The following is a 72,089-nucleotide window of genomic DNA, read 5'->3' as shown; positions in this document are numbered from 1 at the left end:
GGGGGAGGACAGTAGGTCCCCCCCCCCCTCTTATTACCATTATGGTCCCCACCCGCCGGCCAGGGGTGGGGGCCGGGGGGGGAGGACAGTAGGTCCCCCCCCCCCCTCTTATTACCAATATGGCCCCACCCGCCGCCCAGGGGTGGGGGCCGGGGGGGGAGGACAGTAGGTCCCCCCCCCTCCCTACTACTATTATGGCCGCCGCCCAGGGGTGGGGGCCGGGGGGGAGGACAGTAGGTCCCCCCCCCTTTATTACCATTATGGCCCCCACCCGCCGCCCAGGGGTGGGGGCCGGGGGGAGGACAGTAGGCCACAGGCTGCTCACTGCTTACTAGACATGCCCCTACTCGCGGTATAGTGAGTAGGGGCATATTATTTACTAATACCAAGTCATTTTTACTTAGTGTTAGTAAATTTGGCTGAAAGACCAATTTAGGTCTTTCAGCCTTTTAGTAGATAGCTCCCTGATACCGTGGGAATTAGGGAGTTATCTACTAAGCGGCTGCAAGATGCAGCCACAGCAATGAATAGGATCGGAGTTTCATTCATTAGAATGAAATTCCGATCCGAACAAAGTACCGAATTGCATCCTAACACCAATGGAGAAACAGTGCTCATTCTGTTAGGATGCAATTCGGCAGTTTTGCCGGCGTTCTGTCTAAGTGACAGGACGTTCGGTAATACTGACAGGAAGCATTGTGGGAACTGGGAGGAAAGCTAGGGATCATGGGAAAATTGGTCTGACCAGCGGAAATGAAGCACACTTTGCTCCTCCGCTGGTCAGAGCTGGTCAAGCGGAGGAATCCTCCATAAGACAGAGTCCCTACTTTGTCTTATGATTTTAAAGAAAACTAAAGAAGACAGGAAGAAAAGAATAACAGATCCCGAGAGAGGGGGAGAAGAGGAAGAGATTGAGGAAAGGTAAGTTCGGCATGACAGTGCCGCTTTAAGCTTACAAAAATGCAGAGAACAGACGCGTTTCGACTTAGTCGTCTTTATCAATGTCTCTTTATGGATCCTGTATGCTGCTGTTTAAGTATCGCCTGAAATTGCAGCGATCATCTTCATCTGTGCGGTCCGGTGTGGCGGGTGATGTCACTTCCGGTGCGCAATACCTAATATCCGGTCCACCGAAGATGACGTAATTTCCTCTAATCTTCAGTATCTATAGTTCATAGGAATCGGTTGCCATCAGAAAAGTATTCTCTGATACGATTCCTATGATATGAATAAATATAGCAGAAGATCTGTATCTGAAAATACTCCACTTGAATTCAAATCTTCATACCCAAAACAAAATAAAAGAGGTCTTAAAACCACACTCACATAGTGACATACCACCTCATCCAAATAGATTCAGAATTCTGTCAGACAATTCGGCAGGAGACAGATTGACTAAAACATCTAATATTAAACAAAATTCTAATAGGAAAAATGAAAACTAAAATAAGATTATGTCACCTCATTTTTTAGAACGGGAAGTTCCTCTTCGATCCCAAGGACCCCGAAAACGGCACTGGGACCGGGACAAAGAGGAAATAGAGCAGGGAGACCCCTGGACAAAACAACAAAAAAGAGGAAAACTGAACCCATAGGTATCTTCAACCTTTCAGACAAAATTCTTACTCCGAAGGAAATTGAAATCTTGAATCAGGGTTTAAAACCTACCCCGGCTAGCCACAAAGGTCCATTTAATACTTATATAGACAGAAAGGAGTTGTCTTTAGAAAACTTGGTTTAAATTTTTTTTTTTTTTTTTTTTTTAAGAAATCAGTTTGCCATAAAGGTATAAATGACCAAGGAGAAAACACTCTAGACGATATTGTCCATACCAACTTTAAAGAAAAATTGCATTTTTTTTCCACTCCACTATATAAGTCTTCAAATCACTAGTAACTAAATATATTTAAAAAATGACCAAGAACTAGGAGATCCAATATTAATTTTCTACAAAATAAAGCCTTACGTGATTTACAAAATGACAATAACATTGTCATTAAACCGACAGACAAAGGTGGAGGTGTCGTTATCCTTAACACTGCTGATTATGTTCAAGAAGTGTATAGGCAACTTAACGACACCTCCACCTACTGTAAATTAAATAGTGATCCTACACCAAGTATTAAGAATGACACTTCTAGATCATGGCAAACCCACTGGCATTCTTAATCAGCAGGAATACAACTATTTGAATGTACAAACATACCGTATCCCAGTGCTGTATATTCTGCCAAAAGTCCATAAGGACCCAAAAACAAAACCCGGGCAGACCTACAGTCTCAGAGGTAGGATCTCTTTTAAGCATACTTTCAGAATACATCGATAAACAACTTCAACCTCTCGTCATCATACAGCCAACATACCTTAGAGACTCCATTCAACTGCTTAACGTTTTAAACACTATAAAATGGCATGTTAACTATTATTTAGTAACATGCGACGTCTCTAGTTTGTACACCATAATAGCCCACGACTTGGGATGTCAGGCGGTTAAACATTTCTTGATAAAGAGTGCTAAATATTGTGATGAACAAATTAATTTTAGTTTGGATGGCATTCGACTTATATTGAGCAATAACTTTTTTTGGTTTGATGGGTCCTTTTTTTTTACAGTTAGTCGATAATGTGATGGGGAACAAGTTCGCACCCAGTTATGCCAACCTTTTCATGTCCTATTGGGAGGAATCTTTCCTCTCTGACATGGATGACTGGTGTGCGAACTTGGTCCTCTATCGCAGATACATCGATGATATTTTTTTTATTTGGAAGGGCGATCTGGATTCTCTTAATTCCTTTTTGGAATTTTTAAATACTAACCCTAGACGTATTGTTTTAACCAGTCAAATTAGTCAAAATAATTTACAGTTCCTGGACCTTGACATATATGTAGAAAAAGACACACTACAAACCCAAACCCATTTCAAGCCAGTGGATGTCAGTTATATTAACATCACTAGCTGTCACTATGTCCCCTGGCTTCGAAATGTGCCTAAGGGACAATTTCTTAGAGTCCTAAGAAACTGTAGTGATCCAGAACAATTTAGTGTCCAAGCAGAAAAATGTAAATCATTTTTCATTGAGAAAAATTATAGCTCTTCATTCTTGGATCAGCAAATCCAAGAAATTAAACAGGTCCCTAGAAACACAGTTCTGGAATATAAAACAAAAAAAAAAACCACAGAAAGCAATGGAGAAGAGGAACCTCTCCTTATCTTGAATTATAGCAGCGAAGCAAATAAAATTAAAACCATCATTAATAAATATTGGCACATACTGTCGACCGATAAAGATATTCTCAAAACCAAACCTAAAATTATTCATAGTGGTACTAGGCATTTACGGAGCCTCTTGGTTAGAAATCACATCAATTCCTCATCCATTACTAATCACTTCTACCAACAACCAGGTTTTTACCCCTATAAGATGTGTATGGCGTGTAATAAAACAACATTTCCTAAGAGAAAAGTATAATTTTTCACATCTAATTCCACCAATAAACAATATAAGATCAAGTCAGTTTTAACATGCCATTCCTCTAATGTGGTGTATCTCCTCTGGTGCCCGTGTGGTCTACAATATGTGGGTATGACCACTAGACCCTTCAAAACCCGCATAAGGGAACACATGGGTAACATCCAGAGGAGATACACCAATCATAGTTTTTCTGAACATCATGATGGGAACCCAGCGTTACTCAGTTATATGGTTATATACCACAGGAAGAGGAATTGGAGAGGAGAAAACAACTTTAAAGAACTAAGTAAGGTGGAGGGAAGATGGATTTTGGATTTACAAACTTTAGCACCTTCAGGTTTGAACTTAGATTTTGAACTTATTCATTATTTATAATTTTTATGTATTTTTATTTTATTTTTATACCAACATGTATTTTATTTTTGGATGCATTCTTATTGTGTTTTATCTCTTACAGAAATATGGGGTTATACCTTCGTTTGTTTTCTTTTTCTAAATTCTTTTATGTATAATTTTATGGTTAAACGATAAACATATGTGCATAGGGGCATGTTGCTCTCACCTAAGATGGCTACCGATTCCTATGAACTATGGATACCCAAGATTAGAGGAAATGACGTCATCTTCGGCGGACCTGATATGACGCATGGACTTTGTGCACCGGAGGTGACATCACCCGCCACACCGGACCGCACAGATGAAGATAATTGCGGCAATTTCAGATGATATTTAAACAGCAGCATACAGGATCCATATAGAGACATTGATAAAGACAACTAAGTCGAAACGCGTCAGTTCTCTGCATTTTTGTAAGCTTATTTTATACTTTGTTTTTATTGAATAAATTTACTATTTGATCCACTCATTTGCTGCTGTGGCTTCTCCTACCTCCGTAATCCATCTGATTCCAGTGGTCCATGGTCATTAGTTTTTAGCCTTTTTAGGCACCCTTGGGCTTTCTATACAGAGCCTGGCACGGCTCTGGAATCTGTGAGTTGAACCAATTATTCATCTATACTCACTTGTACTTTGGCAGTATACACTATGTTTTGTGTTATTGTTTTTTAGGTATTGTTTATGACCATCCTGCCATTCATGTATATGAATAAGTATTTATTTATTTTATATTTATATCTTGCTTGAAGGTTTTTTTTACACTTTGTTGTTGGTGTTATTTCTCTATTTGTATTAAGGTGTGGGGGCAACACCTTTTTTCACCCTTCTTCGCATAGATTTATTATTGATTAAGTATTGAAGCGCCCGACTTGTATTTGTTCACAGGCAATACCCGATTCCACCACAGGCAGTTTTTCCCCTCTCGCAGAGCTATCCGAGGACGTGGATCTGCTTCCCTCCGCGCAGGGGCGTACCTAGAGCATTTGGCACCCGGGGCGGACCCTGAGTGTGGCACCCCCCCCCCCCCATAATAAAAATGTAAGAAAACACCCACAATTTTTTGCTTTCCTATTGACTGTTTGAATGTGCGCGCACCTCTTGCCGCGCATGTGCATTCGGCTCCACTCGGGAGCTGACATCGGCGGGGGAGAAGAGGTCACCCCTTAAAACCCATTCAGCCACTTACCTTTCTCCAACGTCGGGCTCCCTCCCTCCCCCTGCCGACGTTAGATCCGAATGCGCATGCGCGGCAAGTGCATTCAAACTGCCCATAGGAAAGCATTACTCAATGCTTTCCTATGGACGTCCAGCGTCTTCTCACGGTAAGTTTTACAGTGAGAATTGCGGAAGCGCCTCTAGCGGCTGTCAGTGAGACAGCCACTAGAGGCTGGATTAACCCTCAGTGAAACATATGTTTTCAGCTGCAGGGTTAAAACTAGAGGGACCTGGCACCCATACCACTTTATTGAGCGGATCCTTAGAAATAGCATAGGAAAGGGATTTGAGTTCAAAAGATGTAGCGGCTAGGGCAGAGGTTTTGTAGAAGGGGGCCAGGGCAGAGGTTTTGTAGAAGGGGGCCAGGGCAGGGGTTTTGTATAAATGCGATATTTTTGTAGAAGGGGGAAGACAAGTGCTTTTGTAGAAAGGGGCTGGTGAGAAACTTCTAGAAAACTCCTTCCCTGCCCCTTTCTACAAAGCCCCTGGTCTCGCCCCTTCTAGAAAACCCCTGCCCTTCGCCCTTCATATAAAAACCCTGCACACTAATCACATAAATTTCATACACTCCGTACACATAAAAACCCTGCACCCCGATCACATAAATTTCATACACTCCCTACACATAAAAAACCCTGCACATCCCCCTTAATTAAAAAAAAAAGCTGCACACCCCTTTAAAAAAACCAAAAACCTGCACAACCCACCTTAATTAAAAAAATCATGCAAACCCTTAATAAAAACCCTGCACACCCCCTTAATAAAAAACAAAAACTTTCACAACCCCCTAACAAAAAACATGCCCCCCCCTTAATAAAAAACAAAAATCTGCAGTGCACATCCTCCCTTAATAAATAAAATACTGCAACCCCCTTAATAAAAAAAACAACCTGCACCCCCCTTTAATTAAACATACCCCCTCTAAATAAACTTCCCCCGTGCTGCACCCCCTTTAATTAATCCACATCCCCTTTAATTAATACACAACCCCTCTTTAATTAATCCACCCCCTCTAATTAATCCACCCCCTCTAATTAATCCACCCCCTCTAATTAATCCACCCCCTCTAATTAATACACCCCCCTCTAATTAATACACCCCCCTCTAATTAATACACCCCCCTCTAATTAATCCACTCCCCTCTAATTAATCCACCCCCCTCTAATTAATACACTCCCCTCTAATTAATCCACCCCCTCTAATTAATACACCCCCCTCTAATTAATACACCCCCCTTTAATTAATACACCCCCCTTAATTAATCCACCCCCTCTAATTAATCCACCCCCTCTAATTAATCCACCCCCTCTAATTAATACACCCCCTCTAATTAATACACCCCCCTCTAATTAATACACCCCCCTTTAATTAATCCACCCCTTTAATTAATCCACCCCCTCTAATTAATCCACCCCCTCTAATTAATCCACCCCCTCTAATTAATACACCCCCCTTAATTAATCCACCACCCTCTAATTAATCCACCCCCTCTAATTAATACACCCCCTCTAATTAATACACCCCTCTAATTAATACACCCCCTCTAATTAATACACCCCTCTAATTAATACACCCCCTCTAATTAATCCACCCCCTCTAATTAATACACTCCCCTCTAATTAATACACCCCCTCTAATTAATACACCCCCCTCTAATTAATACACTCCCCTCTAATTAATCCACCCCCCTCTAATTAATACACCCCCCTCTAATTAATACACCCCCTCTAATTAATACACCCCCCTTTAATTAATACACCCCCCCTAATTAATCCACCCCCTCTAATTAATACACCCCCCTTTAATTAATCCACCCCCTTTAATTAATCCACCCCCTCTAATTAATCCACCCCCTCTAATTAATCCACCCCCTCTAATTAATACACCCCCCTCTAATTAATACACCCCCCTTAATTAATCCACCACCCTCTAATTAATCCACCCCCTCTAATTAATACACCCCCTCTAATTAATACACCCCCTCTAATTAATCCACCCCCCTTTAATTAATCCACCCCCTTAATTAATACACCCCTCTAATTAATCCACCCCCTCTAATTAATACACCCCTCTAATTAATCCACCCCCTCTAATTAACCACCCCCTCTAATTAATCCACCCCCCTCTAATTAATACACCCCCCTTTAATTAATACACCCCCCTTAATTAATCCACCCCCTCTAATTAATCCACCCCCTCTAATTAATACACCCCCTCTAATTAATACACCCCCTCTAATTAATACACCCCCCTCTAATTAATACACCCCCCTCTAATTAATCCACTCCCCTCTAATTAATCCACCCCCCTCTAATTAATGCACCCCCCTCTAATTAATCCACCACCCTCTAATTAATCCACCCCCTCTAATTAATACACCCCCTCTAATTAATACACCCCTCTAATTAATACACCCCCTCTAATTAATACACCCCTCTAATTAATCCACCCCCTCTAATTAATCCACCCCCCTCTAATTAATACACCCCCCTCTAATTAATACACCCCCCTTTAATTAATACACCCCCCTTAATTAATCCACCCCCTCTAATTAATCCACCCCCTCTAATTAATCCACCCCCTCTAATTAATACACCCCCTCTAATTAATACACCCCCCTCTAATTAATACACCCCCCTCTAATTAATCACTCCCTCTAATTAATCCACCCCCCTCTAATTAATGCACCCCCCTCTAATTAATCCACCACCCTCTAATTAATCCACCCCCTCTAATTAATACACCCCCTCAAATTAATACACCCCTCTAATTAATACACCCCCTCTAATTAATACACCCCTCTAATTAATACACCCCCTCTAATTAATCCACCCCCTCTAATTAATACACTCCCCTCTAATTAATACACCCCCTCTAATTAATACACTCCCCTCTAATTAATACACCCCCTCTAATTAATACACCCCCCTCTAATTAATACACTCCCCTCTAATTAATCCACCCCCCTCTAATTAATACACCCCCTCTAATTAATACACCCCCTCTAATTAATACACCCCCCTTTAATTAATACACCCCCCCTAATTAATCCACCCCCTCTAATTAATACACCCCCCTTTAATTAATCCACCCCCTTTAATTAATCCACCCCCTCTAATTAATCCACCCCCTCTAATTAATCCACCCCCTCTAATTAATCCACCCCCTCTAATTAATCCACCCCCTCTAATTAATACACCCCCCTCTAATTAATCCACCCCCCTTAATTAATCCACCACCCTCTAATTAATCCACCCCCTCTAATTAATACACCCCCTCTAATTAATACACCCCCTCTAATTAATCCACCCCCCTTTAATTAATCCACCCCCTTTAATTAATACACCCCTCTAATTAATCCACCCCCTCTAATTAATACACCCCTCTAATTAATCCACCCCCTCTAATTAATCCACCCCCTCTAATTAATCCACCCCCCTCTAATTAATACACCCCCTCTAATTAATACACCCCCCTCTAATTAATACACCCCCCTTTAATTAATCCACCCCTTTAATTAATCCACCCCCTCTAATTAATCCACCCCCTCTAATTAATCCACCCCCCTCTAATTAATACACCACCCTCTAATTAATCCACCCCCTCTAATTAATACACCCCCTCTAATTAATACACCCCCCTTTAATTAATCCACCCCCCTCTAATTAATACACCCCCCTTTAATTAATACACCCCCCTATAATTAATCCACCCGTTCTAATTAATCCACCCCCTCTAATTAATCCACCCCCTCTAATTAATCCACCCCCTCTAATTAATACACCCCCCTCTAATTAATCCACCCCCCCTTTAATTAATCCACCCCCCTCTAATTAATATACCCCCCCTTTAATGAATCCACCCCCCCCCCCCTAATTAATACACCCCCCCTTTAATGAATCCACCCCCCGTCTAATTAATACACCCCCCCTTTAATTAATTCAGCCCCAGACATAAAATAACTACTTTATACTTACATTTTGATGATGCCTTGCTTGCCCGCCGAATCCGACCACTGGGTGCCTCACCGCCCGGAAATGGATCCTTCTGCTGAAGATCCGTGAAGGCGGACTGACGGCGTTGCGCACGTCGTCATCACGTTGCGCGACGCCGCGGCCCGCAACGCTCCTCCCCCTCCTCCTCATAAAGAAGGAAGTCCCGCCGGTGTTTGGCCGCAAAGGTGCTGCGGCTGTGCGCAGCGTAATGATGGGGGGTGACACATGACACTGGAAGTCATGGCACCCCCCTAGTCAGTGGCACCCGGGGCGGGCCGCCCCCCCCGCCCCCCCCTTAGTACGCCACTGCCTCCGCGGTCGCACTGCTACATGAACCTTACTTATTCTCATATTCCTATTGCAGGCCGGTTAACCCTTTTTTCCACAACAGTGGTCTCAACTCACCCGGGATCCTTGGATCCTTCAGACTGTGTCCGGGTTACACCTGGACTTCTCAGACGAACCGATACAAAATTTTCCTTCTATCCCGATCAAGATGTAATTGTTAGACAAACTATTCACCAACGGTGCGATCGAAAGAGTTGTTGGCCCACAGGTCTTCATAAGCAACATGTTTCTAGTCAAGAAAAAAATCAGGAGACTTACGACCTGTTATCAATCTGAGAGATCTGAACAGGTTCATTACATACCGTCACTTCAAAATGGAGGGAATCCATTTGTTGCGAGACCTACTCTACGGGGGATCTAAAGGATGCATACCTCCCGGTGCCGGTAACACCAGCCCACTGCTGCCTCCTTCAGTTTCGTTGGGAACAGGAACTATGGCAATTCACCTGCCTTTCCTTCGGCCTATCTTCCGCACCCTGGTGCTTTACCAAACGAATGAAACCAGTAATGGCTTTACTGCGTTCCCAAGGAATCCGGTCCATCTGGACGATATCCTCCTCATGGTGCAGGACCAAGAGACCCTTCACCTTCCTACGGCCATAACCTCTGCTTTGTTGCAGAACCTTGGCTTCGTGATCAATCTCCAAAAGTCATCTCACTCCGTCTCAGACGGTACAATTCCTGGGATTCCAGATAGATTCTGTCCAGGCAGTCCTACAACTTCCTGCAACCAAAATCAAAACCATAAAAAAGGACATTCGGAAGCTGCTGGTAACACCATACCTCTGCCTGCGAGATCTAGCCTGCATCATCGACTTGCTCTCCGCTTCAATACAGGCAATATTCCCTGCGTTAAAACAGCAAATATGAAGCCTCCTGTTTTGCCATAAAATTCTGGATTATTCTAACATTTAGTGACCGAATAATCAAAATTTTATTAAAGACAGGAGGCGAATATTTTCCCACCCTGGAATGCCTTTACCCACCCTAATAGGCAAGTATCTCTTAGTGTCTCTATCTCTAACTAGGTGGCTAGCATTCTTTCACTTGTCCTCTTTTCTGGCCTATACTTGTCAGTTAATTATTAAATGTGTAAGCTTGCACTCAAATTGGACGTTAGTTTCATGGCATTTAATTTGGTTTTCTCTTGCTCAAGAGACCATACTTACACAATGTTTCTCTTTCCTTCTAGTGTGAAGATCGCTCGTCATCTCTGTTTCAAGTCTCCCCCACGGGTTGAGCACTGTTTTCCTACTATCTGATCTTACATCGTTACCTACTCATCGTTCTAATGGTTCTACGTTTACATGGTTGACTCTACTGCTGTTCGGCTACATCAAGAAAGAGGAGTTGGGAGGAGCCTGATGGCAGTTTATATTACTGTGATGCATGCTGATTGGTTAAACTTTTTTACACTGATTGTTAACTATTTCTTTGCTGCTGGAAGTTACAGTAAAGAAAGATAAGCAAATATTCGCCTCCTGTCTTTAATAAAATTTTGATTATTCGGTCACTGAATGTTAGAATAATCCCAAATATCCATTTAAGTTTTATCTGTACGTTGTACTAGCAAAAACTTGCAAAATAATATATTATAATTAATGAACTTTAATAACGGTCTGTCCACCGCCTGTCAATAATGCCTTGATATAATCCAGACGAGGGATAGGCAACCTTCGGCACCACAGATGTTGGGGATGTTGTAAATCCCCCCCCCCCCCCTTTCATAATATTGTAAAGAGCTCTGCTGTATAAATACCAATAATAATAATAATAATACCATCAGCAAAAAGGTGAATTAGAAAAACACTCCCATAAGCAGTTCTATTGCACCCTATCACCAAAGTACTCCCCCAACCCCAGAAAAGCACAAAAAGCTTTTCTCATGCTTGTTGTGAGGAAATATGAGAGACACTGACTGAAATCTGACTAATCGGAGTATGGTAAAAGTTGACCTGCTGAAAGAAACCTGGTAAAATCTGACTAAATTGTTAGATTTAAAACATAAACATGCAAAGGTATGGGCTATCATCCCTGGTGGAAAGATCTATTTCTTAGCATTGGCGTGAGGGGTGAGAGTGAATTAATAGGTGGGCATTTTCTTGGTGAGTTTACTAATGGAGTAATAATATTTGTTCTATGTCCACCCATTGTTTTATTTCTGGAGGGCATGTAATTATTATATTTAAGCTAACTTAGTAGCGTGATAATAATGTATAACAGTTGGTAGACCCAACCCCCCCAGTCTCTTTGGAATATATAGAGTGGATTACTTAATAAAAAAAAATTCAGATACCAGATAAATGTATCTATTTTTAGAATGTAATGATTTAAAATCTGAAATGGATAGGGGGATAGGAAGTGTTTGGAAGAGGTAAAGGGATCTAGGGAGTACATTCATTTTAATTGTGGAAATTTTCCCTAGACACAAAATGCTAAGTGTGTGCCAAGATTCCATATTGTGTATAGCGTTGTTGATCAGGGGCTAAAATTAAATTGGAATGTATCTACTAAGTGAGCCGAGATGTTTATACCAAGGTACAAAATATGTGCATACAATTTGAGAGGGCATTCTAAAATTCTCACTTTTTCACTAGAGAGTTTCCCTCCCTACTGGGCTTCCCCAGATTACTTAGAACAGAGAGTTCTGTGCTTGCAGCATAAGACGATACTTCTTCCTATCTGCTGCTAATTTTTCTTGTGACAAGCTGGCACACGATGATTCTGAGTTATCTTGTTCCAATGATCAGCGCTAGACAGAGCCCAGCACCGATCATTCTCTGCAATTAGTGATCGAGCAAAAATGCATTTTATAGCACCAGCAGTGCAGAAACAGTAGCACAAAGGGAGGAGAATACCACACTAAAATAGGAATTTTACCACATGACAGGAGGCTTCATATTTGCATATCTTTCTTTACTGAAATCTCCAGCAGCATAGTAACAGTAACAACCAATGAGAAAAAAGATATGCTGCCCATAAAAGGGTCTGTCTATGACATCATTTCCTCTTTCTTTGCTGCTCCAGCCTACAGGTCAGAGTATTTACCTCTCTGGGTCAACTTACTCTCTTGAATTGTTTTTTCTATATATTTGTACCTATCCAAACAATCCCTTTTCACCTGGCTCTCTACTCCTATTCCCCTACTTCTCCTCTCTGTATTTACACTTTTCTCATATCTGTATTTTTTACTTGCGTTATTGCCGGTTGGTCCGCGGGCGTCACGGCTACCCGTGCCGCGCTTGCCACGCGGACCGATCCGTTTGTTCCATGTGTAGGGACGGGTAGGGGTATCCAGGTACTTATTCTGTTGGGGTTGTTTCGCGCGCCGCGCCTTCTCCCCGCGACCGCGAGCTGGTATCCACGCGGCCGGCGGTACTCGCGGCCGGCGGCCATCTTGGATCTCGCGACCCGCGAGATCCTCGGCGGCCGTCTCTCTCTTCGATTCAGCGGATCGGGAATCACCCGATCTCCGCTCTAGACCCTTAAAGCGATACATATATATATATATATACATTTGGACTCTATGTAATACTGCATATATTGGATGTTTTACTGTATTCACCACATTAAAGTTTTCTATATCTGAGGTATTAAACGGATGTGCAAGAATATTGTCATACCTCACAAGGATTACATACATATATATGTGTATATTGCATGCTACAATCTACAGGAATCCACCAATCACTGTGGTACTGTAAATATTTTTTTTTTTTTTTAAAAGAGGCATATTAATATCATACCCTTTACAGGGTCATATTACACTACTGTACCCTCCAAGGGCATACCACATTACCGCACCCGCCACGGGTCGTATGATATCACTGTACCTGAAAGTACAAATGTATGTGGGTGTCCTCTGGGCTTTTTTCCATGGCACACCACCTGGGGTGACCCCCCAGATATGCATGCAAGGTCACTGACCATTATCTTATGTGGGTGTCCTCTGATTGCCACGGCACGCCACCCGGGGTGAACCCCGAGTATATGCACATGGTATTAACTGCACTGGCATCCAACCCTGATTATTTACTTAACGTGCATACAGCTCTGGTGTACAACTGTGGCGAACCCATCCATACACCACTACTGAGCTCATAACTGAAGGCAGCCTCTATATTAGGCGACAGCCCATACATATACGCCTCTCTAAACAAGTTTCACTAAAAACTGGGCGGCCCCCAGTTGTACCAAGAGTCTGTCACTACAAGTACTGACTCTTCTCCACTACCTCCACTGATTTTTATTATCGCCCAACAGGACGAGAAACACTCTAAACATCATGGAGGACACACAAGCCAGTCAAGATCTTCAGGCCATGATTAATGCTGCAGTAGCGGCATCTGTTGAAAAAGCCCTCTTGAAGGCTAGACCCCTAAGTCAGGGCGACATGAGTCCCCCAGAACGGATGGAAGCGGCTGGCTCGGAGATGCCCAAGATGAAGCGACATCGCAAGACTTCGAGCCCTCCGTCCACTAAGGCCAAGAGCAAAATACCCGTCAAACGGAGCAAGGACACGGGCCGACAACTGCCCGCGCCCCAACCACTCCAATCCTCCGATGAGGAGGAATCATATGTGCCGCGCACCCTAGACGTGATCGATGAGTGGCAAGGGGATGACTCAGTCTCCGAAGAGGAGGAGTGGCAGGACCTACCTCCCACCTCCTCGAGATATGTTAAAGAGACTTTTCTTGACACCACCGACGGAGACAGAGATGTCAGTACCCCCACCGATATGGCCGGGGATGGAGTATTTATGGATGACCAAGGGAATCCACTCTTCGACCCGCGTACCATCCGACACCCGCGGTCTTCCGAGTGGAACCTACCAGAACACCTGACAAGATTCATTCACTTCTGGCTGCGCAAACCGCTGGAACGAGAAGTGCGAGCACGCCTCCGGGCCGAGTGCCCCAGGCCCCTGTTACCCGATAAGGTGGCACTTACGCCTGAGTTCGACAATACAGTGATGGTATTCATGTCCCGCTCGGGCCGTGATCCCCGTAAGGGCATAGAGAAAGGCATGAAGGCGGCACAAGATAAACTGCTGGACTTGCTCGGCCCCATCGCAAAAATACTTTACTTCGCAGACCTAGCCCTCAGCCAGGGCTCCCAACTAGATCCCCATATCATACGGGAATGGGCTCAGAGATCGGTCTGCCTACTGGGCAATGCTAACGCCGCATTGTGCACAGAAAGACGCAAATCGGCTTTAATCCGCATCGATAGCAAGCTCCTGGACCTCGGAGCGAAGGAATTTGGGCCGAAAGCCCAAGGACAACTGTTTGGCGATGCCTTCATCGCAGAATTGAAGAAACATGTAAACCTGTTCACCACGTTGAATAAGGCCCAAACTTCACTCAAACAGGTTTTTCATACACCAGCTGCAAGAGGTGTTTTTGGAAGGGCTGGTCGGCAGCGGAACCGTGCCACCAGCCGATTCTGGTCCTCAGGTTCCAGACCATTTGCACAATCCCAAAGTTTCTTCCCATCCACGACGCAGAGACCCTACGCGTCCCGAGGAACTGGGAGGTCTAGAGGATTTCGAGGCAGAGGACGCGGCCGTTTCTCCAATGGTGAGTTCACATACATCCCAAAATGTTTCGCATTTTATTGCAGGCAGCCTGTCCCTTTTCTTTCAGAGCTGGGAGTTGATTACAAGGGACCCCTGGGTACTACAGACAGTACGAGGCTTCGTCATAGACTTCTTCGAAGACCCCATTCAAATCGGAACCCCTCCTCCGATCCACATGTCAAAGGAACAAGAACACTTGGTAGACTAGGAGATCCACGCACTCTTCAGGAAAGGCGCAGTACAATACGCGCCAGAAGGTGGAGGCTTCATAAGCAACATCTTCCTGGTCAAAAAGAAAACAGGCGACTACAGACCGGTTATCAACCTCCGGCAACTAAACTCATTTGTAGTATACAGGCACTTCAAGATGGAGGGAATCCATCTGCTACAGGACCTCCTCATCAGAGACGACGTCTGGACCTCAAAGACGCGTACCTGTCCGTGCCAGTAGACATACACTACCGACGTTTCCTCCGCTTCCTGTGGAGAGGACGGACGTGCCAGTTCACATGTCTGCCATTCGGTCTCAGCTCGGCTCCGTGGTGCTTCACGAAGCTCCTGAGACCAGTGATGGCTCACATTCGAACCCTAGGCATACGATGTCTCGTATATCTGGACGATTTGCTAATTTTCTGCGAATCGGCCTCCAGACTACGATTGCAGACGAAATTTGTCGTTCACTTACTGGAATCTTTAGGTTTCATAGTGAACAGACAAAAATCGGCGCTCTCTCCTTCCCAGTCAGTTCAATTCCTCGGCTTCGACATAGACTCGAAAGACTGTGTCCTACGCCTCCCCTCAGCAAAGATAGCCTCAATAAGGAAAGAGATCAGACTGGTTCTGAGGATGGACACACTACCACTCAGGATGCTCGCCCGGATTGTGGGACTCCTCTCTTCCTCCATACAGGCGATTTTCCCAGGCCCGCTACACTACAGGGCCATGCAACGACTGAAAGCGACATACCTCCGCACCGGACACTCATACGACCACTGGATCCCGTTGTCGTCAGAAGTAAGAACGGAACTTCGGTGGTGGTTAATGCACATACAAGCCTGGAATGGCAAGGCGATCTTCGGCTCATCCCCGGATTTCATCGTGGAATCGGACGCCAGCTTGTGGGGATGGGGAGCTCACTGCACAGGCGCCTCCACGGGAGGCCCATGGCAAGAGGAGGAGACCAACCTTCATATCAACTGTCTGGAACTGATTGCAGGATCCTTCGCCATCCGCAGCCTGGCCAAGGACAAGTCGAATTGTTGTATCCTGCTCCGCATGGACAACATCTCTGCGGTGCAATATATCAACCACCTGGGAGGAGCGAAGTCTCGAGCATTGACAGAAGCCACGAAGGACATCTACAGCTTCTGCCTGCGGCGGAACATCACACTACAGGCGGAATACCTACCAGGAATCTCCAACCTGACGGCGGATTGGTTCTCACGCCACTGGCGAGACACCAGCGATTGGAAACTCAACAGGGAGATATTCCAAGAATTACGGCGGGGGACATGCCCGCTAACAATAGACTTATTTGCCTCCAGGACCAATCATCAACTACCGAGATACTACAGTTGGCTTCCAGACCCGAAGAGCGAAGCCGCAGACGCATTCTTACAGGACTGGCCCACCCTAGGAGCCTACGCCTTCCCACCATTCTCCATGATACCACGAGTAATACGATACATACGCACTCACAGGATCTCTCTCATTCTGGTAACCCCCCTTTGGCAGAGCCAACCGTGGTTCCCAGATCTCCTGGAGATGTCCCACGGACACCCCCTACTACTCCCTGTCTTCCCTCTACTTCTGACAGGGCCTCGGGGAGAACCACACCCCCTCATCCTGGACGGACAACTAGAACTGGTGGCCTGGACGATTTCAGGGGTTCCTGGGCGCTTCATGGCCTATCACAATCGACTAAAGACCTCCTATGGGACTCATGGGCTCCAGGCACCAGGAGATGCTATATATCCGCTTGGGCAGCCTGGAGTGATTGGTGTATGGAACGGGACTCCGATCCCTTTAATGCCCCTATCACGCTGATCCTTAACTACCTAGCCCATCTATTCACGCTAGGGCGATCCTACCGATCCCTCAACGTGATCAGATCAGCCATATCAGCGGCACACGTCCCAGTACAAGGCAGACCAGTGGGTCAAGATCCACTAATATGCCGATTACTACGGGGCGCTAAACTAACGAGACCACCAGCACCCAAATACTCTAATCTCTGGCAGGTAAACGTGGTGCTGGATTTCCTTAGGGCTTGGCCAGACAACCCTTATCTGTCACTGAAGCAACTTTCAGCCAAGCTGACCCTGTTGCTATGCCTCGTCTCGTTCCGACGGGTGTCAGACGTCAGAGCATTCGACGTGGACGGCTTCTCCCTCACTCCAGAAGGAGTTACCTTCTCCATTACAAGACGGACTAAATCGGACTCCACCTCTGTATCATATCCGTACTTCGGATCAGACCCCAAACTATGCGTCGTTAGGACACTGATGAGATATACGGAAAGCACAGCCCCCCTTCGAAACAATTCGAAGGGCCAACTGTTGATTTCCTACGTAAGACCTCACGGACCGGTGTCTGCGACCACACTGGCTAGATGGGTTCGCTGGCTACTATCGCTGGCAGGAGTTGATGCTCATTTCGGCGCACACTCGGTCAGAGGGGCGGCTGCATCCCAAGCCTTCACGGCGGGCGCCTCCCTAACCGACATCATGCGCTGCGCAGACTGGTCACGAGAAAGTACTTTCAGGACGTTCTATTTCCGTCATACATCTCATGCTTCCTTCACACTAATTAACTCTAAGCTTTAAAAATGCAAATATGAAGCCTCCTGTCATGTGGTAAAATTGAAGATTATGTTAGCTTTAGTGTACTAATAATCTTAATTTTAGTAATGACAGGAGGCGAATATTTCCCACCCTATAGTATCCCACCCAGGTTATTTTCGGATCTGACGGGATCAGGTATTAGTGCTCAGGTAAGCATACTGACGGTTGTCGATATATTTTCTGATCTAGACGCTATTTCTTAACCATGTATGAATTGTATGAATTGTATAACCTATCAGATTTCATCAATTAGATGGCGGGTTTTGTCATATTGTCTCACGTTGTATTACACAGTACTATATCTAACTGTAGACTAGGCAACCTAATAGTCATTAATATTCAGATTAATGTTTTGATATGCGGACATATTACCACGCCAGAAACCTTTCACCTTTTTTCTTTTCCTTTCAGCGTGAAAAACTCTGCTGCGGGACAAAGAATCACCTTAAACACAGCCATACCCGGCAATACCTCACCACGCCGGCCGATCTTGCCTCACAGGCCTCAAACGACTCCGAGGCCGCGGATCCCGCTCCAGCACCCACCTGGGGAGGGGACCCTGCCCCGCACGAGACACCACCGATGCCTCCGGACTGGATGATAATGCTGAGCAACCTCCCGACCAAAGCAGACCTGAGGGAGGCTAACAAGGCCCTGCAGCGCTCCATCACGGAGGAACTACAAGCCATGCGGCAGGACTTGCAAGGCCTCACTCACAGAGTCTCGCAACTGGAGGCAGACTCCGACCACGCACAATCGGTGCAAACGGCGAATTCGGACGCCATACAGACACAAACAACCCAGCTCAAACAGATGGCCCACCATATCGAGGACCTCGATAACAGAGGTAGAAGGCAAAACATTAGAGTCAGGGGGGTCCCCGAAAGCTCGACCGCCCCAGAACCGGTACAGGAGATCTTAACAGGCCTCTTCAACAACATCCTCGAGAGGCCGGAGGCCTCACAAATAGAATTCATAAGAGCCCATAGGGCACTTCGCCCCAAGGGGAACTCAGAAGACCCCCCCAGAGACATTATCTGCTGCCTGGCCAGCTTCCCACTTAAAGAAGAGATCCTCCACAGGGCCAGGGAGATGGACCGTATATCGCTGAATGGAGCCGTGATACAACTCTTCCCAGACCTCTCCCCAGCGACACTGGCCTATCGCAGGGCCATGCGCCCGCTTACGAGGGCCTTGCAAACCAACAAATATCGCTACCGCTGGACATTCCCAACCGGATTACAGATTTTCACGCCCACGGGCCCCATCCTGGTGCGAGAAGCAGAGGACCTACCAGAACTGATCCGGGAACTGCAGCTCCCTCCGATCCAGATGCCATGGCCGGACCCGCTGGCATTCTATCTACCTGCCACATCGGCCCGTTTGCCTCAACAGAGACCTCAGAGACAAAGGCGAGGCCGACAACAGGCGACGCGCCCGTCCGGGGCCACTATATAGAAAGCCCGGTACGATGCCCGGGCCCCGCTGGGGCCCAGGGCCCGCCCACGCCCTGCTCATCAGAGACAAGGTAACCCGTTCCGCAGGCACTTAGCTACCCCGTGCCGGCCTGCCCGGACAACCACCAAGTACCCCAGAGACCGATCGGGAGCAGGGCAGTGGGACAGGATTATCCGACCCACCAACCCTCCAACTGAGACGGACACAGCCGCTACCAGAGACTCTCCATAGCACTTTGGACACTTAAGTGGGCCACCCAGCCGGGAGGCCAGAGAGACCCCACGTTAGCAGCCAAAGAAGCGTATCTATTACATGGACTGGTGAGGGCCGCAAGGCCGCAAGGGGATGGGGGGGTGGGGGAGGGGGGGGGGGGGGGGGTGTCTGTGCCCCCGGTCGTGCCGTGCCGGGGGCCCCCCACTCCGCTGCGTGACGACCCGAGTAGGAGAGCGCGCGGGGGGGGTGCCCCCGGCTGGCCTGGGGGGGGCCCGGGCCCCCGGGAAAAGGTACAATGAGCCACTGCGGCCGACTAACACGAGCTATTAATGCCTAGGTTGTTGTAGCGGACTGGGAAGGGGGAGGGGGTAGGCCCCACGGGGGCGATGGACACACAAGGCTGGGCTGGGACGAGGCCCGAGACAACGCCGGTTACCCTCTCCCCCCACTTATTTTTATATTATATTGTACTGCATACATATGACCTGGTGTTTGACCGAAATGTGTTAGGATACTGAAGGGTTAATGCGGAACCCCCGCCCCCACACACACTATCCCACGAGGGTACTGACAAGCATGAGGGCCACTAGGCCAAAGGACGTCCCCCAAGCAACATGGGCGGGGGCCTGTGCCCAAGCTGGGCTGGGTTGGGGGCCCCCCGCCCCGCTGCGTGACGACCAGTAAATGCGAGCGCGCGGGGGGGACGCCCTCGGCCGGGCCGGGGGGGCCCGGGCCCCCGGGAGGGGGGAGGGGACCTACGGGGCCGACCGGCACCGGCTAACACTGCCGGATAGAGCAGCTAACAGGGACGGGGGGGAGATGGGCCCCACGGAGGCACCGGCTACAGGGCTGAGACGAGGCCCAAGGTTCACTTTTTCTTTAAATTTGTTTATTGATACTAACCAAATGTTTAAAACGTTTACTTTGTTGCAATGTTTGCAGGTTACTTGGTCATCACAGACCTCCCCCACTCACGCTACCTTTAGCCATATGAGAGATCCGACACGGATATAGGCTACATGGCCCTGGGCCACGCATTAGAATGCGAGGTACACACAGACTACCTAGACACACTACGAGCCGTTAGGGGCCGACATGGATAACGATCCCCAAGACTTAGGGGACCGGGACCACGACAACCCACACACCCACGAGTGCTGCCACGACACTCGCGACCTCCCTCGACCCCTCGGAGGAGGGGGTAATAGACCCCGGGGAGGAGGTCACCACACACCCCTGGAGGGAAGGTGACTAACCCGCCCCGGGCACCCCACATCCTAGACAGCGCCTTAACGGACGCTGGTTCATCACAGACCGACTACTCACCGCTGCTTCACCCCCCCCACCCCCCTCTCTTTTTCCCCCCTTCCCCTTCCGCTCCTCTCCCCCCCTTCCTCTTCCCAGACACTCCCCCGCCAACGGACTACCCCCCCAGACCTTCACCCTGAGGTCTCCCGGGTAGCCTACCATGGCGCTACGACAAGCAGACCTCACAATTACCACTATTAATGCTAGAGGGTTGAACAAACCCGAGAAACGCTCAAGCGCACTGAGGGACTTCTATAAATCCGGAATAGACGTGGTCTATATCCAGGAAACACACTTCAAGGAAGGGCTCCGACCCAAACTAACGGACCACAGATACACCAGAGGGTACTATAGCGACTTTAAGAATAGCAAATCAAGAGGGGTCGCCATACTACTCCACAAAAGGGTACCATTCCACGAAACGGGAGCCGAAACGGACCCGGAAGGACGATACCTATTTCTTAAGGGCACCATATCCGACACAACGTATACCTTTGCAAACATCTATGCCCCTAACCAGAGACACTACAGCTTTCTCAAGCGCACCCTGCGCAAACTGCTAACCTTCACAGAGGGCATACTAATTATGGGAGGGGATCTCAACCTGACGCTAGACCCCAAATGGGATTCGTCCTCCGGGTCCTCCAGGGTCCCGACCCAACACCTGACACACATCAGGGCCCTACTTAGACGATCGCAGTTGATAGACTGCTGGAGAGCGCACCACCCAGACGAAAGGGACTATACGTTCCTGTCCCACCCACACAACACATACTCACGACTGGACTACCTTTTCACGACACACCACCACCTAACTCTGGTGAAGACAGCGGAGCTGGGAACAGCAACGTGGTCTGACCACGCACCGGTGACACTCACCATTTCCTCACCTCTATATAGGCCAAGGGCGACCAAATGGAGGCTGAATGATTACCTGTTATCCATGCCTGACGTCCGGACCGAAACAGAAAAGATACTGACGGATTACTTCATATCCAACACACCAGACCAGACCTCACCCACATACATATGGGAGGCACACAAATGCGTGATAAGGGGACACCTTATACAAAAGGGGTCGTGGATAAAACGACAAAGAGAAACCCGAATCACGACACTCATACACGACATACAGACGACAGATGACTCGAACAAAAGTGACAATCTCCCCTCATTACAAGCCAAGCTACTTCAGCTACGGAGGGAGCTATCCACACTATTAAACGCTAGACACCATAGAGAGGCGGCCAGACAAAAGACGTTCTTTGAGACTAACAGCAATAAAAGCGGAACACTACTAGCGAGAATGCTGACCAAACGTAGACAGCTGACGTATATTGACAGAATGAAAGACGGCCAAGGGAGAGTGCTTCGCCTCCCTGCCCAAATTCACAAAATCATACGCTCCTACTACGCAGACCTCTACTCCCTACCGACCCCACAAAACACGCACTCCCGAGCCACCCTTATGACCCGGATAACTGACTTCCTCCAAAGAAACACACACACACACCTGGAACCAGAGGTAGCGGAAGCACTGGAGGAGCCCATCACGGCAGAGGAGATAGCAGGGGCTGTCAAGACATCCAAACTGGGCAAATGCCCGGGGCCGGATGGCCTCCCACTGCGCTACTACAAATGCTTTGCTAAGACCCTATACGCACCGATGCTATCCGCCTTCAACGCGATTAGGGACGGGCACCATCTGCCTCCACAATCCCTCAGGGCACACATCACACTCATCCCAAAGGAAGGGAAAGATGGAGACTGTTGCCACAACTACAGACCCATCTCCCTTATCAATAGCGATACGAAACTCCTAGCAAAAATCCTGGCGACCCGCCTTCAGCCGCACGTCCCTACCCTGGTACACCCGGACCAGGTGGGGTTCGTGAGGGGACGGGAAGCCAGGGACAACACGACCAGAGCCCTATCACTAGCCCACGGGGAGCAGGGAGGTGTCGGGGGCCTTCTCCTGCTGTCCACAGACGCGGAGAAGGCCTTCGACAGGATCGGATGGCCGTTCCTGTTCCAGGCCCTTTCGCACCTGGGCATGGGAACACACATGAGAGGCTGGATAGAGGCGCTCTACAAACAGCCCAAAGCCCAGATACTCGTGAACGGGGCTCTCACAGAGGAGTTTACAATACAGAACGGCACTCGACAGGGATGCCCCCTGTCGCCGATCCTCTTCGTTCTAGCATTAGAACCATTCCTACAGGCAATCCGGACCAACCCGGACATCACAGGGGTAACTAAAAATGAGGCACAACACAAGGTCGCGGCGTACGCCGACGACCTTATCTTCTTCGTTTCTAAACCCGAAATATCACTCCCTAACATTGTAAGAGCCTTTAAGGAGTACGGAGAGATCTCTAACATGAGAATTAACTTCGCCAAATCCTACATTCTCAACATCTCCATACCCAAACAACGGGAAACAACCCTCCGCCAGGCCTTCTCATTCCAATGGGCAGACTCTAAAATCAGGTACCTGGGAATATGGCTCACCCGCAACACCTTGGACCTTTTTAAGGAAAACTTCGCCCAGATGCTGGCCTTATTTAAGAGAGACACAGGGGAATGGTCCTACCCCCACATTTCCTGGTTTGGACGGGTCCAAGTCGTCAAAATGAATTTCCTCCCACGCCTGCTGTACCTGATGCAGACGATACCTATACACATCCCCAAGGCATACTTCACGAATCTAAACAGGACCTTAAGGGAATACGTTTGGAATGGGAAAAAACCCAGGCTAAAATTCGCTCAACTCACTCAGCCAAGGGAGAAAGGGGGTATGGCATTGCCAGACTTCCACCTTTACTACCTGGCGTGTCATCTCCTCAGAATAGTGGAATGGTCCAAAGGCGCCGTCCACAAGCAATGGAAGGAGGTGGAGGAGGCAGACTTGGGGATCCCCATAGAACTGGCCCCCTGGTTACCCAGAAGGGGGAAGATGGAGGCACCCATATATGTGAGACACACCTTACAAGTATGGTACAGCATAGCCGATAGAGCTAGCCTAACCCCGTACCCGTCACCCTTAATGCCCCTGACACACAATAAGGATTTCCCCCCGGGTCTAGACCCGCTAATCTTTAGGAGCATGATACCTACCCAACTACCTAGACTTCTTCACCTAATCACACCAACAGGCCGGAAGACCCTCTCAGACCTCATAGGCAACCGGCCCCCGACCTTCTCACAGACTCTCACACATGCACAAACGACGAGCTATCTCCGGACCCTGCCACAGGGCAGGGCCCTACACCGCACCCAGACAGAGTTCGAGCGATTGTGCCTAGACCCGGAGCCACTCTCACACGGGATATCAAAGCTCTACGGCATGTTACAAACCCAGATCCCCACAGAAGCCCCTAGATTCAAGGGTAAATGGGAAACGGCCCTGAAACTGCAGTTGAGCGAGGGGGAATGGGACAAAATTTGCACATTAACACACCACTGTGCGATCTTCAGCAGACACCAAGAGGCCGCGTACAAACTGCTCACACAATGGTACCGCACACCAGACGTACTACACACCATGCACCCAGACCAGGACGCGAAATGTTGGCGATGCGGGACTGAAATTGGGACACACCTACACATCTGGTGGTCCTGCGAGAGGCTACAGCCTTTCTGGCGAGGAATACACAAACTAATACAGAAATTCTCAGACAGCCCCCCCCCCCTTCGAACCGGCAGCAATGCTCTTACACCACACCAAGGTGCCCGACAACAGATACAAACGCTCACTGACTATACGGATCTTAAACGTTGCTAAACTTCTCATCCCCCTACACTGGAGGGACACAGTGGCCCCTACCCTCAGGGAATGGTTTGCGAAAATGGAGGACCTCAGGGTGATGGAAGACCTACACCTGACGGCGACGGACAGAGCCCAGAGATACCTAGACACATGGACACACTGGATTCTGACAATGACTGGAGACAAACTCCCAGACTTGCTAGGGGAAAATGGTTAGCATTGAGTCCCCAATTACCTACACACAAGAGCGGGCGACCCAAGCGAAGTCCCAGTTAGGGAACACCTTCAACCCAGCGTACCCCGACACCGGGCATACCGAGGAACCGCCACCCCCCCCTCCCCCCCCCCTCCCCCCCTCCCCCCCCCACCTTCCCCACCTAAACGGACAGACACCCGACTGACCGACGGGCGGATGCACGCCCATCCCTCCCCCCCCCACCCCACCCCGCTTACATGACTAACAGATAAGACGAGACCTCAAGCAGGTTCGAGCACAGACTACTCCCGGAAGCCCTAGGGAGACTCATTTGGACCCCCGATCGCAAGACAACGAACTGCTAGACGACAGCTAGAGACACAGGTGAATAGTCTGAAGGGAACAGGAGACCCATTAACCCACTGGGTATCTTAGGTCGGTACAACAGAAATGGAAGACCGGGGAGCCTCTAACCCCTAAGCCCACAAGTTACCTCATCTGTCCCATTCTTTGACGGCCTAACCGACGATATACTTAACTCAAAGATCCCGCATACACAGCCCTACAGGGTATCTGATGGGACCGAAGGGTCCAAGGGTTGCATACTAAGATTTGCAAGGTATTGACACCGCTACTAGTAACCCCGAACGGGCGACTCACACTTATCAGCGATAACATAGGAAGCCCCTAAGGGGAAATGAATCTGTAAGTGCAATTGCTTCTACCGAATAATTTTATGGACTCTGTATAACTCATGTGAACCCCACTATGTTCAACCACTTTATGTATCACTATCCCTTATGCACCCTATTTACTGACAATTCACAAGAAAACAATAAAAAAGAAATTAAACAAAAGAAAACGTCATCGGCCACCAACCGATGGTGATACTCACACATCCCCCATATCCCTCTGACTACCTTCCCAGCCCACCAGTTTCTACTCTCCCACCACAACCCCCTTACTTAATTCTTGACCTCAACCACAGGCTCATGACAGCCAGACCTCTAAAGAGGCAGGCGAGACGACACCTACAAGTTTACCCAAATGTTAGTATGGCAAAGCCAAGAGCAAGGATGTTATATATGGTTCTCACATACTAGCAATATACCTTAAAATAACAAATGTATAAAGAAGAAATTGAACCACACATATGTCTGTACCTTTATTGGTTGTATGATGCTACATCACCATTGTTGTCATGCTGAATGTATCTTATATTTGAATAACCCCCCCACTCTTTTTTCTGTACCCCTAATACCCCTAACTAACAAAAACCAATAAAATACAAATTTGAAAAAAAAAAAACAAAAAAAAAACACAGCCATACCATGGATCTTCCAAAGTTTATCCTACTACCATGTTATTGAATTGTTAACTTGATCTGTTTATATGTTTACTGTTATTTTTTCGCCTCAAAGAAAGAGGAAATGATGTCATAGACAGACCCTTTTATGGGCAGCATATCTTTTTTCTCATTGGTTGTTACTGTTACTATGCTGCTGGAGATTTCAGTAAAGAAAGATATGCAAATATTCGCCTCCTGTCATTACTAAAATTAAGATTATTAGTACACTAAAGCTAACATAATCTTCAATTGTATAGTGTAGACACCATAAGTGAGCTGCCATTATTGATGGAAAAGTAAAGTGTGCTAGTATGGAATAGGGGGTTGGTTAGAAGCTAGACTATGAAGGAGGAGGCCAAAAAGAGAAGGACATATAGGGAGAATGGATTACTAGATTAATAATGGATTGTAAGGCATGTCTACGTATATGGAAAGGGTAGAGTGTAAATAGTGAAACGGAACAGTTAAACTGAGCAAATGGGGAGTTAAGGAGGATCTGGTTTGGGTGTGAGAGACAGGGGGAGTAGGGGTAAGAAAGGTAAGTGGAAGTAAAATTGGCATTCAGGCTCAAAGCATTTGCCATTGTTGTCCTTTACTTCTCAAATTCAAGGTAAGGACCTAATGGTCGCAACAGTTACATGATGTTTATCAGACCTCAGGCAATTGCCAATAATATATTATTTGCTATGCCAGCAATGCCATTCCTTTTGCAGTGGGCAGCCACACTGATGTCAGGGTGGTGGTCCAGACAGCGGCCCATGGACCGAGACCCAATATGCCTGATGTTAAGTGGGAGTCTTCAGCGTGGAGGTGAATTAGCAGGGTAACCGCACGCCCCCTTGTGTTGAGCACCAGCGTTTGTGCAGCCACATACCAAAACCCTGAATCAGCTTAAGCGGATACCAGGAACTAGGAGCAAGGAAATTAGCAGACCTCCCAGGAGCTGAATAGGGAGGCTCTGCAGCAAGATTGTATCCAGTACTAGAAACAAAGCAAGACTAGAGATAGGCACCAAACAAGGAAACAAGACAAAACTAGGAGAACCCAGAACCAGAGAAGGATAGTAAGCTAAACCCAGCACATATACACAAGACATGAGGAAAACATGAACATAACTTGGGCAAGACTGGACAGGACTGTACATGGACTGGGATACAAACTAAAACAAGACAGGATAACATAGAGGAACAAGAGGAGAAATAACTAAGTACTACATATGGAAATCATGGGGATTTAGTCACACTATATGATCATACATTGCATAAGCCTGCCAACAACGCCAATGTACCCCATATCTGGCAGGTCCTACACTGCCTAATGTATGCTAAAACAACCACAGATTCAGAACACATATATAGCACTTACCTGCAAGAAAGGACAGAAGCAGTGAGCAGCTGCCTGCAGGAACACTGAAACATAATGAAAGATGGAAACAAACGGGTGTGGCAAATAAAACAAACATTTAAAGGAAACCTGGAGACTGGGAAATCCAGGGACGAATTATAGGAATGAACCCAGAAATCCCAGCATAAAGAAAACCAGACATAGAATAGAAAACCAAAAACCAAGAAAACTAAGCAAGAATAGCAAAAAGAGTACTGGATACCAGAAGCCAAGTCCAGACATCAGAACAGAGCAGATCATGACAATTGACACTGGAAAGAGTTGAAAGCAGGCTTTAAATTGTTATATATAACATTTGATGACAAGTTCACAAAGCTTTTCCCATGAGCAAAATTTTGGCCCCTGACATGGAATGTAACCACTGCCCTATACACATTCATACTGAAATACAGAATATAATCAATGCATTTACAGTAAATTCACACACACTAATACACAGTTACTTAAGATGTCCAAAAAAAATTGTGTAATGTTTGATGAGAGGAACACTTTAAATAATAACAACTGGGCCAAATTGCCGAGGAGAGCGGCCGCAAAAAACGGAGCTCCAGACACAACACGACGGAAAACTGCTTAAAATATACAAAACTTAACCACTGACCCCCCAAAAGGCTGCAGAGACCCCCCTAAAGCAAGATGGGAAAGAAAAACAAAAAAACGGGGCCAGCAAAACCTACCTCTGGGCTGACAATCAGAGATATGTGGAGGCAAGCACGAGGCCCGACAGAGCCCAATATGGCGGCCCTCCATGGCGGCTGCTCTGATTTTTCTGATGATCTCTCGGGAGACGCAGAGGACGACTACCCACCAGCTCCAGCCATGCCACAGAGGGCCAGACCCCAAGGGACAAGTACCGACGCTGAATTAGTGACCACAGGGGTACTGAAATCCCTACTGGCAGAACTTCAAAAGAACATACTGACTGATGTACATGCCCTCAGGGGAGAAATACAGGGCCTGACAAGCCGCATCACCACGCTGGAGACGTCCTCACAGAATCACCAGCAGGACCTGTCATCCTTACAAAAGGCAGTACAGGACCTACAAGGGTAGAACCGGCTTTATAAACGCCGGCTTGCGGCACAAGAAGACACCGGAAGAAGGCAAAACCTGAAAGTCAGAGGGCTCCCAGACGAAATAACGGAGTCAGAGCTGCCGCAGGTTATTCGGCGCATGATAGCAGCCATATTGCCTCATGGACAGCCTGAAGCCATCACCCCCGCGGACATATTTCGGATCCCTAAATCCTCCAGGGCACCGCCTTCAGCCACAAAAGACACCATAGTCACGTTCCGCACTGGGAGAGATAAATCAGTGATCCTCATGGCCCTACAGGGCAAAACCCCGCTACAGTTTGACAACAGGGGTCTGACCTTCTTTGCCGACCTGTCTAACGGCACCTTGGCCTGGCGTAGGTCGCTTCAACCACTCACCTCCCTGCTCCACCAAAACGGAATCAGCTACAAATGGCGGAACCCCAGGACTCTCAGTATACAACAGGGAAATTACTCCCACTTGATCCACGACATCCAGGACGCACCGGACCTTCTGCGGACTCCCACAAGACTCCCTCACACAAGAAGAACCTCCTCACCCGAACACATCCGATCATAATTGGGACCTGACAAAAATCAACACGTTCATCCCGAGAGGCTCAACCCCTGTGTCCTACGCTGCAGTCACTACCTGAAATTCGTGACACACCGAGGACTGTATGTTCCTTAGAAACCGCTGGAATGACACCCCAGCAGACACCCCTGAGACACCTACTAGAAACCTCGATTTCTCCTTGGACTTGTAATGTATTTACCTGTTTTTCTGAATGGCGCCCCCCACCCTAGGGCACAGCGGGGCCTTGACCCTCCCAGACCTCACGGGACCCGCAGACAGACCCACTCCCACACGAAGGGCCATATAATAGCCTCACTACCTCCCTATCACCTATCGATGGGGACCTGCCATACCTCACTCACGCACACCCACTTCACAACCGACCAGACATGGGCGAGCTCCCTTCAAAGAACTGCCGGTGGCCACGAAGCATACACACTGCTACACACCACGCCACACCTGACCACACACTCACACTAGATCACCCAACTTGTTCACCTCAACACACCTCCAGACACTGGCTTACCCCGCAGTAATAGGTCACTGACCAAGGGAGGACGGGACACACACCCAATGTCCAGGTTGGTGTTGGCTAGGACAGATACGGTCCCCCCTCACGCACCCTCTAGATTTACACAATGTATGGCACAGCACTTATCCCAGAGCGAACCATGACAGACCCCCGCGATAGCGGGTGGAATTGCACGATACTGTTCCCTAACCTCCCATACTGACTAACACAATGCAACTAAATCGCTTATACACTGTTTGAGATATGCGACTGACTTGCCTACTCTCGTACACAGTAAGGAAGCCTCACCATGCAGTCCATTTTCTGTTAAGAGTTTTATATATGTGTACATGTGTTTGTAATTTGGTTACCTAACTATCGTTTTGAGCAATGCGCAGAATAAGCTGTACCCCTTATCAGACCTGCCCTAGCCTCATCCAACGTAATACCCAGCCTAGCAGGTCTGATAGTTACCCTTAAACCGCACAATCTCTCACAAACCTAGCATAACCGCAAGCGGTAACCACTGAGGTACTCTACTGTTTAATTGAAAGGACCGAAATCAGCAACTTGTGGGCAGCTTAAACTGTGCAAAGCACACAGGGTGCCATGCAACTTGGGAAGTGCTCACAATAATCCCTAGTGTGCCGCCACTCTGTTGTTACTACCTGGTCACTGCTAGTAGTCAAGATCCTATCTCAACTCTTTAGTTCCCGCAAATTCACAATGTTTAGAAAGTACCTCTGATTTTTATGTAACCATGTTGAAACTATTGGCTGGTGACCGCCGATGCGGTGACACGGGCCCTGTTTATACTCTTAATAACCGCACGATACCAATCCTTGCACTGCCACCATGTCACCCCTCGCTGATTTACCATAGTTGACTGTAGATGCCTCCCTCACGTAGCTAGCAATGTATAGGTATTACCCGCAGGGCCGGTGCAAGGATTTTTGCCGCCCTAGGCAAAAGTAAAGTTTGCCGCCCCCCCCCCCATATGACATCACAATGCCCCATGTTAACTAACGCAAGTGCTGCAGTGCCGCCGTGTTTACATTAAAAGGCCTGCAGGGACAGGCTATAGACACCAGAACCACTACATTAAGCTGCAGTGGTTCTGGGGACTAAAGTGTCCCTTTAATGTGAGGTAAATTAGAGATTAGTGCCACGAATAATATACTAGATTGCCTACTTACAATCAGATGAGGATGGTGATGGGCTCTAGCTGCAGTCTGGCTCCACTCGTCTGGTGTAGAACAGGCTCTCTGGAGGCTGTTTGTGTTCTGGGAGAACGGAAAGCAGCTCCATTTTTTTAAAGGCCCTTTACACAGCTCATGGTCTGGGCCCCAGGGTCCACCTTCATGTTCCACCAAATAGTTTGTTCACAGGAGTAGGGGATGTCCTGATATGTGTGTAAGGAATGCATTGTGTGAATCTGTGTTTGTATGTGTAAGGGCTGCAATGTGTGTTTCTGTGTATGTACGGGATGCAGTGTGTGCGTCTGTAAGGGGTGCATTGAGTGTGTGTAAGGGGTGCATTGAGTGTGTGTAAGGGATGCATTGTGTGTTTCTGTGTGTGTAAGGGATGCATTGTATGTAAGGGTTGAATTGCTTGTGTGTGTGTCTGTGTGTGTAATGCATTGTGTGTTTTTCTGTGTGCAAGGGGTGCATTGTGTGTGTGATGGATGTCAATCCCTCCCTCCTCCCTCGTCACTCTCTTCTCCCCCTCTCCCCCCCTCGTCACTCTCTTCTCTCCCCCCCCCTCGTCACTCTCTTCTCTCCCCCCCCTGTCCCTCTCTTCTCTCTCCCCCCTTGTCCCTCTCTTCTCCCCCCCTTGTCCCTCTCTTCTCCCCCCTCCCTTGTCACTCTCTTCTCCCCTCCCCACTCTCATTCCCCCTCCTAACCCCGTCAATTCCACTCCCTGTCAATTACTTCCCCCCCACCTTGTCAATTTATTTCCCCCCCCTTTCAATTTATTCCCCCCCACCCTGCCTGTCCATTTATTCCCCCACCCTCCCTGTCCATTTACCCCCCCTTCCCTGTCCATTTATTCTCCCTGTCCATTTATTCCCCCCTCCCTGTCCATTTATTTCTCCCCCCCTCCATGTCCATTTATTTCCCCCCCTCCCTCTCCATTTATTTCTCCTCCCCCCCTCTCTCTCCATTTATTTCTCCTCCCCCCTCCCTCTCCATTTATTTCCCCCCCCTCCCTCTCCATTTATTTCTCCTGCCCTCCCCTCCCTCCCTCTCCATTTATTTCTCCCCCCTCCCTCCCTCTCCATTTATTTCTCCCCCCTCCCTCTCCATTTATTTCTCCCCCCTCCCTCCCTTTCCATTTATTTCTCCCCCCCCTTTATTCCCCCCACCCTCCCCTACCTATGTTGTAGCGTGGCCGAGCTCTGTACTGTCCGCGGGTACAGGGAGCTTTTGTTTCCTGTACCCGGCCGGACTAAAAGGAAGTGAACACTCAGTGTTCACTTCCTGTTAGTCCGTCCGGGTACAGGAGACAAATGCTCCCTGTACCGGCGGACAGTACAGAGCTCGGCCACGCTACAGTGAAGGAGTGACAGGAGGGAGCGCTGAGCGCTTCCCTCCTGTCAGCTCCTCTCTTCATGCTGCGCCCGGGCGGTGCGCCCTCATGGACGCACCAGCCCGGGCGAAGCTGCAGCCGCCTGAGGCGCTCTACAGAGTGCTCGGGCGGCTGCAGCATTAGGGGGGCCGGCGCTCCTGGCGGCGCCCCTTCCCAAGGGGCGCCCTAGGCGGCTGCCTAGTCCGCCTTAATGGTAGCGCCGGCCCTGATTACCCGCTGTTACAAAATCCGCAAGTGTAATGTTTACCACCAAGTACCTCTCCGGGCTTCCCTTAATTGTCATGCCCACTTAGACGCACTTTCACTAGCCCTAAGGCAGGTAACTGGTACAACCGTTGATAGAAATATGAACCAATTTAACTGTGCTGTTGGAACTTAATGGGCACATATTTCTAACCGCACCCGTTTACCATGTAATATGCTCCTGCACAGCTACCGCAGGTTTGGGATTATCCCACTATACTCCCGCCCTTAACCATGGCGACAAGGAGCTGCGAAGCTCCAAGTAAACCACCCTCCTGAAGCCCTGCTTTCCGATTCGGAAATGGCAATGGGGCCACTAGAAAAATCCTGACCACACGATAATGCGGCATCAATGATAGAGGTCGGCCCGCTCACATATACCAATGACCGTTTTAGTCGTTACGTTTCATGCTTTATACCTGTCTCCCCTCAATGGTAAAACTTATGAAAGTTACTTACATCGACGAATCATCTGGCATTACCATAATTTGTTATAAGAGTTTAACAATTTAAAAATCTAAAATTGTGCATGCATGTCTGATATACCCCAATGTTATACTTGTTGCAAAATGGCCTGAGGATTGCCGTCGGGGTACCTCAGGTTTATGTTATACTTTTCCTTCTTTGAAATGCACTACAAAAATAAAGAATTAAAAAAAAATAATAATAACAACTGATGCTCCTTGCATAGATTATGGTGAAAGAAAACCACTTTTTTTGTCTCCAAACACTTTGGTCTCAAATTTAAGATTTATTTAAGATAAGCTTTTCAGATTAATTAATATTTTTGGATGAACTTTTAAAATTATTTTTTCAAAATATTAAAATATCAGAAAATATATCTAAATATGTCAATATATTAAAATGTAAATGATTTTCATAATATTAAATCATTTTAAAAGATTATCTAAAAATATTAAATCATTTCAAAGCTTATCCTACAATTAGCCAAAGTCTTTGTTGCTTACAACTGAAGCAATTTACAAAAATTGATGCAATACCTAATCCCTTCACCGGTTTTGAGTATGTAACATGGTCAATCTATACATAGAAACATAGAATGTGACGGCAGATAAGAACCATGACAGGTGCACAGTCGGATTTACCGGCATATGCGCTAACATTCCCCCGAACTCCATTAAGACACGGACACAGGTTATACTGTTGAAAATAGGGGGGAGGGGAGTAAGAAGAGGGAGGAGTAAGAAGAGGGGGAGGGGGGAGTAAGAAGAGGTGGAGAGTAAGAAGGGGGAGTAAGAAGAGGGGGAGGGGGGAGTAAGAAGAGGGGGAGAGTAAGAAGGGGGGTAAGAAGAGAGTGAGGGGGAGAGTAAGAAGGGGTAAGAAGAGAGTGAGGGGGGAGTAAGAAGGGGGTAAGAAGAGGGGGAGGGGGGTAAGAAGAGGGGGAGGGGGGAGTAAGAGGAGGGCAATTGCCCCCTCCCCTGTCCGCAGGCACCGTGCGGGCAGCCGGCAGGGGAGGGAGGAAGAGAGGACCCAGGAGCTCAGCCTTCAGCTCCTCTGGGTCCTTCTTGCGTGAGCACAGATCGTTGCCGCGGTTACCACGGCAACGTTACGGCTCTTGCGAGAGTAAACTCTAGCCCTGGAGCTACGGGCTAGAGTTCACTCTCAACACTGTGACCACCAGGGATTCCTGGTGGTCGCAGTGGTGAGAGTGAACTCTAGCCCCATAAACACACTGCCCCCACACACCATACACATTCACACACTGCCCCCACACACCATACACATTCACACACTGCCCCCCATACACCCACACACACCATACACATTTACACACATTGCCTCACACACACACACACACACATACACTGCCCACCCATACACACACAGCCCCCATACTAACATTTCCACACACATTGCCCCACACACCCTACACATTCACACACTACACCCCCTCACACACACTGAACCTTTCACACACACTGCACCCCTTACACATTGCACCACTGCTCCTATACCCTACTACAGCCTCATATCCCAGCAGACCCCAGGTAAGTTGTCAAACTGTTCTTAAACGGTTTGACTACTTACTCTGAAAGGGGGGCCCGGCCCTCCTGGCACCATAACGACTACACAGAGCAGTAGTGGTTATTGTGCCTGGATTATTTCTTTAAATAATCTACAAGTGCCCCAGTAGCCAGCAAGCCAGCCAGCCCACAGACCGGCCAGCCAGCCCACAGGCCGGCCAGCCAGCCCACAGGCTGGCCAGTAGACAGCCAGCCAGCCCACAGGCCACCAGTTAGGCTTACAGCCAGCAAGCCCACAGCCTGCCAACCGCAGCCAGCAAGCCAACAGCCTACCAGCCGCAGCCAGCAAGCCAACAGCCTGCCAGCCGCAGCCAGCAAGCCAACAGCCTGCCAGCCGCAGCCAGCAAGCCCACAGCCTGCCGGCAGTAGCCAGCAAGCCCACAGCCTGCCAGCAAGCCCACAGCCTGCCAGCCGCAGCCAGTAAGCCCACAGCCTTCCAGCAAGCCCACAGACTGCCACCCAGCAACAGTAATTAAGGTAAGAGGAGCCAACTTGGCCTAGGTATCAGCGTATGTTGTGTTGCTATATTGTGAATAGGAACCAGAGTGTTGGAGAGACCCCCTCCAGGCCCCATTAGACTCCATTGTAGTCTCTAATGGGACCTGGAGGAAATTCTTTCTAACACACTCTCTAAAGGACACTGAGATAGCCTCTGCTAGAATGCTCCCCCCCCTCCATGGCCCATTAGCCCTCAATTGTAGTCTCTACTGGGGCCTGTTTCCAGCAGGGACACTGAGATGGCCTCTGTTAGAAAGACCCCCTTCTAAGCCTATTAGACTCCATTGTAGTCTCTAATAGGGCCTGGGGGGGATTCTTTCTAACACACTATCTAAAGGACACTGAGATAGCCTCTGCTAGAAAGACCCCCCTCCATGGCCCATTAGCCCTCAATTGTAGTCTCTACTGGGGCCTTGAAGGGATTATTGCACTTTTTTTCCTTGTGTCTAAAGATTGTGTAGGGTGTGGCTGGAGGCGGTGCATGGAGGCGGGACATGGGTGGCGCTTGCTGCGGAGTATGGGTGGGGCCTGTAAGGGGGCCCTTGATTTATTTTGCCCGGGGGCCCTGAGGGTTCTCAGTCCGCCCCTGCTGCCACTCAACCTAACCGCCTAATAAAGACCGCCATCATTTTATAGATTTGTCCATCGCGGCCGGGTCCTTGGCATGTCGCCAGTGAAACCGAGGAACCATCTCGGACCACACCACCACCACACCTGGAGCCAGCTCCCGTAGCCGGTCCACATCCCTCTTCACCATCTGACCAATTCCTTTTTGGGACCATGCCCAGATCATTACCTCCAGCGTGAATTAACAGTACATCCGGAATGGTCCCCCTTGCCACCCTCCAAAAAATGTACCCGCTAATGCCTTGTCAACCAAAATCCAGAGAATCAAACCACTCCAGTGTCACCAACTCCAGAGGAAAGCCCAGCTGCACTCCTTGTTTCCGAACTGCGGCTCTCTTCTGCGTAGATGTAAGAGTGGCCCACCAACCAGGCCACCCAACCTAAAATGAAAACAGAATTAGTGACAAGGCATAACACCAAACACCACCCCACAAATCCACGCCCATAAAGCATACCGACTCCCACCTACCTACACGTTTCACCAGTTCCTCACCTAAACCCAAACGGGATGCCTCTGTTGCCACCCCTATCCAGAAGGAATGGGTCCCAAACTGCATTGGATCCAAAAACAGCTCCGTCAAACCCAACTGAAAAACCCGAAAGAATTGGAACCGCGACAAAGCGGATCCATCCCCATGTACCAAAAAACAACCCAGGATGTCCAGGCGAAACCCCATGTAGTGCAATGCAAATTAAACCGGGCAGACTCCTGTCCCAGGCAGGGAAAATAGTGTTACCAAACAACCTTTACCAAATACTTCCGTCTTTGTAAGGCCCAACCGTATCACCACCCTATCGGTCTGTAATTCGATGTCCGAGTGTTGAACCCCCCCAACACCCGCCCGAGAGGTTCTCACCAGATCACCAATTCAAAAGGCCCCAAAGAACACCCACAAGAATGCAACAGAGAAGAACCCCTCCTCGAAAGGAGATGAACACACCGCCGGCAGCACACCCACTAAGCGCTGCAGACCTTCAAAAGATACTGGTCTTCTAGTATCCACAGCTTTCTTACGTAAGGCTTGACGAATGAGAAAATATTTTGTAACATCCTCCCAACCATTCAGCTTGAACAGAAACACCAATGCCTCCATATCCTTTGACTTGGACACCGCATCCCAGAACCTTTACATAAGCAGCCCACGTGCAAGGCGTCAAAGAATTCCTTGTGAATCAACTAAGCATTACGTCCCGAGCCGCCTCATCTCCTCCGGACAAGCCTGTCCTTGGTTTCGTGCCCCTGGAGCCACCATCCGAAACCTTTCCCACTGTGAACGAGAAAATGAATCAGCCACCATGTTTAACAAACCAGGCACGTGACAGGCACAAAAAAACAATATTAAAAGACATACAAAACAATACAAATCGCTGTAATAAGTGTACCACCGGACCGAAGATGCGGACAAGTGGTTAACTGCACGAACCACCGACATATTGTCCGTAAAAAAATATATCTTTCCTGTCCCGCAACACCTCCCCCCACAACGCCAAAACCACCAACGGGAACAACTCAAGAAACGGTTGAAATCACATAAAAACTATTCCCAGGGGGGGCGGAGCCTGACCGGGGAGCTGAACAGACACGATGTCTGTGGGCTCCCGATCCTAGACCCAAACACCAGCATGAAACGAGGGGAACCCGCTTCATATTGAACCCCAACCTACCTTACCTTGTGCTACAGAGGTTCGGGAACAAGGGGATACCTTACATGACCTGATTGCCTGCTGGGACCCCGGGCTGGAGGATTGAGGCCTACACCTCGCAGAGCAAAGGAGAGGCGGGCGATCTCCTGGCTCACTTAAGCATGCAGCACCCGCAGTATCGGGCTGCCCCCCCCCCCCCCCCCTTGGGACCGGCGGGGGTTATCCCGGTCCCAACCAACAAATCTTGTATACTCACATGGATGGCAAATGACGATGACAGCCCAAACTACGTGCCAAACCTGCAGGCCGCAAGTAGCACTAAAATGGCGGATGCTCAGCCCAACGATGGCCATGCGCTACCAGAGTGCCGATCTAGCCCAGAGGAATCCTTGGACACACGTCTGAAAAAGCTATTTGAGGACTTCTGGGTGAAGGTGGAAGCTCGACATGCTACAGCACAGTCGCAAGCACAAGTGAGCAGGAGGGCAAAGGAGACACGAGAGAGCGACAGCCGGATGGGGACTGGGAGACCTTTGGGCATGAACCCGACACAGCAGACATCCACTCCCCACACAAGCCCATCCGGGCTGAAGGCCCCGAAGGGCAATGCCCCAACGCATCTCCCACACAGGTGGAGGCCCACACGCCGCCGGCGGCGAACCACCATCACGGCCCCCAGACCTGCCCGAACGGGAAAGGGCCCGGTCTTTACAAGACCTCAGGCCCGTGGAAAAACGATGCTGGCCTCACAACGAGCCCGGAGCAAGGAGGTGAAACCGACCCATCCTTGGCTGCCCGCCATCCTCAACGAGACTGACAGGCACGTAACCGCAGCCTCCAGATCGGGCATCGGCTGACCTCACAGGGACTGATTCACAATATCTCCCATAGCCGATACCTGGGTACAAAAGGGTCAGCTCTCCTAAACTAAGCGTGTGTATCTTTACTTTTAATGTCTGTTGAATCTCAGTTGATCTTGTCTGTTTGCCCCATGTTTAGAGAAGCCACCCATTTTGCAGTATGATAGTTGCCTCAAGCATTTAGGAAAACCGTTGTAGGCAGAGTGCATAAATAGCCAGCAGCACCAGTATATAAGCAGACAACGTAATTACTTACACACCATTTGACCTGGCATGCTGCACACTCAAATAGCCTTTATATGTCTCACTATTCAATATAATTGTTACTGTGCAAGCAGATGTAAAGTCCACTAGAGCAACCTATCTAGAATTAGATTGAAAGTCAATAAACAGCTGTATTGTTTTAACACACTTAAATAACTAACTTTAGATAGCAGACTAAGGCGAAGAGACTTACAGTATATATCTAATAAATGGTGAACTGATTATGGTGCTTGATTTAACCCTATCCATGTGCCTATCTCCTTGAGAACGGTGCCTTGCCTAGCAAATACTTACCTGTTTTCTATTTATGGTCTCAGCTTGTTCATGTAATATAAAATGAGGTTGATAATCATAGGAGACTTCGACAATATGTTATGATGACCCTAACCTGTACAACTCTTGCAAGTCTCCCTCTCTTTTTTCTGTACCACTATAATCAAATGCCTCAATAAAATAAAGAATAAAAAAAAAAAAAAAACTATTCCCAGACCCACAAATCCTCCTTCATGGCCCCCGAGACCCTGACAAAGTGACGCGGAGACCAGACCTCACAAGTTGCCCTTGCCAAAAAATGGCTAACAACTCTCCCCATGGGAATTACCCTACATGCAAAATTCAAAGACTGCAGCTCTCTCAACGTAACCTTTCTGGACCCTCTAAGATGCACCACGAGCTCCTGAAGTGCAAACAACTTATCCCTAGGCAGCCAACATTCCCCTGCCACCGAATCAATCTCCAAACCAAGAAAACAGAGACAAGTGGTAGGGTTCACCGTCTTGTCGGCTCTCAGGGGTACCCCAAACAAATGAGCCACCCATTCCAAAGACCGCAAGATATGGCCACAACTGTCCGACCTGGCAGTGCCCACACACAAGAAGTCATTGAGTGCACTAAAGAACCCCCACCCGATTCCTCCTTCACCACCAACTCCAAAAAGGAACCAAACTTTTCGAAGTAGGAACATGAAATGAAGCAGCCCATAGGCAAGCAAAGGTCCACAAAGTAAGCCCCATCGAACATGCAGCCTAACAAATGGTGACAATGCGGATGGATCGCCAATAATCAAAAAGCCGACTCCACGTCCTTCTGAACCAACTCAACCGCCTGATTAAATGATGTGTAGGAGACATAACACAGGGCCGCATCAATATCATCATTCACCGAAGAACCTTTCTGATATGACAAAGGATAGATCAGGCGGAACTTACCTGGTTCTTTCTTAGGCACCACGCCCAAAGGTGAAATCCGGAAGTCTGCCAACGGAGGTTGTGAGAACGGCCTCACCATCCTACCCAGCTGAACCTCTTTAGCCAATTTATCTCGAACCACCTCCGGATGCTCCGCAACCGACTTTAAGTTGGCACACAATTGACCTAAAACCTTTTCCTTGAAAGGAATACAAAACCCTTTTGAAACCCGTCCAACGATAACTGTGCGTTACCCTGCTTACAGTAATCGCTTGGCCAATGCAACATCGCGCCAACGTTCACCGGGGTTGCCCCCAGTGGAAGTGGATGGCGCCACCGCACTCTGCCGGTAGATGCAGACTTTCCCCGCTTGAAGCACCTGTTGAGGCCGTAGACCCCCCCGCAGCCCGAACATTCGTGCTTAAACTTACACGAGGCACCGCACTTGCATTGTCCATTAAATGTCCAACAGAACCCTTTTTTTTGACTGGCTGACGAAGAGGAGATTTGCCCGCGCCAGCCCCACCCTGAAAGGGTGCAGCTTTCTGAGCCATCATCAGTTTCATCCATAGATGTAGGTCCATCTGGTCCCATCGCATCCCGGGATTAGCTGACAACCTTTGACGGAACTTCTCGTCGTACTTCCACTATGCTAAGCCCCCATAAGTGCGATAAGCCTCCCAGATCCCATACAAATAGCAGAAACACTGAAATCACCGCTCAGGAAATTTCTCCCCCAAAACACTAGCCACCTAATTGGGTTAATCTCTCCTAAAAACCCAAAAGGAATAATAGAAATACAAAACAATAGGGTGCACCAAGGGGTATGGAATCTGAATAGCTATAAACAAGACAAATTAAAATGAAACAAGATATCCACTGTCCTATGATAGTAAAACATTGTGAATCTAAACAAACAAAAGGTCCAAGATAAAGTCTGTTATACAATAGTGCGGATAAGTCTGTAAAGGTTTGCCCGTATTTTCAGGTTAGTGTACCATACAGATGTTAAGAATCCAGAAACATAAAAGAGAGAAGAAAAACTCCAATAGTGTAACATGTACAAAATAGGATAAAAGCTTGATTAAAAGGAAATGGCCTACTCACATGGAATAGAGCTAAAACCAGCTCTAGTATAAAGCGCCTGCAGGGGATTTGATCCCCCATTTCAGGGATATTGATGGAAGATATTGACCAGCAAAATGCAGAATGCCCGAAGAAAATTCCCAAATGACTTGGGTATCTTCCGAAAACCTCTAACTCTTTTCCTTCTCCTCTTTCTTGGCATCCTTCTTTTCTTCCTCCTTCAGATCAAGATATTCATCCAAAAAAAGGATCGAAAAGATTGAGGAATTCGCCCCGCCAAATCTTTTCCTTCACTTCCGATTTTAGATGACAACCCAAAGGCCCAGCGAATGGCACGTGTACATTCTGCCTGGCTACCCCAGGGATCTCACCCAGTGGCGTACTAAGGGGGGGCGGCCTGCCCCGGGTGCCACTGACTAGGGGGGTGCCATGACGTCCAGTGTCATGTGTCACCCCCCATCATTACGCTGCGGCGGCTGCGCAGAGCCGCAGCACCTTTGCGCCCCGGCGGGACTTACTTCAAGGAGAAGTGGGAGGAGTGTTGCGGGCCGCGGCGTCACGCAACGTGATGACGTTGTGCGCAGCGCCGTCAGCCCGCCTTCACGGATATTCAGCGGAAGGTTCCAATATCCGGGCGGTGAGGCACCCAGTCGGTCAAGGCATCATCAAAATGTGAGTAGTCATTTTATGTGATGGGGCTAAATTAATTAAAGGGGGGGTGGATAATGGATTAATTAAAGAATTAAAGGAGAGGGAGGTTTAATTAAAGGGGTGAGTATTAATTAAGGGGTTGTATTAATTAAGGGGGGAGTGAGATTAATTAAGGGGGTGTATTAAGGGGGTGTGGATTAATTAAGGGGGTGTATTAAGGGGTGTGTGGATTAATTAAGGGGGTGTATTAAGGGGGGGTGAGGATTAATTAAGGGGGTGTATTAATTAGGGGGGAGTGAGGATTAATTAAGGGGGTGTATTAATTAAGGGAGGTGTGGATTAATTAAGGGGGCTGTATTAATTAAGGGGGGAGTGAGGATTAATTAAGGGGGGTGTATTAATTAAGGGGGGTGTATTAATTAAGGGGGTGTATTAATTAATGGGGGTGAGTATTAATTAAGTGGGTGTATTAAGGGGTGTGTGGATTAATTAAGGGGGCTGTATTAATTAAGGGGGGAGTGAGGATTAATTAAGGGGGTGTGAGGATTAATTAAGGGGGTGTATTAATTAAGGGGGGTGTGGATTAATAAAGGGGGCAGTATTAATTTAGGGGGGTGTATTAATTAAGGGGGAGTGAGGATTAATTAAGGGGGAGTGAGGATTAATTAAGGGGGTGTGGATTAATTAAGGGGGGTGTATTAATTAAGGAGGTGTATTAATTAAGGGGGGTGTGGATTAATAAAGGGGGCAGTATTAATTTAGGGGGGTGTATTAATTAAGGGGGAGTGAGGATTAATTAAGGGGGAGTGAGGATTAATTAAAGGGGTGTGGATTAATTAAGGGGGGTGTATTAATTAAGGGGGAGTGAGGATTAATTAAGGGGGGTGTATTTATTAAGGGGGGTGTGGATTAATTAAGGGGGGTGTATTATTTAAGGGGGGTGTGGATTAATTAAGAGGGGGTGTATTAATTAAGGGGGAGTGAGGATTAATTAAGGGGGTGTATTAATTAAGGGGGTGTATTAATTAAGGGGGGTGTGGATTAATTAAGGGGGGTGTATTAATTAAGGGGGAGTGAGGATTAATTAAGGGGGGTGTATTTATTAAGGGGGGTGTGGATTAATTAAGGGGGGTGTATTATTTAAGGGGGGTGTGGATTAATTAAGGGGGTTGTATTAATTAAGGGGGTGTGGATTAATTAAGGGGGTGTATTAATTAAGGGGGTGTGTGGATTAATTAAGGGGGTGTATTAATTAAGGGGGAGTGAGGATTAATTAAGGGGGTGTATTAATTAAGGGGGAGTGAGGATTAATTAAGGGGGTGTATTAATTAAGGGAGTGAGGATTAATTAAAGGGGTGTATTAATTAAGGGGGTGTATTAATTAAGGGGTGTATTAATTAAGGGGGAGTGAGGATTAATTAAGGGGTGTGTGGATTAATTGAGGGGGTGTATTAATTAAGGGGTGTGTGGATTAATTAATGGGGGTGTATTAATTAAGGGGGGTGTATTAATTAAGGGGGGTGTGGATTAATTAAGGGGGTGTGGATTAATTAAAGGGGGCTGTGGATTAAAGAATTAAAGGGGGAGGTTTAAATAATGAGGTGCAGGGTTTTTTGATTAAGGGGGTTGCAGTATTCTATTTATTAAGGGAGGATGTGCACTGCATATTTTTGTTTTTTGTTAAGGGGGTGTGCAGGGTTTTTATAAGGGGGGTGTGCAGGTTTTTTGTTATTAAGAGGGGTTCTGCACGTTTTTGTTTTTTATTAAGGGGGTGTGCAGGGTTTTTTATTAAGGGGGTGTGCAGGATTTTTATGTGTAGGGAGTGAATGAAATTTATGTGATCGGGGTGCAGGGTTTTTATGTGTAGGGAGTGTATGAAATTTATGTGATCGGGGTGCAGGATTTTTATATGAAGGGCGAGACAAGGGGCTTTGTAGAAAGGGGCAGGGCAGGAGTTTTCTAGAAGGTTCTCACCAGCCCCTTTCTACAAAAGCACTGGTCTTCCCCCTTCTACAAAACTGGCGCATTTTACAAATTTTACAAGCAGTTTACAAATTTGTGCAATAAATATTATTGAAAACATTGAAAAAAATGTGGGTGTTTTCTTAAATTTTTATTATGGGGGGCGGTGGGGGTGCCACACTCAGGGTCCGCCCTGGGTGCCAAATGCTCTAGGTACGCCCCTGATCTCACCTATCAACTCCGCACGCTCTCTAATAACCGCCAATGTCTCCGACCCGAGTGAAGTCACCGTAATCCCGCCCTGAACACTGCTCACTGCAGCCACCAAAACAGTCGTTGCCACCCCACTCCCGCCTGTCGGTGGATCCCACACCCAACTAAAATGCTCCTCCTGTGTATCCCCGACAGCCCAAGTGTTAAGAAAGGACCTCAAGTTATCCAAGAGATTCCCGGAGTGTAGTGCAGAAGAAGACTCCCTGCCAGAACCTTCTGCCGTAGAAGACTGCGGGGCCGCTGTCCTTCCATCCACCTCGAGAGGTTTAGGAGTAGCATTATACCTTCTGCATCCAGCTGCTGGGTCCTGCCTCAGAACCGTAGGAGAAGGAGTTGCTGACCTGCGGGTAGTCTGCTCATAGGAACCCCACATTCCCGACCACATTCCCTGTCCTCACAACGTCTTGCTGCCTGGCCAGATTGGCCATACGGGGTAAGCCTATCCTTCTAACAACTCCTGTTAAGCCCTGCACTGGCTCCTCAGCCTATCCTTGGAAGAAGTTAAACGCCCCCTGCTGTAATGCCTTACAGAAAGGCTCCTTTCTGTGCTGCGCCAAACAGCGGTGGACCGTCTAGCCTTGCTGCGCCTGGTCCTATCCTTGGAATGCACCTGGAAAGTAGCCTGGCCTGGGATACCTGGTGACCCGCTATTCCTCGTCTTAGAGCAGTGCTCCCTGCACTCCCAGACAGCATGACTCCTCCAATCCGGCCTTTCCAACTGCCTGGCTCCATGTAGCCGTACGCACTCTCTTCCACCAGACCACCGCGCAGGCCGTACTGCGCCCCCAGGCCCCGTTTGGGTCACATCCTCGCTATCAGGGCTCCTATCATGCCTGTTAGGCCTGCCTGGCACCTCCCTGGCCGTAGTACCACTATGCTCTATCCCTGCCTGGCAGCCTAAACCAGTCACCGCCCACACTGACTTAGCCCCACTTGTGACATTAGCCTCCACCGCAGCTGACCGGGCTCTAGCCGGGGACGTATCAGACTCCTTCCTGCTTCCTGGACCCCCTACGGCCTGTTCCCCTCCGTGCCCCTGGGCACCCACGTCCTGTCCCACACTCCCCAAGGTTTACAAGGCCCGTGGGGCCCAACTCACTGAGACCAGTAGGGGCATCTCCAGTGTTGGTCGCAGACCTGACGGCACTCCCAGCCACACCGGAAACCCACCATCCTCAGCACCCGACCTTTCCTGCCAGCCACCAGCCGACGAAGCGCAGCCTGACCTGGGAGAGGTAGACGTGCTACCTCCCATCCCCGACCTGCTCCAGCAACGCTGCCTGACGTAGACCACCTGCCAGGGGCCTCCGCGGGTGACACCTCAGGCCCAGCCCTCTCACTGCCGTCTCCTGACTTAACCACACGGCCTGCTCTGGAACCGTCTGCTGCAGGAGCAGCTCCTAGAGATGGGCTCCTCTTCCTCCTCTGTGCCAGCACCGAATCTGGGCTCAAACATTGGGGAGGACTTGTCCTTCGTGCAGGCCTTCGCTCCAGAACCACCGCTGGACCACTAGAAGGCCCAGAGGATACCAGCCGCTCCTGCAACCAAGCAAGGCCACGCTCCCTCACCGCCACACGAACACCTGTGAGGAATCCTTCGACAGGATCTATTTAAAAAAGAAAGAAATAAACAACAACAAAAAAAACAACCCAACCCTGGGAGACAACTGACAGGTAAGTTTAGGTTTAGTTAAGATGGCCACTTCACAGAATGGCCAGTATAAATACTCCCATTGTAGGTTCGCCCCACCCAGCTTGCTTGCTGTCACTCATCTTCCCTTGGCGGTTATGCCTACCTCTTGGCTCTGTCAAGGCCCACTCCCCTAGCTGTGCTGATCCATGGGTTACATGCGGCCCATCTAGTCTGCCCAATTTTCTAAATACTTTCATTAGTCCCTGGCCTTATCTTATAGTTAGGATAGCCTTATGCCTATCCCACGCATGCTTAAACTCCTTCACTGAGTTAACCTCTACCACTTTAGCTGGAAGGCTATTCCATGCACCCACTACCCTCTCAGTAAAGTAATACTTCCTAATATTATTTTTAAACCTTTGCCCCTCTAATTTAAGACTATGTCATCTTGTTGTGGTAGTTGTTCTTCTTTTAAATACAGTCTCCTCCTTTACTGTGTTGATTCCCTTTATGTATTTAAATGTTTCTATCATATTCACCCTGTCTCGTCTTTCCTCCAAGCTATAAATGTTAAGATCCTTTAACCTTTCCTTGTAAATTTTATCCTGCAATCCAATAACCAGTTTAATAGTCCTTCTCTGAACTCTCTCTAAAGTATCAATATCCTTCTGAAGATACGGTCTCCAGTACTGCGTACAATACTCCAAGTGATGTCTCACCAGTGTAAAGTGCAAGGGCATGAGCACTTCTATCTTTCTACTGTTAATACCTCTCCCTATACAACCAAGCATTCTGCTAGCATTTCCTGCTGCTCTATTACATTGTCTGCCTACCTTTAAGTCATCAGAAGTAATTACCCCCAAATCCCTTTCCTCAGATGTTGAGGTTAGGACTTTATCAAATATTCTGTACTCTGCCCTTGGGTTTTTACGTCCAAGATGCATTATCTTGCACTTATCCACATTAAATGTCAGCTGCCACAACTCTGACCATTTTTCTAGTTTACCTAAATCATTTGCCATTTGGCTTATCTCTCCTGGAACATCAACCCTGTTACATATAGTACAATAGTATCATCAGCAAAAAGACATGCCTTACCATCAAGACCTTCTGCAATATCACTAAGGGTCCAAGTACAGATCCCTGAGGTACCCCACTGGTGACAAGCCCAAGCTTCGAATATACTCCATTGACTACAACCCTCTGTTGCCTGTTATTCAGCCACTGCCTTACCCATTCAACAATATTGGATTCTAAACTTAAATATTGCAGTTTATTGATAAGCCTTCTATATGCAACAGTGTTATAAGCCTTACTGAAATCTAGGTAAGCAATGTCTTCTGCACCACCCTGATCTATTATTTAAGTTACACAATCAAAAAAATCAGTAAGATTAGTTTGGCATGATCTCCCTGAAGTAAACCCATGTTGTCGCTGATCTTGAAATCCATGTCTTCTACATACCTCCCTTCTTTTGTTTTTGTTTTTTATCTAAGTGACCTTGTTTTACTTTCTTTTTCACATTTATGTATCTAAAAAATGTTGTGTCCCCCTTTTTTACTGACTGCTATTTTCTCTTCTGTGTGTGATTTGGAAGCTCTGATAACTTGCTTAGGCTCTTTTTGCCTGTGAAGATAAGTGTTTTGTCTTTGTTCACATTTTTAACAGCAGCACATTGTTGCTCACTTGCGTCTTCGTTTACTATAGCTTGTTAGCCACAACAACAACCAAATATGTGTGTCTGACAGTGGATGCAAACTCCGACAGTGGGCACACCGCGTGTTACTTGCGCATTGGATATCCACAATGAAAAGCAAAACAATCTCCTAGCAGATGGTAAATTTCTATGTTGTGTGTGTGTGTGTAGATGGGTATAATGTGCATTCTGTCGTCCAGTAGCTTAAAATAATATAACATGCGTACTAAACACAATATTGCATCGTAAGTGATGTCTTATGTTGACAGCCCATTTGATAGCAATATTTTGATAAACATAAAAAATATCAATAAGGCAAAGGCAAAAGGGGCATTGAATTAGGTCATCATAACCACCATTTAACTCCCTTCAGAGCAAGGGCCTCAGTATCCTCAATTGTACTGTAAGAAACATAGTTTATTTTCGGAGTGCCAACTTTCTAGAATAGGGCCCAATGTGAATCCTAATATGCATTAGTCAGTGCAAATTAACTTGTTCCTTTCATTTTAGATTCCATCCAGAACCAATGCACTGAAAACACAATATAATCCAATTATATGCCCAATCTAGCTGCTCCTTCTTTTACTTGCCTTTCTGATGAAGGCAAAGGTACATCACTTTGACTGACACATGGAACACATGATTGACACATTGATTGACACATGATTAACAATCTGTATATACAAAAGAGTCAATGTAGTTTTCTGAGTGAGCACTTTATTGGTCCTATATTTTTTACTTGGAAAAGCTAATGCCCAGTCCTGCCTTGTGGATGAAAAGATGTGATTAAAGACAGATGGTGGATAGCGTTTTAGCTACAGCTTGTTCTAAACTCTGCTTTGTCTTAACCGCTTGTCCAGTTGAATAAGCTGGGCGAGAAAGCCATTGTTCGGTCGGATGTACCTTTTTTCGACTACAAGTTTGATGGCATCCATAACAGACAATCTCCTGTGGATCATGAGGAACGCAATGACTAGAGTGGATGACCGGCTTATTCCCATAGCGCAATGAACTAATACTTTACCTGTGGAGGGAGGAGAACACATTGTTTTTAATAGAACTGAACCATGAATTTAATAAACAGTAATTTTTTAGTAGGTGGTAATCTTGAGTAATTGGAGACATACTCTTATTAAATTCCCCCAAAATTACATACATCGAAAAAAAACACTCAATCACCAAACTGATTTTACAGGTATTTTATAATATGGTGACATTGGATATAAGAATATGCCTATAAAACTAGAATTATGTGCTGGCTAATGTAAATTCTGTGCAATTTTTTAGAGTACTAAATGCTTGAGACATGTGGAACAATTAATGTTAAGGACAGATCGTGGAGTGAGCTCCATTTTTGTGGCTTTGTAAGTCTTCGACCCCCACCACCCTTGATAACAACATTGAAACAGAGAATACCCTGTGCATTTCATGGTGTTTGAAACATTAACACATATAAAGCATAAACTGTACAGTGTTTTGCAACTTACCCTGTGGGCTGTCTAATCCTTCCTTTATGAAGTTTGCTGTTGAATTAAAGAAGACACTAAGGTTAAAAGAAGGATCGTCAATACCCTTTATGCCATAATAGCATATTGGAATATCTGCATAGAATCCTGCTTTTACATTGACACCGCACTGTCCATGTGCTGCATTCAGGATATGGGTGATACCAAGGCTATGGAGATAATGCTTGTGTCTTGCAACAAACCTGAATCAGAAGAAAAAAATATATAATAGTATTCGAAAAGGATTGAAATAACAACAAAATGTAGCTATCGTCACGTGAGAAGGTGTATATCTGCTTTAAACCTAAATATACTTGTATTAGAAGAATTAACATAGGCCACCACAATCATTTAACACTGTAGGGTAAATTACAATATGCTGTTTGGAAATAAACAACATGTTAATGGGCAATGAATCATTAACAATGCTGAAGAAGTCTCACCTTTCCAATAGTTTTGAGAATACTTTTACCGTTATCATTTTGGAGAAAAAAAAAAGTCCCTTTATCTTATGTTAAACAGTCAAACTTAAAGGGACACTGTAGGCATCCAGACCACTTCAGCTAATTGAAGTGGTCTGGGTGCTGTGAACCTTTTGCACTTAGTGCTGCAATTTAAAACATTGCAGTTCCAGAGAAACTGCAATGTTTACATTGCAGCTCAAAGTCTGCCCTCAGTGGCTGTCTACCAGACAGCCTCTGGGGGTGCTTCTGGAATCGAAACGGACCTTTGGTCCGTTATCTGATGCTGGGCGTCCTCATGGGAAATGCTAATGTGAGCGCGACCATTGTCACGCATGCGCATCAGGTCTTCCCCGCCGGCTGATAAAGGGGGAGTAGCGTGGGCGGAGCCTGGCCCAGCGCAGAGGGACATTAGCGCTGGTTTCAGGTAAGTGACTGAAAGGGTTTTAACCCCTTCAGCACTGTGGGAGGGGGGCACCTTAAAAAATTATACAGGAAAAAGGGTCTGTTTTCCTGGCACTATAGGATTCCTTTAAGTGACTGCAATCTTTATGAAGAAACATTTTCAACACATTCAGAGAAGCATCAAAAGCCGTTATCAAAACAGACTTGATAAACCACACAACATAATTTTCTGTTAACTGTTAAACTGTTAAAGCAACACTCCAAGTAGCATACCCACTACAGCTTTCATACTGAAATCCTGCATGTACAATTACCATGAGCACTTCAAATTGCTACTGTCTGGCCTTGTACAGCAATTGCAGACTACTTGTTCTCGATACATTTTAAAATGTTAATAGACAGAACAAGGGACAGCTGCCAAAGATTCAAAGCACCACAAACGCAACAAGAAACTGTGCTTTTGGTGTTTAGAATGCCTCCATACCCTTATTGATGACTCTTCCTAATAGTACTCTGTGACAATAAGGTTAATGAGCATTCAATATTTTATTGTACAGTAAACGTCCTGGAAGCTTTGGGCAAAACGAGTAAGCTGCAGTCTTCAATACAATGCTCGTTTAACAAAAAGTGTCCATCTCTAGTATCTTAAATATTATCTAGTATCTTAAATAGCAGAATTAGAACAATGGTATCTCCTAAGCCATGGGTCCCCAATAGGTAGATTTCCAGTTGTTGTAGGACTACAAACCCCCATGATGCTTTGCATGTCTTAAGAATGACAAAGCATCGTGGAAGCTGTAGTTTTAAAACATCTGGCGATCTACCCTTTGGGCACCCCTGTCCTAAGCAGTAAAATTGTGTTTTTCAATCAGGACACAGTTATATAGTTATAGTAGCATGATTCAGGATTAGGCAGGCTTTGGCACTCCAGATGTTGTGGACTATATCTCCCAAAATGCTCTAAAGGTCATAATGTTGGCAAAGCATGGGGGGATGTAGTCCACAACATCTGAAGTGACGAAGGTTTACTGAACCTAGTTCATTATTAAAGGTTAACATTTATAGTATACCATGTAGCTCACAATATCTGATATTTTCCTCACACTGGGAAGTCCTACTATGGACTCACTACATTAATTTTTTTCAAGTACAGTAGCTCCAAGTGCTTACGAGTCTCCTAGATAGAGATTTGGCACAATCTCGTCCACATGGCTGAAAGTATTATTTCTTAAGTAGAGCACATTCTCCAGATCACGGATTGAGGGTGTACGGCATCTTTGTTCTGTCATAGCCCCGGCTGGCATTTCCAACCTTCTCCTGCTTTGTTCTTGGGGCACAGTCTCCTTGCAATCTAATTTATTTGGACACATCTTCAGCAAGTGACTTGAGGGCTGTGTACAAACGAAGAATGGTACATTTATATCTGCTAACTGTGGCATGCAATATTATAATCAACTTAAAATGAAAAAAAAGTATAGCTATTCTATAGTTAGCTAGCTAATTACTTGTGCAAATTAAGATATAAAATCATTCTGTTTGACATATAAGGAGTCAGAAATGTAAACTACTCATTTAATTCTGTCTTTCCATTTACTGAAATGTTACGTAGACAGAAAACCGACCAAAGGGGAAAAAACCCAAAACATGGAAATGACAATTTTAGAGGTAATACAATATATAATAAGTACTGCCTGGAAGAGTGAATAATAAGTACCAGAGGAGCACTATAAAGCCAATGCAGAACATCTATGAGATACTAAAAGCACTTGTTTAATTGTATTTATATCTAGTTCCAACTTAGGCTTCATTCCCAGATTTGTCGCTATCTTTTTACTAGGCCAGCAGCTACTTACTAAAATGCCTTTTGCTATTGTTAGCAAATATAGGCCTTTTACTGACTGCTAAAGTTACCAGTTAGCAATCATGATTTTCTGTCTTCCGCTGCCAAAAGCCAGTCTCAGCATTTAATGGTTTCCCATTATTTTCTATGATAACTGCTAACCTGACTGATTTCCAACTGATTTCCTACCCTGTCACTACACATTACAAGCTGCTACCAACAATGGAAACTTAATGCCGGCCTCTTGCATGGTGCAAAGAAATTAACAGCAGCTAACTCCCAAAGTGTCCTAAAGGAAAAATGCATGTTACCCAGGGACTTTGCCTTACATTATGGTGGAACAAACCCAAAGCTCAAATTCAAGATTTTGTTTTGGTTCAACGTGGACAATTGCCTCCATCGTTTAGGGACTAAATGACGTCATAGTTAAAAATAACATAATTATCTTTAATTTTGAAAATGGTGCAAAATAAAATAACTACAAAAAAAACCCACAAAAAAAAACTTTTCATCATCTCCTTAAGGATGCCCAACTGCTCTTGGAACTGTTGTATGAAATTGTGAAACAGGGTTTGAACATCTCCTTTACAGAGAATTTCAAGTCAATTAACCTAGGACACAGCTGCGGACAACATTTTGGACAGAAGGACTGCAAAAACTAAACCATTTCATCCTGTTTGACATAGTATTTCCAGACCTGTCCTGTATGTTTTTGGCCCATTCTATCTCCGATGGTTGGTGGTAATCATATGAGTAACTTAAAATCAAACATATTGCATTCCATTAGAAAAAGTATAAAATTTCAATCAGCTAAAATATTAATAAATTTATGAGCATTGAATAATGGTGAAACACATTCAATGAAAATAATAGTGAAAACCCGCATGATCAGAATATTACAGTGGTAGACTATATTGTTATAATAAAAAATAATAATATGGTAATATATGTAGAATAAATCAGGTGGAGTATCTTCCAAGCTTCAGTACCTGAGAATTGCAGGGAGAGGTGGTAATGAAGTGGCTGATTTCCCGTTTACTGGTTTGGCGAATGTGATCTAATGAAAGATGGTAGGACGCTGCTCACGGTCTATGAGGATGTGACGGCCTCCTGCAAATCCAGTGAATGATGTCAGAAATGCTGTTAGAGTAGATTAAGCATGTCTAAATGATCTACACCCAGAAAATGGGCTTTTTTTTTTTAATATCCCAAAGTCTTCAACATCATCTTCAGCCATCAGTAAAGCAATTTTAGCAATTTTGCCGCTTGTTGCTAATGCTGCCAGCAGGCAATAAGTTTGGATTTTTAAAACCCAGGCCTGGATTTAAATTATCCAAATTTTAGCTGTCTGGCAGTTTTCGGTTCGTCTGAATTCCAGACCATAATATCTGACTGTATTTTGCATTATGAATGGCCCCCATACAGCCCTGGAGGGTTTTGCCCCATTTGGTACGGGACCGTTTCTGACATGCGTGAATTACCCTGTGTATTTCATGGTTTCGTATTAATAATATTAGCCAGAAACTAAAATATAACATGTTAACAGCTCAGTTCCTGTAATTACCGAAACACGTGAAAATCTATGCATGATGTGTCGGGTATTTCCTGTTGTTTATACCTTGGGGGTGGAAGTCCTCCGTCACAGTTGAAGGTCTGCTCACTGACTGGCAGTTATTTGACTCATAGAGGCAGTTGTTCTGAGCCGATTATGGTTCAGCACTGACTGTATGCTTCACTATATCTGTGAATTGAAGTTTTTTTATTAGTGCATTATAAAAATAAAAAGTATATTTAAAAAAAATAATGTTTTTTTTTTTTTTTTTTTTTTTAATTCTTTATTTTTGCGTGCATGAAAATATAACAAGTGGGCTCGTCATGCCCCAACAGCTTGACAAGCATATAGACAAGCATTTAACCATTAGGTGGCATGTAGATTATTCTGCACAATTTTTATAATATTAGGGTAAATTATATCGTATAAAACAGGTTGAATATGGACAAGCGCAAGTTGTATGTACGTGAACATAGAGTGTCCTGGTTTGATATAATGCACGTTTTAAGATACCAATACCCATAAAAAACAAACAAGTAGTCACAGGCTAAGCCAACATGTCTATACAATATTCATAAGCTTTGCGTTTTAGCCGAGCAGGAAAGCCAGATATGGATGTATATAGGATGCATAAACCTAATATATAGCATGGTATAAAGATTGAATGAAAAACATTATTTGCCAGGTTATATAGCTATACATGCTTTTCTATGAGGTAGACAGATTAATCTTGAATCCTGCAGAATCTTGCTCATATTGTAAAGTGACATCGCTGTACCAATGAGACATATCTTTGTGGGTTAACTTTGCTAGGGTGTCCTGTTCTGCTTTAGCTACAGCTAGGCGCTTAGATTAATATTGGCTTAGAGTCCTGGGAGCAGTCGCTTGTGATATATGAACACCCCACTTCTCCGCAGCGTGCAGTCAAATATTCCTTCTCCCTGGAGGGATATTGGGCATGCTTTGCTCCCTTAATGAGATCCAAGCTGGTTCTTCAGGTCATGTCCATCCGGGTTCTGTCGTGTGGCTGTTGAAGGTTGGTGAGTCCCCCTGCATTGAAGAGTTAATTTTAGCCGCTTTCTGTGCCGCCTATGGTAATGTGCCTTCTCTCCCGTCTTTCTGGCCTCGGTATATGTTAAGGCCATGTGTTACTGCTTCTTGGATTGCCTTTTTCAAACGCACCGGGCTAGTGTAGGTTGTATGGGGGTTGCATCCCCTCGGGAGCCGGAGGTAGCCGTGCGTACCAGCAGAGTCACCGCGCCGCCATTTTAAATACGGCTCATGGCCTGGTTTACATTTCGGCGGTTCTTCAGGACCTCGGGAGCTTTGATGTAGCAGAGGCTGCAAAGCGTGCAGGGTGTGGGCCGGGATCACCCCCACCGACCCAGAGGGGGGGGAACGGGGCCCTATCCGCCCAGCTAAGATAGTCTGGCTAGACAGCATCGGGCAGGATAGCGGGCGGCGGCCGTCCGCCTCGCTCACCGCCTGAGTAGGCCTCATCCAGAAGGAGCGGTGCGTGTCTCTCCGAGGGACTAAAACGTTAGTCGCAAGCCTCTCCCCGGGTCCAGAGTCTCCCATTGTGCCGGCCCACCTTCATGGGTCGTCGGGTAGGACAAAGGGTTCCTTGTTGCAAGTGAAAGTAGCCGGAGCTCTTGTGCCGTGCGACAGGCCCGCATGGCGGTCAGGCCCCGCCCCCCAAAAAACTAATGCTTTTAAAGGTTTTTAAGTCTACTGCATGTGTACAGCACCTTTCAGTAGCAGACAAACCTGTGCTTCACAATGATGGCCACAGGGATCTGATCTTTTCTCATAAACCCTTGTCCTGCAGGTGATTTTATTAAGACACGGAGGCTCCTATTATGCTGCACTCTTTCTTTATTTCCCTCAGCAGCAAATAAATATAACATTAAAAATCATATAACAATACATATAAAACACAAGAGGTGAATCTTCCTAGTAACCTGAACAGCCAATCAGCATCCTTTTCTTGGCATAGTAGATCACTTCCTCTTTCTTTGCTGCCCTTTTAAAGCACAATTTTGGCTTTCCATACCGTTTGCTAGGGTGCATGCCCTTCCCTTCCCTTTCCCCTTTGCTTTTGCGGCATGACTTTTACACCCTTTTTTTTCCTTATTGCGTTCAGTCCGCGAACACTTTCTATGTTGCACATTCGTGGCTTCCTTAAGTCAACCACAAATTTGCCTTTCTCTGCTACTCCTAGTCATTCACGGGTTTTACACTCCAAATCGCTATTTTCCCATGAGCGCCATTCAGCACATTTAGCCATTTGCTTATTTCTCCATTACATTCTCAGATTTTGACACAAACGACCATTTGTTTGCATTCAGTCCGTGGATTTCGCCGACCATTTTTTTCTTACAGACTTACCACTTCATGCATAAAACCTTGTTGGGTTTAGCAGGTTTGGCAAACAGACGGATCTTTGCACTCTCTGCTTCTTTAGTATAGCAAATTACTTTTTCCTTCCATGTTTTTTCCCTATTTGGGTTAATCAACCCTACAACTAGGTTTTTCTTCTTATTAATTTGTTTTACCTTACTGATCTATAAAATGCAGCCTGGCAAGGATAACCTCTGGGTCTCATTCTACCCCTCAAGCTAGTCTAGAGGTTTCCCATGATAATCCTGCTGGGGAAGGGGATTTGTACTCTGATTTTCCTGCATCTGCAGACATGCTTTTTGATGTCTTAATGTCCAGATCTATGACACAGGCTCTGGTCTTTGCTATGGGCATTATGTCAACTTCATTGTCGCAAACTATTACCCAGGCCCTTATACAGGCCCAATGGTCAGCTCAACCGACCGTTCAGTCGACTGCATCTTTATTGGCACCTGCCCCACAATACTGTAAAGCTACGGCCAAATCTAAGCATACTTTCAAAAATGATATGATGGACAGTTTACGTACTGTCACAGATGGCGCGTCTTTACCATTGCGCAAAAGAACAACTAGCCGGGTAAAATCGGCTAGGTTTTGGAAACGGGCAAGTGCCCAACTAGATTCGTCTGGTCTTAGCGACATTGAGGAGGAATTTGATGAATCCATTATGGGCGTCTCAGACGACCAGTTCGTACCAGAATCCGGCGGTGCTAAAGGAAAGGCAACCATCACAGCACATTCCCGGCTATGATTTCTGGGGCCTAGGTAAGTGTGTTAGACTCTGGTTAGGAGTCCAAAATTTGGGATCCTCTGGGCTTACCACTGTTTGACCCGGATGAATTATGGCATCCACGTTCAGCGGAATAGTGTCCTTCTGAACACATGGCAAAATACATTGCCTCAAGAGTAAACCCTTGGACAAGGCTACACAGAACAAATTACAGGGTGAATACCCTCACCACCCTGTCCCTGATGATGTGTGTAAAACGCCAGTTGTCGATTCTAAGATCGTTCCGTTTTTAGGTGTAGTGTGCATAAAGGGTGCTGTGTGTGAGTAAAGGGTGCTGTGTGTGAGTGAAGGGTGCAGTGTGTGTGTGAAGAGTGTTGTGTGTGGGTGAGGGGTGCTGTGTGTGTGGTAACAGTGCTCTGTGTGAAGGGTGCTGTGTGTTTGTGTGTGTGGTGCTATGTGTGTGAAGCGTGCAGTTTGTGTGTAAGGGGTGCAGTGTGTGTGTGAGGGGTGCAGTGTGAGTGAGGAGTGCAGTGTGTATCATGGGGCGATGTGTGTGAGGGGGCAGTCCGTGTGTGTGTCTGTGAGGGGTGTAGATGTTAAAATCTATCTTAATGTCTCCCCCTCCTTTCTTCTGACCTTTTACCAGGGAGGGGGGACATAATGCTGCAATCCCTGGTGGTCCAGTGGTGGCATGTTCACTTTACCCTGCAGCTCCTCTTGCTGCAGGCAGACTCTCCTGTCCTCCCGCGAGCACAGCACTATATCGGAGTGTTGCCATGGTAACGTGCGGCATTGATCTGACCAGCCTGCTCGCTGGAGGAACACAAATCCTCCGAGGCCCTTCCCTCCCTCTACTGGAACTAAGTGCCAATGGGCCGGTGAGGGAGAATTTTGATCTCCTCACCAGCCCGAGAGGGCTTACAGCAAGGCTGGCTCTGCGTGGGCCGGCAGATGAAAGGATCTGCCCTGCCGGTCTTGGTCCACAGCCATCGAGCATACCAGGCGTTTTCTGCAGAACCCACCACTGCCCACCTGAAATCAAAAACTTCCCAATAGGGGGGGCGGAGCCAACCAGCAACCTGAACGGTCGCACACTACATGAGCTCCTGTGCTGCAGGGCCCAAAATCGACGATTAACAAAAAACTACCTGCTGGAAATTTCCACAAGTGCGATATTTGAACGGATGAAACAAACACGGACCTGCCGACATCAATCATGACACCCAGCTCAACCGGGTACCGCAGCAGCTACGTGAGGCCTAGCGGAGGCATGGGGGTAGGATGGCCACCTTCCCGCCAGACGCTTCCCGCACTGAACAAGCGATATGCACTCACCCCCCCCCCCTGAGGACCGATGGGGGTTATCACGGTCTCCGCCGGACGGGGTACCCCGTGCACCGCATCAAGCGACGGACACCATAGACCCCCAACATGGAGCGGAGCAAGGGGCCACCAAGATGGCGGATCACTCTGACACGAGAGTGTCGGACAAGCGATGGCAACAGCATGCTACAGCAGGAACTGCAGACCACACAAAAGACTCTATCGCATTAATCTTTGACCACTTCTGGGCCAAGTTGGAGGCATACTTACAGCCCGAGACACCGAACCGGACCCCACCCGCGCAGGTCAGAGCCGTCGGCAGTAGGGGGAAAGGGGATACTCTAAACCCCCGCGTCAAGGCCCCTCCCGGACCGGGAGCAACACTGGGTATATCCCAGAGGTGCCAGCCATACTGGCGGAGAGCGATGAAGCGACTACGCAAGCAACCGACTACACACCTCCGTACCACCCCAAAAAGGGCGACCCTGGGCCGCACAGGATCCCAGGCTCATGGCTCACGAGCACCAGCTCCCACACGGTTCCGGGGCAAGGGTGGACCCCCACACCTAGAACGGCAGGGCTCTACCCAGCGGAGACAAGCCCCAGGCACCAGACTGGAGTCCAAACGGTGCCCGACACTCACTGAGAACCAGGCCCGCAGCACAACACTCCGGAGGCATACCGGAGGGGGGCATACCGACCACGACATTTACACAGCCAACCATCCACATGGTCTGAGCATACAGGGGAGCCTCAGCCCAACGACGCCTCACCTGATCATACTGGACCCGAGGGACTTATCGGTATGTGATCTGCCAGAGCCGACCACGGGTGTAGGCTGACACCCACTGACTCTCGTTGCCGCACGGCGGCCTGGACTGCCGACATGATTCCACATCTAAGCAGCCCTTGCGGACTATGTCCCTCCAGCTCTTTATTTTTTATTTTATTCATATGCTGGTAACCATTTCTCATGTTTGTGTTTGTATTTGCGTTTAGTCATAGTTAAGTCTAACTGCCTACTTACGCCTAGTTACATTGACATACTGTGATATATTATATAAGCGATAAGAGATCTGTAATAGTCTGACCTAGCCAAACCACACCACGGCACCCGCAGCATGACCTAACTCAACCTGTGGTTAGGATAGCTTGTTGAATCATACTCACGTTTCACTTTTCATAGGCTACTCACGCTAGCATGTTATTTTTATTTTATTCATATGATGGTAACTATTTCTCATGTTTGTGTTTGTATTTGCGTTTAGTCATAATTAGGTCTAACTGCCTCCTTACGCCTAATTACACTGACATACTGTGATATATTATATAAGCGATAAGAGATCTGTAATAGTCTGACCTAGCCGAACCACACCACGGCACACGCAGCATGACCTAACTCAACCTGTGGTTAGGATAGCATGTTAAACCATATTCACGTTTCACTTTTCATAGGCTACTCACGCTAGCATGTTATGATCAAACAACAATGTTTAACAGCCTGTTATTTTCATGATTATACAACCATAATATAAAATGAGGCTATGTGATACTCGGGGATGATGTGAATTGCACTGTATTATACCCGTGATGTACAACACTTTATCGTCTCCCTTTTTTCTATTCTGTACCCTATATAACTTTATGCCTCAATAAGAGAAAAGAGATTGACAAAAAAAACAAAAAACTTCCCAATAGTGGGCGGTAGGGATCTGGTTGACTAACCATGGTCTAGCTGGTTGATTAATGTATAATATCCTTTCTCCATTCTAAACTGGTAATTAATTGGATTTATTATTTCAAACCACTATGATTGTCCTTGTTGTTTCCGATATCTTGGTATGCAACTTTTAGAAGCAAGCAATAAATAAATTAAAAGATTAAGAAGTGGTTTGTCCCACTCTGGTAAATCAACATGGAGGAGGCGGAGCTGGGGGGTCGAATCCAACGATCGGGCTTATACTGTTTCCCAAAGTGTTTTGAAATTTTGATTTAAGGTTTTCTAATTCTAATTCCCACAAAATGTGATAGTGGGTGTCCTTACCATTGCCACATCTCCAAAATTGGTCAGAGTGTATAATATACCTGTATAATATTTTAAAATGTAATTCTGACAGGTTTATGCAATGGACGTTTTTTTACTAACTTTATGCTTTGTTTCCATTCTTGATTTCTAAAGATCTTGTTTATGTCAGATTCCCCTTTAAAGGATCAGTATAGGGTCAGGAACACAAACATGTATTCCTGACCCTATAGTGCTAAACCCACTATATAGGTGGTTTGCCCCCACTTAACCCCCCTATAAAAGTTTAAAACTCGGGGCGGGGCCTGGACATCATGGCGGCTGGACGTGCCTTGTGTGATCTCCGAGCTCAATCATCTTCCTAAGCCTGAAAAACCGCACACCAGCCAGCCAGGACCACCACAAAAGCCTGTAACCAGGACATACCTACCTCAGGAGCCAGCCGAGGTGCCCCGGGTCTGCCGCCCGCGGGTACGTGGAGCATCTGTCGAGGGTCCAGGGAGTGAGGCCTAGTAGTATCGCCGGACGGGTGAGGCGGCCGATCCCCTGCTCTGTGCGACCTAGTGCCCTCCCAAGCCTGTAATACTGCCCTGTTCCCCCCCCCTCCGGACTGGTGGGGGTTATCCCGGTCCACCCTAGCTTGAACGGGTTAACAAGCAAATTAACTCGACATATATCCATCGCTGCATATCACTCGCTCCCAAGCTGCTGCCACGCTCCAAAATGGCGGATAAACGCCAAACTACCACAGAGGACCATGGCCCGCCCGGGCAAAATCCACACAACGCCATCCCAAACATTTCACAGCGGCTGGATGACATCTTCCAAGCCTTCTGGCGCAAAATACAAGACCGCACCACAGCTCACCTACCACACCCGCAAAAGACGGGGCAGAGCGGAATCCCTCGGGAGAAACAGCCATCACAAGCGTCCACCTTGCCTGGGCCAAGAGCACTCCGAGGCATAGCCTCCACTCACCGACCAAGCAGGCTGAAAAGACCCTACAAAAGGCGAACACCTGTCGTACGCCACAGCAACCCCAAACAGGGGACAAATTTGACACCACAGGGCCTCCAGGTTAGTGGGACATGGGGGCCGGCTTCCTATACCAACCAGGGCTGGAGGGAATTCCGAATCTGCCGGTCGAGTACAGACGGCGGACAATCCCACAGTCCAATACCACCCCTGCAGCCCGATCAGGACTCCCACACAACCTTACAGTTATTTCCCACGATGGGCATAGGCTGAATGGGAACGCACACCCCAGGAGAGTGCAGAGGTCCAAGCTCAGAACGCAAAACGGCCTCCTTACCCGTGACTTGCTACAACCAGAGAACACTTAAGATAACCTATATGCCTGATCGCTTTGCTTGTTTTCTCTAATTTGCGCTTGACAGCTGTATAACAATGCCATAATGATCATATAATGTTGTGTTACACACGTGGAATGCTTTCCCTGATGGCCGGTAACCTACTCTCATACTCATATACCTGTCTGCCTGGCAACCTCTTGGTATTTTCCACCCGTGTTTTCTACAGTAAAGCATGCCATATATCTAAGATTTACATTATATAAGCACACATATAAGAGGGTCTCACAATTACCGCTGCAACCACACGCCTGTACACATAGGACATGCATGTGTCACTCATGCCCTAACCATTTCAGGGAAAAGCTGTGTAGCTCCCTCTTGTACCATAACCTTAACAAAAATGTGCAGACGCAGCGACTTAGAGCACAGTACTAACTCTCAAGATCAATCTCTTATACAATATGTTTTAATGTGAATTTTGCTTAGATGTCGCGACAATGCAGATGGATATGTTCACCTATTATAAGCCTGTTTTATAAACCTGTTTTACAAGCCTGCTTTATACACCTGTTCTATAAGATTGTACTATAAGCCTGTTTTCTAAGCTATCAGAATTACGTTGAAAATTTAAAGTCATAATCCTAAATAGCATGATTTAAGCCTGTTCATAATTATAAAAATAGTGCATTGTACTACCATACCCTAATGCTTTCCATGTTGCACACTCTGTTTTGAATATGCATGCGGATTGCCTTTGGGGTACCACGTGCCTGAATGTTACCACCATATGCCCTGCAAAAATAAAGAATTCAAAAAAAAAAAAAAAAAAAAGTTTAAAACTCACCTTATTTCCTGCGCCGTGCGGGTTCGACAACGCTGGTTCCGCCCCCTTTGTGACATCATCAAAATGGCAATTTTTTTCCCAATCCAATGCTTTCCCATAGGCACGGGGGCGGGGTCAAATGCCGTTTTGGCCAGTCAGGACCTCCTCAAAGAGAAGCATTGAATCAATGCATCTCTATGAGGAAAATTCAGCGTCTCCACGCAGAGCGTGCTTACTGTGCAGCCTTGAGCCAGGAAGCCCCTCTAGTGGCTATCTAAGGAGTTCTCTGAAAAGGCAGTGTTTACATGAAAATGCCTGAAAGCAATGATTATACTCACCAGAACAACAACATTAAGCTGTAGTTGTTCTGGTGACTATAGTGTCCCTTTAATCGAAGGAGATTCTTTAATAAAAGTTTCAGAATATTGCATTTGTTTTATAGAACGAGATACCCTCTTCAAAGGCTTATAGGCATCCAAGAATTGGGTGATTTCATTTTGTTCAATTAACTGTTTAGTAGGCATGTAATTCTTTATTGTAAGGTATGTAAATAATTATTTTAAGGGTCAAAAAAATGATGTTTGTAGCTGTTGAAATTATATTATTTTTCCATTGGATACAATGTCGGATAGTCGGTTGATCCCAAAGTCCCTACACGTCCTCAAGTCAATATCTGCTATAATTTTTTTTTCCAATTTGTCACTTTTTTTTGGTTTTGTCAACAAGTTCACATTAACAGTCTCATATACAGTTACAAATGCCACAACTGTATTCACAGGTATTCAAGTTGCCACTAAATACTGTAGAACATGTGTAGGACATGTGGCTCAAGATTCACTACTCAAATTTCGAGACAGAAGACTCAAGCATATTTTGAGCAGTTACAATATCTATGTGGCCCGCTTACATATTTTATCATTGCTTTTTACCCTTAATACTTTGAGTGAGGGAGTGTCTGCATGTGTTGTTACTTGATGGGGTCATCTTATGCATTTGGTGCTCAGTTCTAAGGGTACACTTCCATGCATACAGGGCTTACACCGTAGGCTAGTGTCTGTTGTAGTCCGACAATCGCCAGATGGCAATAATCTTTAGGCCCACTAGAGTGTGTTGCAATATGACAGCAGGACTCTATGCCTACCCATTGTGGTTGGTTCTCTGTTGCGTGGGACGCTAGCACCGTGGCTAGTAAAGCGTCCCGGGAATATAGGCGCACATTAGGCATGCCTAATCCGCCCGCTTCTAGAGGTTTATATAGAATCGTCGATGCCACTCGGATCCTACGGTGACCCCAAATAAAGTGTGTGAACCAATATCTGCTATATTGACCTCCAAAAGATTAAGTGAAGAAGATAATGCTATACCATTGAATTGCTTCAATTTTTTCCTTATATTTATAGCTGTAAACAACATGTTTTTTACAATCAGATTTGAAGTAATCTGATCAAAACGTTGCTTAGTGTCCAACCAAAAATAATCAAAGAAACTCTGTTTTAGAGTCCTGAGCCTCCATTTCCTTCCATACATTATTAAAGTTATTTGAACCATACCATGCTAAGAAATGTGCCGCCATTCAGGCGTAATGTGAAGCATGGACATCAGAAAAAAAACGAAAACTCCATTTTGACCACCATCGGCTGGCCTTAAGTGCATGGACCACCCAATAGCCCCTCCCCCCACCCCCCCAGTGCTGCTCCACCAGCTGTATTGCTTCTTACCATAATTTTAAATAAAAAACAAAATTCCAGCACCTTTATCTAGGGAAAACGACTATAGTGCAGAATTGATTGACCTCTTCGGCATTAGCATTTAAAAATATACATCATGGCAAATATGACCTATCAAAATGTGATTTCTATTCTTTTGTAGACCATAAACAGACACTTGTGGTTTTGATTGAGATGTTTATTACCTTGACTATCGTTAAAGATACCTAGGGGCTACAGTAGGCGTTTTGACAGGCACTCTGGTGAGCAAGTTCCTTCTCTACATGAGGCATTTTGACAGGTCCTCTGGCGGGCAAGCTCCTTTTCTAGATCAAGGAGCTGATTCAAGAAGCCACTGTTAGGACTAATACTACGATGACGGATAATTGAACTGACGGCATCTTTGAGCTTCATGTTCTGGTGCAACATCAAGTAAGCAAGTACAAACACTGCTGCTCGGCTGACACCTTTTGGGCAGAAAACCAGAATTTTACCTGCGAAAAACAAAAGAAAATGTCTTCACATAGAATTGCCAGTGATAGTTACATTAAAGCTATAGCTAACAAGTTGGTTTTTGTTTTGTTTTAGATTTAACGGTTTTGCTTGTTTTTTTGCAAAACGTTTATTGCATCCCAACCTTGTAAGTTCCTGAGAGACGAGACCCCCTCATTTAAAAGTCACCTGTCAACTCAAAACTGTTTTGTAGTATGGTAATCCATTTATCAAGTTTTGAAAGGAAATAGATTTTTTTTAATGAGGTATTTGCAATTAAAATAAAAATCCCTACCTTTAATATATGGCAAAATCCTTCAGCCATATGCATACAGCTTTGGTCAGACACTGTTTGAAAACTGACCATTACAGGATTATTCACTAGTGAGGATTGCTGGGAACTGAATTGAATTCAAAGGGAATTTCAAAAGTTTTGCAAATAATGCCAAATTGGATAAAATCCCTAAATCAATTCTGTTTTCAGTTTGGTTATTTTGCCCTAGAATTTAAAACTCACTTTGAATTCCTGACAATTAATTGAGTGAATAAAATTGAGTTAGTCTCTATGGTTTTCCCTGCTTCACTCCCAACATACAAGCAGGGAAGACCATAGAGACTAACTGTTGGTTTTTTTGAATGTCTGATTCAAGGTGCATGTATATGGCTGAAGGATCCTGTCATACACTAAAGGTAGGGATGAGTCTTTCTCATTTGTTTACATATACTTCATATATTTTCTTTTCCACTTTATTTTATTTTATTTTATTTTTTTTTTAGCAGTTTGTCTGCTGGCTGCTTGTAAGGAAATTAATAATAATTTTAGCAGTAGATGGGTTTGGTGCAATGTATCACTAAGGAACATTCACATGCAGTTTTTATACCTACTGTGCACACCAGTAAGTTATTTAATTGTTAATGTTATTTCTTTTGTTTTCCTGAGAGGATCCTGTTTATCCCGTTCTACCAGAAATGATTACCTACCACTAGAGGACAATCCTTCATTGATGAACAGGGCACCAGCTTCTAGGTAGGGCCTGATGTTAAAGCGTGGGTCATCAAGAACCATAAACCCCTTGTATTTGATGGATAGATTATCGTAAGTTGTCCTGTCCACTTGGTTATTCGCATCACCTTCAGCGGCATTCAAAATATAAGTAATGTTTAGGTCTTGTAGGAGGGCTGTGTTTTTGGCTGCTTCTCTGTATATTGAGAGAATTACACTTTTTTTAAATTTGACAATTTTTATTATTTTCACAATATTACAGCAATACTAGGTAGGGGGTACAAAAGGAAAGAGGGGGGAGGGGAGGAAGGGGGACAAGCAGATACATGTATAAACAATGCATTTACCCAAGAAATGTAGTTGCAGTGCAAACAAGTTTCACCATTAAGTCAGTTTACATATGCCCATGTCTATGGCAATACAGCCACTCCACACTTATGCTCCTCAGTAACACACCTGAGTGGTGGGTTAGAGAATAGACAAGAAAATATATAGTCTCTGAAATGCTCAAACTTGCCCTAAATATCTTAATAAACATGTTCTTCCAGCACTCTTTTTGAAGGAGATGTAAAGTAAGCATATATCTGCTGAATTAGTTTTACAACTCAAATGCCCCCCCCTCCCCCGGTTAAATGTCTGTATGATAAAATGAGAATGTATCGCCTAGCCAATGTAAGCCAGAATATTCATATTGAATAGCATATATACTTTAATACTTATTAAATAAACAAGGAATCTGTATAAATTGAATTCTACTAACCTACATCCTGAACCTTAGTAGAGAGAATTTAATACTAAAGACTGCTACAATCTCAAAATGTATACTTGCTGCCACTATAAGTGCACAAGACTTGTCATATTGTTTGTCACATTGCATCTTTCTATTGTAGGTCAGTGTCCAGTGTGTTATGTAATTTTACTTACTTGTCTCCCAAAAAGATGTTGGACCACACTTGGTCAATGTGGTTAACGGGTGTCGAGGATGTGATATTTTGCTCTTCGGATCCTTGGACATCACATGTTATACTGCATTCAGTGTCCTTGGGCTCTGATGCAGTGAGCTTAGGTGAAGACATCCTGATGTGTTGTACCTAAATTATAAAAAAATATTTGTAGTATTCAAAAGTAGCCACCAGAGGGCTTCACTTGAAATATTTAACATCATTGTAACTTTGCCACTAAGCTCTAAAATTCCCTTATCCAGTGCTAAAAATCAATAAAAATAGCCAGACAGGGAAAAATGTAAACAGAATAATGTTAGGCAACCTAGATACAGGAGCAACAATCATTGAGATTTCCTCTAACTAACTGTATAATATTAAAGGGATTCTAGGAATACAAAGTTGCAATCAATATTATTATTTATTTATTTAAAATGTTTTACCAGGAAGGCTACATTGAGATTTCTCTCATTTTCATGTATGTCCTGGGTCCACAAACATTGCATTGATACATTAGGGTACAATAAAATACAAAAACAATATTAATACACAATATATACAAAATTTAACATAGAACCGGTAGGAAATATTTAATTAACCATGACAGGTGCATTGTGTCTTGAAGTATGTAGAGAGGGATTTCTTAAAGGACTTTAGGCTTGGGGAAGATTTGAAAGTGTGCGGGAGGTCGTTCCATAATTGCGGCGCTCTGTAGGAGAAGGAGGATCAGGCTGCTTTCTTTTTGTATTGAGGTAGACTAAATTAAGTTCTGGTACTGGATCGGAGGTTATAGGAGGTGGTAACAGCCGGGGAGAGCATTCTGCTCAGGTAGGGTGGGAGCTTCCCAGAAAAGCCCTTAAACACAAGGCTGGAAAGATGAAGGGTATGTCTGGATTTCAGCGACAACCAGTTTAGTTCTTTTAGCATGTCACAATGGTGGGTCCTGTAATTACATTGTAGCACAAAGCGGCTGAATGAGTTACACAATGTATTACATTTATTAAGGTGGGTTTGAGGTGCAGGTGCATATACTACATCCCCATAATCAATGATTGGCATCAGCATTTGCTGTGCAATCTTTTCTTTTACTGTAGGGCTTAGGCAGGGCACCTAGTTTTGGATAAAGTTTAGATGCAAGTTTTTCTATGTGGAGGCCAAAAGATAGATTGTAGGCATGTGCATGGGGACAATTTTCAGTTCGGTTCGGCATTCCGAAATTCAGAATTTTCGCAATTCGGGACTTCGGCAATTCAGCACTTCAACACTTCGGAACTTCGGCAACTTCGGCTCTTCAGCACTTCGGCAGTTCGACACTTCGGGTATTCGGCAACTCAGGAACTTCAGCATTTCGGCACTTCGGAACTTCAGCACTTCGGAACTTCGGCAACTTCGACATTTCGGAACTTCGGAAATTTGGAATTTCGGAATTTCGGGACTTTGGCACTTCTATTGCAGCCGCTTAGTAGATAACTCCCTAATTCCCACGGTATTAGGGAGTTTTCTACCAAAAGGCTGAAAGACCTAAATTAGTAAAAATGACTTAGTATTAGTAAATTTTGCCCCTACTCGGTATACCGCGAGTAGGGGCATGTCTAGTAAACAGTGAGCAGAAAACATTGAATGGTAAGTTATTTAGTTAAATTTTTTTACAGGTTCTTAGTTAAAGGTCCCCCCTTATTATTTTTAGGGTGAGGGGGTAGGTAGGGGGATAATTTGTTTTTGGGGGGAGGGCGTGACTAGGGGTTTTGGGGATCCCTAGTCAGCTGGGGGAGGGCAGGACATTATTTTTAGGGCCCCCACCCGCCGCTCAGGGGTGGGGGCCGGGGGGGAGGACAATAGGTCCCCCTTTGGTATTTAGGGCCCCCACCTGCCGCTCAGGGGTGGGGGCCAGGGGGAGGACATTAGGTCCCCCCCTAATTAGTATTTAGGGCCTCCACCCACCGCTCAGGGGTGGGGGCCAGGGGGAGGACATTAGGTCCCCCCATTATTAGTATTTAGGGCCCCACCAACCGCTCAGGAGTGGGGGCCAGGGGGGAAGACATTAGGTTCCCCCCCTTATTTTTCTGTAGGGCCCCCACCCACCTCTCAGGGGTGGGGGCCAGGGTGGAGGACATTAGGTGCCCCCCTTATTAGTATTTAGGGCCCCCACCCACCGCTCAGGGGTGGGGGCCAGGGGGGAGGACATTAGGTCCCCACCCCTTATTAGTATTTAGGGCCCCCACCCACCGCTCAGGGGTGGGGGCCAGTTGGGAGGACATTAGGTCCCTCCCCTTATTATAATTTAGGGCCCCCACCCGCCGCTAAAGGGTGGGGGCGGGGGGCAATTGGTCCCCCCTTTAGTTTAAAAGCACGGGTGGGGGTTCGGGAAAGGGGACCTTTTTTTTTTTTAACAGTGAGCAGCCACAGGCTGCTCACTGTTTAAAAGACATGCCCCTACTCGCGGTATAGCGAGTAGGGGCATAATTTACTAATACTAAGTAATCTTTACTTAGTATTAGTAAATTTGTCTGAAAGACCAATTTAGGTCTTTCAGCCTTTTAGTAGATAGCTTTCAGCCTTTTAGATAGTTATCTACTTATTCATTCCTTAGTACTTAGGCAATACTGTGCTTCGGAACTTCGGCACTTTGACACTTCGGAACTTCGGCAACTTTGGAATTTCGGCAACTTCGGAACTTCGACACTTCGGAAATTCGGTAATTTCGGAACTTCGGGACCTCTGCAATTCGGCACTTCGTCAATTCGGACATTCGGAAGTACCCGAATGTCCGAATTGCCCGAAATTCGTCCAAATTCATATTCGGACCGAAACGAATTGCACATGTCTAATAGATTGTGGTCTAACAAAATACCCAAGTATTTGAAAGAGTAGACTGCGGTCAGTGTGCTATTTGATTTCGTTTTGATGGATAGGTGGGAATTGTGTAATTTGCGTAATTTAGGTACTGTTCCTAAGATCATTGTGACAGTTTTGTCAGTGTTTAGGAAGAGTTTGTTTTTTGTGATCCAGTTTTCTACCTCTGTGAACTGGTCTTGGAGCACAGCCTGAAGCTGCAGTAGATTGGATTTGCTTGCATGGATTACTGTGTCGTCTGTGTACATGTGCAGTAGAATCTTGTGGTCTTCTGTGTCAAAGGCCTTTGCAAAGCAAGGAAAACTCCAGTTAAGTCTCCTTGCCAGTTTGGATGTCATTGCAAACTTTTAAGAGGGCAGTTGTAGTGGAGTGATTTGAGTGAAAACCTGATTGATCAGGGGTCAGATAGTTAGATTGATGGTAATACTTACATTGACAATACTTGGAGCAATAATATTGGGCGATAGTAAGAAACCAAAGTTGTGTCACCAATTTTATGGATAGGCACTACTCTTGCAGTCTTCCAAAGTTTGGGTATGTACACCAAGGATTCGTTAATTAGGGTTGTGACAGGTTTAGCAATTGCCGGCGCACTAAGCTTCAGCAGCATCGCTGGGATTTGATCAGGTCCGGACTGTTTTTTTCATTTTTAGTTTATTAAGGTGTTTCTAATGAAACTAATAGGTACATGTCTAAAATTGAACTTCTCTATATTGGGTCTTTGCAAATTTAGTGGGGTCTGATCCACATTTGTAGTTTCAGGATGTGTGCCATTTATTAGCTTTGCAATCAGGGTGGTGGAGCATCCGACAAAATAATTGTTAAAGGCATTTACTACATCTAAGGGAAGTTGCAGGGTTTGGTAATCCACTTTGACAGCGGAGAGTTGGGAGTGGATTGGGGGAGTTTGTAATTTATTTATTTATGACTTTCCAAAAGTTTCTAGGGTTTGAGATGTTATTGTTCAGATTTTCACTGAAATATTGGGCCTTGGCCAATTTTGTTTGTTTTGAGCATATTTCACCATTGTCTATTTGCACAGTGATCATTCATGGAGCCAGTAAGCTTGAACTTTGACCACAATGAGTCCCGAAACTGGTACATTTGAATGAGGTCAGCTGTAATCCAATTCACACTTGCCCCTTTTACTCTCACTTTACTCAGCGAAGCATGCAAATTCCAAACTTGTAGGAGTTCAGACTGAAAAAATAACAGAACATAATCTGTCCTGAATAGTTGGGATTCTAAATAAACTAAACACTTAAAATCTAATGTTTAATAGATATAGTTAAAAAAAGGTTCAGTATAGGTAAAATAAATACTGGGGATAAGGATATATACAAGCAAGAGAAAGTGTAAAGTGGTGAATACCTTACACAAAGCTAGTAAGACTAATAGATACTTAGTAATGAGGTCAGTGACTGAAAGAAGTAACTGTCTGGAAGTATCTAATAGTATTGTAACAATAGTAGGGAAGGTAAGAATCTCTTGTGTTACAAAAATTAGAACATAGAGGGAGAAGAGGGGAAGATCACCTAAATGTCTAGTTCAATAAAATTGAACTTGTAGTGAATTCCTGTCTCAAACCGTTTATTGCAAATCAATTAAGAAAAGTTGTGCATATGGTTATTGTATACAAACTGTGATATAAACATAGGGTGTCCAAGCTTAGAGTTTTGAGGGTTAACAAGAGAAAATCGCTTGTGTTGATCAGTAAGAGTAATGCAGTGAAGCCCCTGTGACGGTAGTCATCTGTATCACCGTCCAATATTCCCTTTTTCCCAATAGTAGCACATTCCCAATAATCCACAGGAATAAATATCGCTGGTATCGACAAATAATCCACACATGAGCCAAAGCTTAATGCTGGAACAAGACTGATTTACTGGAAACAACAGGCATTCAATTTATACAGTAACAGACTCCTCCTCTGGGCCAGGCTAGATATTTGAGTTTCAGCAACATACTAAACTCAATTATCTGCTGGCCAGAAACATTACAGTTTTCAACATTTTTAGAAAAGTACTTTCTACAGCACATACAAATATAACATTTACATCCCTGGGTCGCTGAGGATACTGGGAGTCACATATCCAAATCTCACGAAATTCTGTTTAGTAGTTTCCGTGTCGCATCGTGTGGAAGTTTGACCGGCTCGCCATGTGGTGGTATCCGCTTTACAGTTCCATGAAATCAGCAGCAAGAGCCGGTCTCCGTTCGCGCCTAATTACACGAAAACTACCATGCGAACATTGCAGTTTGTAATATGGAAATGTTCCCCTTGTTCGGTAGATTCTATCTCCGAAATGTCGGTTTGATTCGTGGAGAGGAAAGTAGTCAGCCGTGACTTCCATGATGACCGGGCGTTCGCGTGGTTGCCATGCCGAAAACAGTTCTAGGCAATTAATGCGTAAGTCCCGCTGACTGCATTCGTGAGAATTAAGATGGCCGCCATCCTTTGTTCTTGCACGTGTTCGTATGCCGAATGGCGGCCACCTAGGAGCACCTCTGTTCGGTAGATGAATACATTGTTCAAATACATAGAAAAAACGAACCGATTACAAGCATTTAAACAGCAGGGAGAGGATATAACCGAAGGCACACAGGTAAGTACATGCAAATCCTTTACAGCCCCGATCTGTATTAATGTCCCCTTAATACTAGAAGTCTAGCATGGATAAATGCCAATTTCTAACCGGTTTACAATAACCCTACAACTGTGCCTTCAGGGGCACATAATAAACTAAGCTATAGATAAACAGAGTGCTGATAATTCAAATACACTAACTGAACTTAACTCTAGCATCACCTCTGAAATCATGACTTCCTAACTCCACAGAGAAAAATATTGTCAGCAAATCTAAGGTAGGTATATAGAAATGGTAGGAGTCAAAGAGGGGTAAATTTAAGCTAAAGGTACACAGTTCATTGTAGAGGTTGTGAAGCTATAAGTCTATGGGTGCTGCATACCACCAAATGCTCCTATTTAGGACGGACAATCCCTATATTGGGCCCATATCACTCTTTTCGAGTATCTCCATATTGTTGGTCTGTCTGAGTTTATAACAGAGTTTCACAGCAATAATACTCACAGTAATGTGCTTTTAAACTATAATTTATGTTAGCATTCAGTATGTATACATAATATACATTATTTTTGTTTTATTTTAGTAGCATACATTGTTATTAGTAAAACACCTACAATTTCTCAGAACAGCCCTAACCATGCCCGTACCTCCACTCACTCCCCTAACATTAAAGTGCCCATCTTTGTCCATTTTTAACTGGCCTCTTGTTGTCACCCAAAGATCACTTCCACTAGAGGTGGGCCAGTTCCCTTTATTGATCCTGTCCATCACTAAACAGTTTACTGAAGGCACAGCTACAGAATATTGTGCTATTTCCATTAATTAATTAAATTATTGATGGATAAAGTCTACTCACTGGCAGTGTTAAAAATCCACTCCTTCAACAGGGCTGCATAGGACAAATGACACCCTCACCTAAGTAAGGACATGATGATGTTTGTGTTTTTATTATGATGTCATTCATTGCAGGAGAGGTAAACATGATGTCTGTATGTCTTGGGTTGGTGGAGCGCTTAGTATGCTTAGATAATGATATATAGCCATAATTTCCTGTTTAGTTGCCAGGGGAACTTTTTACCACAGAGAGTTCTTGAGTCCTGAGAATGACCTCATAAAATGATATAATATTTTGTATTAAATTCCATGTGCAAAAAAAACTTACTACCACTGGTTCAATGCTACTGCTGCTTTGATGAGACCATGTAT

At 45.9% G+C, this 72,089-nt stretch overlaps 2 protein-coding genes across 5 annotated transcripts; both read right to left on the bottom strand.

The window, feature by feature from the left end:
- Positions 1-47,643: 47,643 nt before the first annotated feature.
- Positions 47,644-52,792, bottom strand: LOC134574910 (dual specificity protein phosphatase 13B-like). 4 transcript variants are annotated; one of them, XM_063433969.1, is made up of 5 exons: positions 52,755-52,792; positions 52,126-52,246; positions 50,467-50,687; positions 48,413-48,633; positions 47,644-47,949 (listed from the first exon to the last, which is right to left on the bottom strand). In XM_063433969.1, the coding sequence occupies exons 3-5, from the start codon at positions 50,664-50,666 to the stop codon at positions 47,753-47,755; spliced, it is 618 nt and encodes a 205-aa protein (XP_063290039.1). In that variant the 5' UTR covers positions 50,667-50,687; positions 52,126-52,246; positions 52,755-52,792; the 3' UTR covers positions 47,644-47,752. The 4 variants fall into 4 exon arrangements, with proteins under 4 accessions (XP_063290039.1, XP_063290038.1, XP_063290040.1 ...); XM_063433968.1 differs by having other exon boundaries at positions 52,701-52,774; XM_063433970.1 differs by lacking the exon at positions 52,126-52,246 and having other exon boundaries at positions 52,755-52,788.
- A 10,448-nt stretch (positions 52,793-63,240) lies between these two features.
- On the bottom strand, positions 63,241-71,810 carry LOC134575084 (dual specificity protein phosphatase 13B-like). The gene is made up of 4 exons (XM_063434235.1): positions 71,740-71,810; positions 65,426-65,592; positions 64,480-64,697; positions 63,241-63,500 (listed from the first exon to the last, which is right to left on the bottom strand). The coding sequence occupies exons 2-4, from the start codon at positions 65,575-65,577 to the stop codon at positions 63,241-63,243; spliced, it is 630 nt and encodes a 209-aa protein (XP_063290305.1). The 5' UTR covers positions 65,578-65,592; positions 71,740-71,810.
- Positions 71,811-72,089: the final 279 nt, after the last annotated feature.

This window comes from Pelobates fuscus, chromosome 10 (assembly GCF_036172605.1).
Source record: "Pelobates fuscus isolate aPelFus1 chromosome 10, aPelFus1.pri, whole genome shotgun sequence".
NCBI classification, from domain to species: Eukaryota; Metazoa; Chordata; class Amphibia; order Anura; family Pelobatidae; genus Pelobates; species Pelobates fuscus.
This window is presented reverse-complemented; position numbering and strand designations above follow the sequence as displayed.

Bases quoted from the DNA above. Each gene is read 5' to 3' on its own strand.
- LOC134574910 (XM_063433967.1), bottom strand. From the start codon at position 52,724: ATGCATAGATTTTCACGTGTTTCG. The intron at 50,688-52,700 runs GTAATTACAGGA...GTTTGTACACAG, and splicing joins ATAGATTTTCACGTGTTTCG to CCCTCAAGTCACTTGCTGAA. The intron at 47,950-48,412 runs GTAAGTTGCAAA...CTCCCTCCACAG, and splicing joins AGGATTAGACAGCCCACAGG to GTAAAGTATTAGTTCATTGC.
- LOC134575084 (XM_063434235.1), bottom strand. From the start codon at position 65,577: ATGTCTTCACCTAAGCTCACTGCATCAGAGCCCAAGGACACTGAATGC. The intron at 64,698-65,425 runs GTAAGTAAAATT...CTCAATATACAG, and splicing joins AACATCTTTTTGGGAGACAA to AGAAGCAGCCAAAAACACAG. The intron at 63,501-64,479 runs GTAGGTAATCAT...TGTTTTTCGCAG, and splicing joins TGAAGGATTGTCCTCTAGTG to GTAAAATTCTGGTTTTCTGC.